We start from the raw sequence: 69,805 nt of genomic DNA, 5'->3' as shown, positions 1-69,805 counted from the left end.
ACCCCCCCCTTCCCCCCACCCCCGCCCTCGGCCCCCCTCCCCCTCCCCCTCCCGCAGCCACACGCTCCCCATTGTGCAGGAACAAAGGCAGTTCAGATCCGTGAAGACGAAGGAGAAAAAAAAAACTTGGCCCAACTCATCTTGCTTGTCAGCAAGCAGGTGGCTCTGGCCCCTGAGTGGGGAGTCATACGGGGCGTGCGGTGGGGGGCGGGGGGAGGGGGTGGCGGGGACCCCGGGGACAGTTTGGCTGGAAGGGAGCAAGGGAAGCGTCGGTGATTTATGGCGCCAATAAACACAATGGCTGTCTTGCGCTTTTCCCTCAAGATGTGTCTGTGTGTCCTGTTTCAGGCACGGGAGCCCCCGATCCTCTGCGCCCTGCTGGGGGGTGTCCCTCCCCCATGGGGACCCCCTCCCCCTGCCCCCCCGCCCCGCCAAAGGCAGTGGGAGGATGTGCCAGCAAGATCTCAAATGTGCTGTGATAAGGAAGGCGTGGGGTGACGAGGTGGTGAGCAGGGGGTCTGGCTTCCTCTTTGGGAAAGAGTGTAGGACACGCCGATGTAGAGAGCCTTCTGGAGGGACACCCTCCGGCAGGGTGCAGAGGATCGGGGCTCCCGTGTCACTGCTGTGGGCTTTAGCAAGCATGCCCCGAGCGGTCCCAGGCTACGGTTCTGGGGCGCTGCGAGTACGAAGTGTTTCTTGAGGGCCTACTATGTGCCAGGCACCAGGCTAAAAGGTGACCATTTTGGTAACGCTGTTTTGACTTCATGACACCGCCCTGACGTTGCGGCAGAGGAAGGTTTGCTTTGGGGGCTCAGCTAACTCGCCCAAAGGCCACAGCTGGTAGGTGGGAGCACGGGATTCAAGCCTGTTTTGGGAATCCAGGAACCCTAGCATACTTCAGTGCTGAAAGCTTGAGTTTGCTGCGGGGCAGACCCAAGGCTACCCCGCCTATGACCAGGAGGCCAGGCCCCCGGAAGCCCTCCGGAATGAATCTAGACCACTTCCTAACAGCACACTGCTTCTAAAATCTGTGAAGTCCGGGGTCCACTATGGCCTCTGGATCTTTTGCTCTTAAGCAATCTTCACATGCACCCTAAGGACTGAGTTTTTCTTTCTGAAAGTTTGACTTCCTGACTAATTCCATCTGGTTCATTGGCTTCCAGTGTTATTGCTGACTGCGGGGAGGGGGGCGGGGAGAGAGAGAGAGAGCACGCACAGCAAGCTCCCAGTAAGCTACTGGGTGTCAGAGTTTTGGCCTACCCCCGCGGACTTTGGCCTGGGCTGCTCTCAGCTGTTGGGGTCACTCAGAAGCTCATCTTTGTTTGGCTATTTGTTGGGCTGGGAGTGAACAGGCAGATGGTTCTCCCGATCACAGGAGGGCATGGCATCCCCGGGCCCCCACCTGTTGACTCCTGTGTGTCCTATCCTTCCCTCCAAAGGCAGGCGCCGAACAGAGACGTTTCTCTTTCCTGTTCAGATACTAGAAACGATTCCACCGTAGCTTGAGGGAGACCCAAAAACCACCCAACGCCAACGATCGTCTAGAATCGCAATGCCCTTTACTTCTGTCGTGCTAGTGCTGTTTTGGCAGCTTGAGCCTTGCCCTATGGGGAAGAGTCCCCTGCCAGTGCTGGACCCCCGGCTCCCGACAGCCTGGCCTCCGGGGAAGGCCATCTCCTGGCTGTGTGGGCCCTTGACAGAGTATTAGCAGACTCCCGCGGGCCCAGTGAGGTTCACAGTGTGTGTGCATGTGTGTGTGTGTGTGTGTGTGTGTGTGTGTGGTACGGGCAGGAGCTACTGACCAGGCATTTCATTTCCCCTTTTAACCCACTGCTCTCTGCACCCTGGGTCTACATCAAGCAAAACCTTGGCAAGAGGGCACGGGGGTCGGGAGGCAGAGGTTTGCACGGCTCTAGGTCCTTTTTGGGAGGGCCTGGCTGAGCACACATTGCCAGACACCCGGCAGTTTAGGCCATTCATCCTTGGGCAGTTAGGAGTTTTCTTGCAGGACTTCTGGAATGTTCTTGAGCCGGGCTAGAAGGGGAAAGGAAACACAGCCCGGATTCCCTTCCTCCCGCCCCTGCACACTCCTCACGCACCAAGATTGATTTCCTGTCAGAGCTCAGTGATTTCCAAATGGTCAGCGGCCTCCAGGCAGCTGAGAGGGAGAAGGAAGAGAGAGCGAGCGTGGAAGAGGCCGCCTGCCTTCCAGGTGACGGCTTCGAGGACGAGCGCTCCCCAGGGCCTGGCCACCACCGACCGCACAGGCCCAGAACGGAGATTTGTTCCTCGTCCACGACTGAGACGTTTTTCAGGCCCCTTTGGCACGGAGATTGCCTGGGGCTTGGTGAACCGGTGCTCTGGGGTGTGACAGGCGGAGACAGCTGGCGTTCACGCGGCAGGGGCCACACAGGGCCACCTGGAAGCCCACCAGCCGGTGGCCTGCGGGACCGGGCGTGTTTTGTCTCGTGCCCTTGGCCAGCACCCTCTTTCCTCGTGTGCCCGCCCTCCTCCTTTGGCCTGGAAACAGTGTCACGAGTGCGTACTTTTGGCCCATCTCAGCCTCAGGCGGTGAATTTATTTGTTCGGTAAGCATTCACGGAGATCCCGTCCCATCACATCCTCGACATTATCACTGTGTGCCCACCATGTGCCAGGGGCCTTTGCACCGGCATCGTGAGGAAGATACGGATATCCTTCCCATTTTATAGACGAGGAAACCGCGACCGAGGGGTTAAGTCACCTGCCCCAGGTGCCACAGCCGTGCCCTGGCTCAGCTGGCCCCAGCATCTACTCTGAAGGACAGGCACCGGGCTAGACCCTGGGATACCTCGCGTCCTCAATCGCAAAGAACACCGTGTCCTGAGGTGGGGACAGGCCAAGAAAACAGAGCGCCGCCATTCGGGAATGGCGGAAGGCGAAGGGCGTCGCGGGCACAGACTAGGGGCACCTGGAGGCGGGGGGCACTTGGGAGCGTATGGTTGGGAGCATTATCCCGTGGTAATGCTCCCCTGTGTGGACCCAAAGCCACACACAGCAGCTTTGACGTTCCTTCTCCCACCTTCTGAGAACGCGATCCGCCTGTCGGGGATCAGCCCCTCTCCAGCCTGGGAGAACAGCCCCTTTACTGTGTGAAAGTGACCTCGACGGCATCCGTCGGAATCAAGAGTCATGCCCTGTGCCACCGTTCCCCCAACTCCCTGTGTGTCCTTTCCAGGGATCCTGGAGGACACACGGACGGGATCGTATGTGAATGTATTCTTTGCAAAATCCGCAAAGGCTGGCACACTCTAAGTAAGCAAGCAGATGATGGCATACCATCAACATGTGACAAAGACTCATCCATTCTGTTTTTGCACTTAGCCCTATGTCTCCCAGAGCATTCTGAAGGAATACCTACAGCCCCACTGCGTTCTTTTTAATGGCAGCATAACATTCTATTATGAGGATGTGCCAGACTTTATTTAACCAGCCTCCTGTTAATGGATATATTCATTCAGGTTGTTTCCGGTCCTTTACAGCTCCAAATAACCCTGCTATGAATATCCGTTTACCTAGGTTCTTACTCACAAGTAGTAGATCTGTATGCTCTCGCTGGATAACAGGGTATGCGTTTTAAGATGAAAAACCATTCAGGCATGCCTATGTGAAATCCATACGTAAAATCTCATCCAAAGAAATGAATCACTAAGCGTGGAATTCGGACCATCAGCAAGCGGCTTGACGCAGTGGAGTCGGCCTGCTCACCCTGAGAGTGGCCCTCCCCTCTCTCCAGCTCCCAAGCCCGAGTGCCAGCTGAGCGGAGATGCCTGGGGCAGCCTGGCTCTTGAACCCTTGCGGGGAGTGGCCCGGTGGTGTTCTCTGTGGACAGAACTTCCCTCTCTAATCGGTTTTCCCACCACATTTCATTGGCAGCCAAGAGAGACTTTCCTAACTCTTGCTATCTTTACAATATGTCGTTCAAATTTAAAACATGCTAAAAGGGAGAAAATATTTATAGAATTTTTCTCTGGAAGTAAAAAAAAAAAAAAAACTCTACTTTTAAGCCTAGCCAATGACATTTCTGGAAACCACAGAGAGAAAACAGCAATAACTCGCAGAAGATAAGATGGACTCATTACACAACAGATCTCTAATTTAAGAAACTAGCTGCATTCTTCTGGGTTTTTTTTTTTTTCTCTTAAAGATGACAGAGAATAAAAATACGGGCTTACCAGCTTATTAAAAAAAATAATCCAACAACTCCTAACCTCCTCTTCTGCAGGACGACATGTTTGTACGTGCGTGCGCACAGCAAGCTTGCTGGCCTCAGCGAAGGCTGTAGAGATGGGTCCCTTTTCCAAAGCTCTGAGAGTGTCCCCGTGGCCCCAGCTATTATGGACACTCAGCCCAGTGGCCTGGCTTTGGAGTGGCCGAAGTGGGCCCGTGTTAACCTGTGATTTGCGCCCTCGTTAACCCAGCCCCCTGAGCAGCCACCAGAACCCCAATTGGCCGCCTTGAACACGGACCCCAGGTTTCTAGAACAATTCCTCGGCTGCCGGGTGGTCAGCAAAGAGCCTGGGAGCCCCTCTCCCCTCCACTGTTTCTGTGAATCAGAGTCAGAGTGCTTCCAAAGGGGCCACCAAGGGAATCTTCCCCTGGCTAGAATTTCCAGAAGCCAAAAAGTGACTGCAGCCAAAACCTTCCCGTGAACTTCGTTTCTGTTTGGATTTTTATGGAAACGGTTTCTCCCAGACACACATCCTGTGGGACTATGCGCCTTCCCCTTCCCTTATTTTTATGTATGAATGGATTATGGCGGCTGTTTAATGGGTTTGCGGCAAACGCAGGCCACCGAGCGCTGTTAATGAAGTCCCGGGCTGGCCGGCCCGTGGCTCTCCGAGGCCCTTTGAGACCCTCGAGAGGGTTCCCTGGTGCCTGGACGGGATTTGCTCCGTGCTCCCTGCTTGGGCACCGTGGCTACCCTAGCGCCGCTCTGATTTGCTGGGGGATTTGGGGAAAGGTCTTTAATCTCTCAAGCCTGCAGTGTAGACCAGAGCTAAAGGCCAGCAAGCACGGTGGACTTCGCTGAGCCTGGATGCGGAATCCTGGTGGGAAAACAAAGAATAATAGTGAGGAAGGAGCGAGGGGGCCCTGTGTGTGTGTGGGGGGGGGGGTGAGTGTGTGCTTGGTGGGAGAAATTCTCAGCATTGGGCTCAGTGGGAGTGGCTAGGCCTCAGTTTACCTTCTCTGACCCAGTAGGCTCCAATATGCTGATTTGGGAATGTATTATTCACCTTCAAAGCACAGAGGACCAGGAAGTGAGAGGGGGTGAGGGGGTGCTGGGGACTGCTCTGGACAGCCCTTCTCCCCTTCGGGAGACCAAGGATTCAGCGTGGAATCAACGTATCTCTCCCCAGTGATGCGCTCGGGGCCACTAGCTGAACCTTCCCCACGGCTGCCATGATTGTTTCCCGGGTCGGCCAGAGGCAGCATTGAGAAGCAGGGTCCCTTCCTGCCTCGCCTGTCAGCCCCCTGCCTGGCCTGGGGACCCCTTGTCGCCAACGTTCCCAAGGGGCCCCCGCCGTCAGCAGCCGCCAGGAGGGCTGACGGATGAGGCTACCCCGCAGAAGGTTCCCGCCCCTTCTCCCCCAGAGCTCCTTTTATGATATCTCTCCCGGGGCTCCCAGGTTGACAGTGGCCCCCGTGGGGAAGGCTAGAGATTGCTGAGCCACTGGATTCCATGGGGAGGGGTGGGGTGGGGTGGGTGGGGTGGGGAGAAGCCGCTGATGTGCTGATTCGGAGGATCCCACCTCCACCCCCTACCCCCACTCGCCTCTGGGCTGCCTGGCCCATCCTTTTCAAATCTGCTCTCCGTAGAACTGCCTGAATGATCCCTTTAAAATGCACATTGGACTATGTTATTCCCTCCGGAGAACGCTTTGTGAGGTTTCCAGGGCCTGGAGACGGAGGTCAAGTTTCTTTTGGTGCTTTATCGCCCCTCTCCTCTCCGCTCTACCTCTCTGGCTTCCATCCCCCTCACCCTCGGCCTCCAAATCTAAATCCGCATCTCCGTGGCCCCAAGCTACTGTGTGCCCCGCAAGCACCCCCCACGGAACTTTGCTTAACAGCTTTCTAGAATAAATCTCTCCAGCCCCTTCTGGATCACCCCTATTCTAATGGCAGGAGGCAGCTCTCGGGCGTCACCTTCGGAGTCTGTCTATAAATTGTTCAGCCATGAATTCATTCGTTTTATTGTTTTTCAGTCGATCGAGACATATGTAACTGGCAATTACCACTCTCGATCAGCCTCGAACAGCCTCTTAGAGCTCATGCCTCGCCCTACGGCAGCACATTGCGAAATCAGGGAGGGCTCCTTTGTGCCCGGGGCCCCGCTCCTCCCTCACCGCCCTGCTCTTTGCACACCAACAGATTCCTCACCCCCTTGCCCAGAGGTGCTGAAGGATGAACTTCTCCGTGAGCAGAGGCTGCTCTCTGACCTGTTGTCTCTTCCTTCAGGCTTGTTGGTCTCCCGGACTTTTAGGTCCATCTGCTTTTGGGGTCCGTGGTTCCTTGAGTGAGGCTGAGAGGTCTCAGACGGACGCTTTCCCGAAGCCTGTGGTCACCTGCTACAGTGTGGCTCACGGCGGGCCTTTCTCAAGCCCTTGTATGATTCCTCCCCAACCCCCTCCCTGTGCGGCCTCTGCTCTCCCTCCCCCAGATTCCTGCAGCACCCCACCCCGCCCGTCTCCCTGCTTCCCCTCTCAGTGCCTCTTCGTTCTACTCTCAACACAGCAGCCAGGCGATCTTGTTAAAACCCAAGTCAGATCACAGCAATCCTGGATCAGAACGTTCCAGTGGCTTTGCGTCGTGCTCCAGTCTTCCCCGTGTGCAGAATGGTGCCGGTCACCTCTCCGACCTCATTACCTCTCACTTCCCCTGCACTTACTCCACTCCAGTTAACTGGCCTCCTTGCCATCCCCCCCACTCCCGGATACATCTGGCCTCAGGCCCTTTGCACTTGCTCTCCCCTCTATCTGGAATGCTCTTCCCCCAGTCCTCTCACTTCCTGATCGGTGATACCTTCTCCCACCACCCTCTGGGAGCTGAACTCCTGTTCCCAGCACTCCGTACCCCCTCCCTGCTTTTTTGTCCTCCCTAGCACTTACTGCCTAAGAGATTATGCGTCTTGCTTATTGATCTTGACTATTGACTACTCCTCCCCTGTGGGAATGTAAGCCTCTGTTAGAGCACAGATTTTGTTCCTTTGGTATCCCGAGTGCCTAGAACAACGCCTGCGCAAAGTCGGCACTTCTTAAATATTTGTTGGGTGAAAGATGGATGGATGGATGGATGGAGTGGCGGTTAGATAAATGTTCCACTGACTTCTATCTCACAGGCAATGTCTGAAGACGAAGGATGTTGGTTGGCCCCTGGCGGGACCCTTGTTTACCATTCCTAGGTCTGAGAGTGAAGGTGCTGCGTAAACTCCGTGGTCGTCCCTCCTGGAATCTGATTTCTTCCTCCTCAGCCGACTTTATTTTTTTTTTTATTTTTTTAAAATTTTTTAACGTTTTTTATTTATTTTTGAGACAGGGAGAGACAGAGCATGAACGGGGGAGGGTCAGAGAGAGGGAGACACAGAATCGGAAACAGGCTCCAGGCTCTGAGCTGTCAGCACAGAGCCCGACGCGGGGCTCAAACTCACGGACCGCAAGATCGTGACCTGAGCCGAAGTCGGCCGCTTAACCGACTGAGCCACCCAGGCGCCCCGTCAGCCGACTTTAGATTCTCCTGATATGGATAGTAGAGGGGTCATCCGCCATCTTTCTTTTCCTCAGGCTGCAAGTGAATGTTCATGGCTTTCTCCTTGGTCTGCGGTGGCTCCTAACTGGCGGGGGGGGGGGGGGGGGTCTGCATGACTTACTGCTGGGCTGCTGCTCTTGGAACATTCCAGAAACCTCATGGGCCCCAGCGAGGGATGCACGAGCTGTAACTTTATCGTTGGTGCCAGCCGCCCTTGGTACACCTCTTGCAGGCTGCCTGGGAGGAAACTTGCCTCATCAGGAGAGCCCTCCAGTTTCAAGCAGAAGTGCTTCATTTACCTGAAAGTTGGGTCCTAGACGACATTCCCTGGGCCGGGGTGTTCAGTCTGCACATCCATAAAATGGGGCCAGTGATATTGACCTCATGTGGTTGTTTGTGTGAGGCATAAATGAGCAACATAAATTAAGCAATCTAGGGGCGCCTGGGTGGCGCAGTCGGTTAAGCGTCCGACTTCAGCCGGGTCACGATCTCGCGGTCCGTGAGTTCGAGCCCCGCGTCGGGCTCTGTGCTGATGGCTCAGAGCCTGGAGCCTGCTTCCGATTCTGTCTCCCTCTCTCTCTGCCCCTCCCCTGTTCATGCTCTCTCTGTCTCTGTCTCAAAAATAAATAAACGTTAAAATTTAAAAAAAAAAAAAAAAAAAAAAAAAAATAAATAAATTAAGCAATCTATAAAAATGTCTGGTTTCATTGTTCCTCGTGGGGCAGACTCCCTCGGGCAAGCCCACTACTCTGCAGGACGGGGGACCTTTGCTGCGGCCTTAGAAGAATTTGCTGCCTTTTGGCAAGATCCTGTAGCTTGCAAAGCCTCTTCTGCTCACGTATGGGACTGGGGTATGGCTCTGTGTGCAGCCTTATGCGACGAGAGGGTGGCCTGTCTTTGCTGCCGGGGCTCCTGGGCAGATGGAAATGGTGTGTGTCGGGAAGGAATGACTCCTGACCTTTCTTAGAGTCTCTGTGTTGTTCATTTGCGTTTTCCGGTGAGTTGAGAGTTTATTAGCCAGCAAAGGGACTATCCACTGCAAGCCAGCGCTGGTAGGTGTGAAAGAAACACAAGGAAGCAGCCTGTTGGCGTGGGGAGGGTGTGGCCCCGGGGGTCTGGGGGTTAGGGGTCTTCCTGCTCATTTCTTTCCTTCACTTGGTCGACTTTGGGCCTGTCGTCAGGTAATCCTGCTGGACCACAGCTGCCTGTCTGTATCACAAGGGGCTTAAAGTAGACGGTCCGGTTCTGAGCTGGTGTCATTTTATTCTTGTGACTTTCCTTTTTTTTTTTTTTCTTTTTTCTTTCTTTCTTTTTTAATGCTTATTTGAGAGAGAGAGAGACAGAGAGACAGAACGTGGGCAGGGGAAGGGCAGAGAGAGAGAGAGAGAGAGAGAGAGGAAGACACAGAATCCGAAACAGGCTCCGGGCTCTGAGCCTCGAACTTCGGGCTCGAACCCACGAACTTCGAGATCATGACCTGAGCTGAAGTTGGACACTTAATCGACTGAGCTACCCAGGCCCCCCTCTTTTTTTTAATGTTTATTTATTTTTGAGAGAGAGAGTGCACACACAAGCGGGGGAGGGGCAGGGAGAGAGAGAGAGACACAGAATCAGAATCCTAAGCAGGCTCCAGGCTCCGGGCTGTCAGCACAGAGCTCCATGTGGGGCTTGAACTCATGAACTGTGAGCTCACGACCTGGGCCGAAGTCGGACAGTCAACCGACTGAGCCACCCAGGCGCCCCTCTTGTGACTTTCCAATGAGAATCGTTTCGAACCTGGAAACAAAAATCCTGCTGACGTCTCCTGTTTTCAAGGTGGTCTCCCGTTATTCTGCATTTCTGGGGAGTCTCCTCTGATGGGCCAAACTGTGTGCCCTGCAAATTCATACATCGAAGCCCTAACCCCAGTACCCGAGAAGGTGACCGCCTTTGGAGAGAGGGCCTGTGAAGAGGTGATCAGGCTCGAATGAGCCCGTTCGAGTGGGTCCTCATCCGATCTGCCTGTTGTCCTTATAAGGAGGAAATCTGGGCACAGACAGGGGCACGGGGGGGGGGGGCCGCGCACAAAGCCACGACCGTGTGAAGCAGAAGCAAGAGGGTGACCGGCCGCAAGCGAAGGGGAGAAGCCTCAGAGGAATCCAACCCTGCCAGCACCTTGATCTTGAACTTCCAGTCTCCAGAACTGTGAGAGAGAAAGCCTCTCTTGCTGACGCTGCCCGGCCTGTGGGATTCAGCTGTGACGGTCCGCATAGACAAATAAACTACCTGCACCCCGATCTTGGGTACGGAGTCTGCTTTTTTGGGGGCGTGGGGAGAAGAAATTTAGGACACCATCCTCCGGGGACGGCAGGTCGGTGCTACGTTAAGGTTGCCCTGGTCTTATGCTGGATGTCACGGACCCAGTCTCCACGGTGGGGTCTGAGAGCGGTTTGTACAGAAGCCGGCTCATCCCCCTCGGGCAGAGAAGGAGACAAGGATCTGGAGACCTGGAACAAGTCAAAAACATCTTCATAGTCACCTTCTCATGTTCAGACGTGGGGGCCGGTTCACTGAAAAGAGCCGGGATCCTGTGGAGAAGTATACAGCAGGAGCCGGGGCCGGGATAATGTACGGTACTCAGTGCATGAATACAAATGCTTTTATTCACGTGAAATTGCTTCAGAATGAAGGGCTGCTCGAAAACTGACCGCCAAATGGAGCATTTTGTGTTACAAAATAAAATTGCATCCCTTCGGCTCCGAGAAAAATGCATATTGCCCTCATCTGAAATGTGGTGATAATTATATGCCACATTATTCATCCTGTGTCATTTCTGGTCACATTCAGCATTTGGCACAGTGGCAATTTAGGGTGTGCTCGAAACAAAGGCAGTCGCGCAAAAGGCACAGGAGACGTATCACGGGCGGCCAAGGTAGAGCGCGCGGTACCTCAAGGCTCGCTTCCTCCTGGGATGGTTCGACGGCAATTCACATGTTCCCCGTGCCCGAGGACCAGCTCTGGCGGGCCTTTCAGGGAAACGGGAAGAGGGGAAAGTGGGAGAAGGAAACCCAATTAAATAACGCAAAGGAATCAGAGGAGGGCTGTGTGTGTGTGTGTGTGTTTGCGTGCACGCTCGTGTGTGTGTGTGTGTGTGTGTGTGTGTGTAGCAGGTGAGGAAAAGCAGGGTCAGGCGCTCTGGCCTGAGAAGTCTTGGGGGTGAGGGAGGATTCGTTGTTAGTGCACAGTCTCAGGCTGTTAGTTACGAGCTGTGTTATTTATCTGTTGCTGAATAAGGAATCGCACCCCCCCCCCCCAAACTTAGCGGCTTAGAACGACAGTTTCCCAGGGTCAGGACTCCAGGGCCGCTTAGCTGGGTGGTTGAGGCCCAGGGTCTCTCACGAGGCTGCGGGAAAGCTGTCAGCTGGGGCTGCAGTCAGCTCAAGGCTTGAGCAGAGTCCTCCGGCCCCACTTCCAAAATGGCTCAAACATGTGGCTGTTGGCAGGAAGCTTCAGAAGATCCGTTTCCAAGCTCGCTCACGTGGCTGCTGTCAGGCCTTTGTTCCTCCCCACGTGGGTCTTCTCTGGGCTGCCAGAGTGTCCTCATGACGTGTCAGCTGGTGACCTGAGGGAGGGAGAGAGAGCGAGAGACTGAGCCAGAGAGAGCCGAGGACTGAAGTCACAGTCCGTGTGTAACCTAATCTCCAAAGTGACGTCCTATCACTTCTGCTACATCCTGTCCCTCGGTCCAGCCCACCCTCAGGGGGGTGTGAGCACGCTGGGGGCTATCTTACAGGCCGCCTGCCACAGAGGTCGGGCCCTCGATCACCGTCACCATCCCAGAAGGTTCTTGGGAGTGAGAAAGTTCCCGTCACCACAAACGAGCGTCCTTGCCCTGACTCTGTTTCCCACCTGTGTCTCTCAGAGCAAAGACAAAAGTCTCTCGAAGAGTAGGCTTCCGCATCTATAATATAGGGACAGCGATGCCAATCTCACAAAAGGGGGCCTAGTTGAATGACATAAGCCGCAAAATGCTGTAAGACGAAAGGAATCGCATTGGCGGCCTTGAAAACAGCCTGCTGCTACCCGGCCGGGATTGGGGGACCTGGGGCTTATGTGGGTGACAATTTCTGCTGTGGTGGGCTCCTGGCCGCGGGCCACATGGCGCTGGGCAGCCTGGAGCCGTTTGCAGGAGCAGCGTCTGGCCACCCCCTGGGAGCTCCCGTCATGCTCTGGGGTGCGCTGTCCCGGGCAACATCAAGGAAGGCTGGTAGTGACTTGGGGGACAGGAGGACGTCACTTCGCCTACAGCTCTGTCACTTATTAGCTCTGGGGCCAGACGGAAGCTCCCTCTGGACAGGGCTCTGCCTGCCCTGCTCGCTCTCGTATCTCCTGCTCCTGGCACAAGTCCTGCCTGAGATTCTTTTTAATTTAATTTTTTAATTAAAGCCTGATTTGCATGCATTGAAATGCACAGGAGGTGTCCAGGGCGATGCATGTTGGCAAATATATGCTTCCGGGGAACGGCCACCGCGAGATACGGAACGTTTCCCTCACCCCCAAAAGTTCCCTTGTCCCGTGCCCAGTCAATCCCGTCGGTCGCCAGAGGCAGCCCCTGTTCTGATTCCCGTCACCCTACGTTAGTTTGGTCTCTTCTGGCATTTGATGTAAACGGATCACACAGCACGCATCCTCTCGCGTTTGGCTTCTTTTGCTCAGCGTCACGTCGTGGGGCTGAGTAGTATTCCGTTACTCGGTTACACCACGATGTGTTCACGCGTCACCAGTTGATGGATATTTGAGTCGCATTATAGGGTACTTGTATGTTTCCCCTCGTGGAAGGACGCCAGGCTATTGTCCAAAGGGCCCTGCCATTTGATACGCTGGCCTGGCATTTGAATCTTCTAGCAGAAGGGTAGAGGTTGTCTGTGTCCGGGGGTGCCTTGGCCCCCGCCGATGCCAAGCTTTCTTACCCAGACTTCCAAGCTTCGATGCCAGTCTCCAGTCACCTTCCACTAAGTCCCCTTTTGCCCAAGTCAGTCAGACTCTGTTTCTGTTGTTTGCGATCCGGGAACTCTAGCTAACGGATAGGGCGCCTGGCACGCAGTCGGTGCTCAATGAATCCAGACAGCGACAGGGACAGGGAGCCGGACAAAGCTTCTGGGTTGCGTGTGTGGAGGAGGGAGGCGGGTGCAGCTGCAAAACGGGAGGGGAGGGGAGGGGAGGGGAGGGGAGAGTTGGACGGTACTTGGGTGTGCACGTGTAAGGCCCGTTTCATACAGCGTTTTAGTCCCTTCTGGTAGGAATGAGGAGCTTTAAGAAGAGGTGCCTGCCTTTCAGGAAGGGAAGAGGGTTTCTGAGGTTCCCGGGACACGGACCTGGTGATCTTCCCGTCCCGCGGCTTCGAGGAGGAGAGGCCGGTCCTCTGACAGGCCCCACCCCCTAACGCGAGGCCCCTTTGAAACCTGCCTTAACCTGGGGACGACTGGGTGGCTCAGTCGGTTAAGCCTCCGACTTTGGCTCAGCTCATGATCTCAAGGTTTGTGGGTTCGAGCCCCGCGTTGGGCTCTGTGCTGACAGCGCCGTGGCTGCTTCACGTCGTCTGTCTCCCTCTCTCTCTGCCCTAGCCCGCTCATGCTTTCTTCCCCTATGCCCCCCCCCCACCCCCGTCTCAAAATTAAAAAACAAAGACTTAACAAAGAAACCTGCCTTAACCTTAATCATGACCTGAACTGAAGTCGGAAACAACCGACTGAGCCACCCAGGTGCCCCCTAGCTGCTTTTGATTCACGGGTCAAGGAAAAGCCTCTGCAACTTTTGGACTTGTTTATTTATTTATTTTTAAATGTGGATTTATTTGTTGAGAGAGAGAGAGAGAGAGATTGAGTGAATTAGCACATGTATGCGAGTGGGGGAGGTGCAGAGAGAGAGCATCTCAGGCAGGCTCTGTGCTGTCAGCGTGGAGCCCGACGTGGGGCCCGAACTCACGAGCCCCGAGATCATGAAGTGAGCCAACACCAAGAGTTGGACACTTAACCGGCTGAGCCACCCAGGTGCCCCGAGGACTTGTTTACTTTTGACACTTGGTTATTTTGGGCCATAGGGACTGGAATCCACCTGAGGGGAAACCACGCCCACCATGAAATGATTTGGGGGGGGGCGTACATTGTTGAGAGGAGACGCAGGGAAACAGGCGTTTTGTTCATTTGAATACCTTCGGAAATGCTGATGGGAAAATACTGAGCAAGAGAGGAAGCTGTCTGTGGGTACTGGAGAGGGGGGGCGGTGGGGGGAGGGCCGGGGACGGGCTGAGACTCTGGGCTGTGCCATTCAGTCCCCGGGTGATGCCCTGTGGGTCTAGCTTCCGTCCTCTGGACGGGGAGGACCTCTGGGAGCTGACGCTGCCGGTGTCTACACTCGCTCCATCCTGGTCACACCGGTGGGCTTTTCGAGGCTGAAGGAGATGGAAAGGACACACCAGCGCTGAGCTCGGCCCTGCACGGAGGGTGGGCGGCTTAGCTGGGTTTGGTCTGTGGGGATGCCGCCTCCTGCGTTTTTACCGGATCGCTTTTTTTAAGTTCAGGTGTAACTTCCACACAACGAAATGCACCCATCTTCGGTGCTGGGGTCCGAGGAGTTTTGGCAAAAGTCTACCCTTGCGTCGCCCAGCCTCCTGTCAAGAGAGAGCCCGTTTCCATCACTCCCGGGGCATTCTCTCGTGCGCCCTCCTTTTTCTGACTTCCAGTACGCTGGTTGAATTTTGCTTGTTCTTGAATTTCACATCAGTGGAATCACACAGCGTCTCCTCTTTCACGCTTGGCATTCGAGATCACCCAAGTGGTTGTATTTAGCGAGACTTTGCAATTTCACGGAGGGAGAGTGAGGTGTACCCCTTTGCCACACGCCGGCATCCTGCTCCTCCTGGGGCCGGGCATCCTGCTGGATGGGAAGAGGCTGCTCAGAAACTGTTGAGGGAATGTTCCGCAGCGGTCTTGGGGTGCGCCTGGCCCTCTCACGGGATCCTGACCAAAACGCGTGAGTCGACACCGTTCACACACAGGGATAGGGTGTGGTCCTGGCCAGAGCTGTCGACGTTTTTCACACGATGGCCACGGACTGCCATCACAGGCACCCGTAAGCGCTCTGACGTTGTATGCACAATTTTGCATGCACACGATGTCTTTTTTTTTCTGGGAGAGGGTTCATAGGCTTCGTTGGGTTAACAAAGGTCAAGATTGCTAGTGGCCCCCCAACACGTATGTTTTTTCTTTTTTCCAAGTAATGGAGCCCTGGAACTCTTTCTGGGCACATTGTCCACGTGAAGTAAAGACTACATTTCCCAGCCTCCTTTGCAGGCTAGAGGTGACCTGTGATTAATTGTTGGCCAAGAGGATATAAGTAGACATGTCAGGTGCAAGTTCCAGGAGGTGTTCCTAAAGGGAAAGGGACCTTTTTTCTTCCCGCTGGCTGGAGTGCGGATGTGCTGGCTGGAGCGTGAGCAGCCATCTTGGACAATGAGGCGGCAAAGAAACAAGACAGAGGAGGTCGGATCCCTCATGAACATGGAACATTATACCGAACTTGGACTGCTTCCGTAGACTTTGTGAGGGAGGGAAACACATTTTCCTCTTGTGTAAGCCACTATTCTCGGGTTTTGTGGTATGCAGCTGCCAAGATAAGACTTCGACGATCCTGCCTTCCACGCTGTTCCAGGGTTTGTCTGTATGGCCGCTAGCATACGGCAGAAGTGATGGCATGTCCCTTCTGAGATTTGGTTATAAAGACTGCTGCTTCTGACTTGGGTTCTGTCTCTCTCTCTCATGGGTCACTGGCTCTGGGGAAAGATATGTCATGAGCACCCCTACGAAGACGGCCGGCGTGGCAGGAAACCGAGGCCTCCTGCCAACAGCCACACGAGTGAGCTTGGAAGTGGGTCTTCCTGCCCCGGTGAAGTCCTGAGAGACTGGAGCCCCAGACGACCTCTTCCCTGTAGCCTGAGCCAGAACCTCCTAGCCGGGCTCCTCCTGGATTCCTGACCCTCAGAAACCGTGTGAGATGATGCTTGCTGTGTTAAGCTGCTAAGTTTAGAGTGATTTGTTACCAAGCAATAGATAATGAATACAGGCTTCCTGTCACCGGAACAAAGACAATCCTGCAGATACAACCCACAGAATATTAAGAGCTACTGTGCTAAGTAACATCTAGGCATCTCTGTCCCTGGGTTCTAGCCCCCCAGTTTCCAGAAACGTGCTCTTGGCATTCGGCAAACCATGTCGCCAATCTGGGCCTCTGTGTCCTCGTATGTAAAGTGAGACAGTTGCTCTAGCTGAGGCTGGCCTTTTTCCAGCTAAAGAGTCTCAAATTGCGGAGAGCAAGGAAGGCAGCAGAGGGTGGGATGGGCAGAGACCAGAGTGTTTTTCTCCGGCTGGCATAAAACTATCGCAACACTTTGGTGAGGCTTCTTGGGTATTTCCCCAGTCTGGGAGGGAGGAGCGGGTGAGGCTAAGTGAGAACTGAGTTGCTCTGCCTAATAAAGTAGGAAAAATTGCCCAGGGGGCGGTCTGCAAGTGGGGGAGGAAAGGGGCAGGGAGAGTAGAGGGGCCAAAGGAGGGAAGCCCGTGAACATGGCCGTGGATCGGGGCCAGTGAGAAATTTCTTAACGCCAGGAACTGCTGATGAATATTTTAAAACACCAAGAAGTATCATTCAGGTTGTTACTTGTATTGTGCTATTTCTAAGACTCCAAACTCACAAACACACACACACACACACACACACACACACACCGCCACTGTTCCTCGTTAGCCTGGCAGGGTAGCCCTGGGGAGAATTTAAGGGCACAGAAACAGCATCGGGCAGGCCTGGCTTTGAATCTGGGCTCCGTCTTTCACCAGCTGTGTGACCTTGAATCTATCACGTCCCCTCTCTGAGCCTCGGTTTGACCTTCTACAAGGAAGCTAAAATAAAGCATCCTCTCTGGAAGTGGCTGAGGAGAAATCCAGAATCTGCCCTCAAGGCCCTCGGCCAGGGCTGAGCTCCCTGCCGGGGATGCTAACTGCAGGCCTCTGCCGTGAGTTCTCAGGGTCGTCTTTCGTCCGCTTCTATCTGCTTCGGGCCAGTCACGCTTCTAGAAAGGGTGAGCTGAAGCCTCCCCTGCCTGGTGCGCACCTGCCCAGCTCCCCTCCATCCCCCAGCCACAGGAAGAGACTGCCCTGTGGGACACCGTCCCTGAGTGTCCCTCCTCCCCTAGCCTGGGAGCCCAGGCCACCCTGAGTGGGTGTGTGGGTGGCTTCCGGGGGATGCCTAAGGTCCAGGCCGGTGGCTCAGGGGCTGAGGTCCTGTTCCCTCAGAGGCGGGGCTCCCAGAAGAGAGGTCACCTTTCTCTTGGTGCCCTGCTTGGGTCCAGTCTTTCTGGGTCCAGAAAGACTTTAACCAAGTGACCCGACCCCAGCGGACCCCAGCGGGGCACGCTGACTGGGAGTTGGCCCGGGCAGGGGTGGGACAGACGTGCTGGGCCTGGGGTGGGCACAGCTGCCTCACAGAGGTCCCGCGGCTGGGAATGACAACAGTGACGGTCATCGCCGCCCAGGCGGTCACCTCCTGCTCCCTAGAACCCAAGGTCTCCGTGGACCCTACATCTTGGAGGCTGTCCCTTGGGGGGGTCGGAGAGCACCAGTCCACATGGAGGGGGAAGAAACCGGGGCACAGAGCTATGTAGGAGGCTGTGGAAGGTGCCAAGGGGACAGAAGCCATAGAGGAGCCTGCTGTGATCCTGGTGACAAACATCTGTCATCCCTGCTGATGCCTAGACACTGAACCTCAGACGTGCGTCCTTTATCTGTCCTTTCGGTGTCTCTACAGCGGGCTCGTGGGATCTTGGCCAGGACCCAGCTGAAGCTGATGGCTCCTCGCTGGACCCCAGAATGGCGGGGGGTGGGGTGGGGTGCGGGGGCGAGGTGGGCGCTGACTAGATGCCCCGTCTAGGCTGCACCTGACAAGGTTCCCCAAGGGGCCCTGCCCCAGCCTCGCCTCGGCAGGGTCCAAACTGGGTTCTCTGTTCCACTGTCCGTTCTGTGAACTTTTGTCACGCAGGTCCAAGTCTCGGAGCGGCTAACAGACTCTTCAGCAAAGTCACTGGAGAGTAGTAGGCACCCAGATGCCAATGTGTTAATGACGCGGGGGGGCGCTGTATTAGGCCGCCACACCAAAATACCACCGACTGGGTGGAATAAACAAAAGACACTTATTTTCTCGCTGGGTCCTCCCTCTGTGTGTTCCCTCTGTGTGTGCATGCCGCCCTGGGGTCTGTGTGCCCACGTTTCGTCGTCTTACGAGGACACCGGTCACATTGGATTAAGCCCACCCTAAGGGCTCGTTTTCACCTAATCACCCCTTTAAAGGCCTTGACTCCAAATGCACTCACGTTCCGAGGTCCTGGGCATTAGGGTTTCAACATAGGAATTGTGGGGGGGGGGGACACACAATTCAGCCCTTAACAAGCTCAGTCTGGTGCGAGTCGTGGGACTGACCCTGGGCACGGAGCTGCCTGTCGAGCAGACGGACCTACCCAGGAGCCCAGGCCTTGGGTCCGAAGGTCACTTGACTCTGGCAAATCAAAGAGGACCACGAATGCTTTGACGCTTGTCCCATTGAGAGTCAGGGTCTGTCACTTCCGAGTGACAGACCGAGTCTGAGCTGGGTCTGGCTGCTTTAGCTAATGGAAGAAGTGATGCCGTGGGAGGGTCAGGCTTAGCCTTTATGAGAAGTGGCACCCGGGGCGCCTGGGTGGCTCCGTCGGTTGAACGTCCGACTTCGGCTCAGGTCACGATCTTGCGGTTCGTGCGTTCGAGCCCCGCGTCGGGCTCTGTGCTGCCGGCTCGGAGCCTGGAGCCTGCCTCGGATTCTGTGTCTCCCTCTCTCTCTGCCCCTCCGCTGCTCATGCTCTGTCTCTCTCCGTCTCAAAAATAAATAAAACATTAAAAAAATTTATATATATAAAAAAAAGAATTGGCACCTTCTGCCTTGGTCTCTCGGGGCCCCGAGCCACCACGTCAGAAGCCGGACGGCACTACTGGAGGGACCCCGTGGAGAGGTCGTGATGCCCCTGGCCAGGGAGACAGGCCCCGCTGAGCCAGCCTCCCACCTTTCTCCATCAAGGTGCCAGGCACGGGAATGAAGCCGTCTCGGATCCTCCAGAAAGCAAGGCCGCTAGATGAATGCCACGAAGTGACCCCAGTCAATGCCAGGTAGAATTGCCCAGCCGAAGAATTGCCCATCTGAGCCCTGCCCTGCCTTCCTCACTCCCGCATCAAGTGGTTGTTTTATGCCACCGCTTTGGGGTCATTTGTTACGCAGCGAGAGATAGCTGGCTATTTGGGGACTTGAGGCGGGGTAGTGGGAAAGGAAGTCGACGATGCTGAGCGATGTTCTTGCCAGGCTGGGGGACCGAGGCTGGGGGACCGTTCTCCCCTCCACAGGCTGAGCGGGAGGGACTACCTTCCCTGGCCAGGGCTGAGAGGGCAGGCATCCTCTTTCCCCTCAAGCTCCATTTTCTGGAATCCAGCAAAGCCCTGGGCCGGGGGCTGCTGGCACTCCTGAGGCCATAGAGGGTCAGGGAGAACTATTTCTGAACACCTCCGACGAGCTGGTGAACCCTCCAGGGATGAGATGCCATTCGATCCACCTCGGTTATCTGCCAGGAGGCCTCATTTCCTGAGTCGCACCAACCCGAGCCTGTGTTTGGACTGAGACCGTTCAGACTGCCCAGCCGGCGCCCTCCCCCTGCCCTGCCCGGGGCAGGTTGGGAGGAGGGTTGTGCGGGGTGGGGGAGGCCTGACACTCGGGGGGGGGGGGGCGAGGGGGCGGGTTCCGGACCCAGGCGGGCCACGGCAGGTGGAGGTGGGCTTCGGCCCCGGGCCCCAGCCTGGCCCACACGTGGGGATCGGGCCACAGATCCGGCCCGGGAAGCAAAGTCTGGGGATCTTACTACACTGGCTCTGTGCCCTCGGGCAGGTGTGCGTACACCTTTGAACCTCAGTTATCTTATCTGTTAAATGGGTGAGTTAGATTAGGTGATCCACCCCCCCCCCCCGCCATAACTTCCAGCTCTAAAGAGTCTCCACTTTTGTTATAAAATCTGCCCTTCCTTCCCTCCCTCTCTGTCTCCTTCCCTCCCTCCCTCCCTCCCTCCCTCCCTCCCTCCCTCCCTCCCACCTTCCCTTTCCCTGCCTGTCCTCATGGATCACGCAGTCTAGTAGCAGGATGTGGAAGATTGTACTTTCCAAAGACGGCTGTGTCAATATATGTCGTCCCACGTGCTGGTCTCCCAGTGCCCATTGACACGGTCGATGTGCCCAAGGCCGGTCATCATGGCAGAAGTGATGCCGTGTGGTGAAGCCCCAGAACGCCCCAGAACTTCTGCCTGATCTTGTGGGGCTCCCTCTCAGAAGCTGCCGCCATGCTGGGAAGCAGCCCAGTGACCACATGTAGAAGCCACGTGTAAGGGCTATGACCCTGGCCCCAGTGTGAACCCCCAGATGTAAGGGGGGGGGGCTTTCGGACGAGTCCCCCTAGCCTTCCAGTTGCCCCAGCTGATGCCGAATGGAGCCCAGATGAGCTGTCTCCACCATGCCTGCTGGAATCACGGATTGATGAGCAAAAGAAAGGTCACTGTTTTTAAAAAAATTTTTCTTTAACATTTATTTCTCATTGAGAGACAGAGAGGGGCACAGCATGAGCAGGGGAGGGGCCGAGAGACGGGGAGACACAGGATCCGAAGCAGGCTCCAGGCTCCGAGCTGTCGGCACAGAGCCCGACGCGGGGCTCGAAGTCACCAACCGGGAGATCATGACCTGAGCCGAAGTCGGACGCTCAACCGACGGAGCCCCCCAGGCGCCCCCAGAAGCGTCGCTGTTTTAAACCATTCAGTTGTGTAATTTGTTATGGAGCAGTGGATAACCAGAACTGGGGGGGAAGACAGGTGGAAGAAAAAACCGTAACCGTGTATATGGTACTGTCTTCAGCAAAGGGATATACATGCCACCACCTGGGTGCCAGGAGAGGAAGAGAAACTTTAACCCATGTGCGTCTGTGTTCGCGTTTGTGGGCGGTGGGGACGCGGAACCCTGCCATGGAGGAGACGGGGCTAGGAACGGAAATTTCCAGGCGGACAAAACGGGGTGGGGACGGTGGTCTAGGGCCCAGTCACCGAGCCGCTGGGTCACAGAGGAGCAAGGTCTCCGAGCTGCCTGGTCGCAGAGGTGGGTGGCGGTGCAGGGCTGAGGCCCAGGACGGCATGTTTGGCGCTTCCCTCACCCCTCCCGCCCCGGCGCCCCACCGCAGCTCTCATTTACGCATTATTTTCCCCTAATTGCATCTGAGGCTGTGGATGCCAGCCAGGGAGGGCCTTAGATCGCATCAGGGAGCCATCTGCAAATCCTCGTGCAAGGGGGTGGTGGCCTGAGGGCAGCTTTCCTGAGGGGAGCTAATCCCAGGCAGGCTGGTAGCTCCTTGCGGGAGGGGGGGGAGAGCGGGGGGGGGGGCACTCCTCCCTCCCCCCGCCCCCGCCCCCGGAGCCTCGTCCTTCAGATTCTGGTCTGTCATCTGGATGGCGGCTGACTTGGGGCCCCTAGTCCTTGAATGGCAGGGGTTGCCGAGTCTGGGCCTCCCCCCAGATGTAGGGGGTGATCGGTGCCCTCGTGTGACGGCTCCGGAGTCCGCGAGGGTGAGACAGAGCCGGCGTAGGTGGCTTTCGGGCAGCCACTCTGGGGACCTGGCTATTCTACCGGGAAGAGCCGAGCAAGAGCCGGTCCTAAAACCCTCATCCCAGCAAGGGCCCTGGTGCCAGGCCCCCACAGCGCTCACCTGGCTTCTGTCAGTCAACGTCAAGGTGAATGCATTAACATGAAAGGGCCTTGAGGTCTTTTAAGGCCCCTGCATAAATCCAGCGTTCCCCAGGTGCCAGCCTGTGCCAAGGGCCCCACACCCCTCCGCTCATTTACTCCCCCCAGCAGCCCCTCAGGAAGGGGCTGACTGTTGCTATCCCCATTTCAGTGGTGAGGAAACTGGTTTCAGGTGCCCGAGGCCACTCGGAGTGAGACAGGTCTATTTGACTCACGGCTTCGCGCTCCCCACCACGCACCCACGCTGCTGGGAAGACCAAAGAGATGCCATTGTTCCCTTTGTCCGGAGCCAGGCCACTGGGGACAAGTCCCACTCTACCCTGGTGACCTTGGGCAAGTTGCTGAGCGTCTCTGTGCCTCAGCCGCCTCACTTGGAAGACGGGAGCGCTCACCAGCACCTGCCTCCGAGCTGGGGTCGGAAGGGAATGAATGAGCTTAGGCCGGAGCAGGGCCTGGGGGTGCTAAGTACTGAGCCGTGATTTCCCCTACAGCGCTTCTGCCCAGGTACTAAGTATAGATGCCGTTTATCCTTCCTCCCTGGTGGCACCGTGGGTGGTCGTGACGAGCCCCATCTGCCTGTTAGACGGGAAACCCCTGGAGGGCAGGGGCACCTCTGGAGGGTGTAGAGACCCACGTGCTCCCCTTTGCCCCATTTGGGAGGCCTTCTCCATGTCTGCAGCATGATACAGATAGGAATTAAAGCCGGCTCCTTCGGCCACAGGGTCTTAGAAAGCCAGGGAGGAGGGAGGCAGGCAGAAAGGAGAGCGGGCGGGGTGCCGAGGGGCTCGGTGCCCGTCCTGGGGAGCCAGGCCTCCTTGCCCCACCTCTGCAGGCGGCCTGGGCCTGCCCCGGGCCTCAGGCCCCCACCGCTTTCCAGAACCCCGACGAGCGTCCTCTTGTCTTCCTGGGACTCCTGGTTCTGGGCTCCTTGTCCTGCCCTATTCCCCGCGGCTCTGCACAGGGCCCTTGGCAAGGGTGGCCGGGGCGCCGGAGGGAGGCTTGTTGAAGTGCGTTGCAGTCTAACGAGGCGGTGTCCCCTCTCGGTGGCCCCTCCCCACCCCTGGCCACTTGCTGTCTGCTCTTGGGCTCCGCTCATCCTCAGACTTGCAGAAACCGAGCCTCCCTCCTGAGCCCTGCCCGGGGCCTCTCAGAATGCCGGTGGTGGCCATGGGCAGGGCTGGGGAAGGGCCCAAGCATACCGGGTCCTTTGCCCACCTAGCTCTGTCCCAGGGCCTTCCGTGGCTTCTCTTCAGTCCGTCGTCACCCTGCTGTCTTTGCTGTCTTGCCCCGTCCTCTTGCCCTGTCTGCCCGCCCCGGGCGCCTCAGGGGCTGGCTATGTGATGGGTCCAAATGGGAATGGCTCTGGGTCAGGGCTGGTAGGGTGCAGCTGAGCCCAGCACGCAGGCAGGCCCTGTGCCTGCCGCTAACTCCGTTTGCCGTATTTCCTGACAGTTGCCATCAAGGGGAAGTTGACTGGCAAGCTCTTGTCCTTCTTTCTTGTTCACGTCCCATAGCCCTCCAGATCTCCTTGTCTTCCCCGGAGACTTCTAGAACTTCAGGTTGAAAGGGCCCCAAGAGGTCATCTTGTCGAAACCCCTGCCTCCAGCTGCCTTGATCAAATCTTTCTTTCCACTCTGCAGCCCAGGTAAGCTGTCAACGCCAAACCTGGGTCTCTCTAAAACGTTCGCTGGCTCCTTACTGCCCTCAGGGGAAAGCGTGAGCTCCTTAGCTGAGCTCCCAGGAGCTGGCTGTGATGAGGCCCGGCAACTTCTCCAGCCCCATCCTGTGCCACCTACCCCAGTCGCCCCATGTTCTGGCCACATGCGGCAGCTGCCGGGTCCCCGGTGGGCTAGACTGGGGCCCCATTTTTCCCTGTGGCTCCCTTTTCATCTTCCTTCTCTCCCCCGCGTCCTCATTCACCTGGGCCACCTCCTCTGTGAAGTCTTCCCTGATAACCCCCACTCCAACACTCAACAGATCACCTGCTCCCTGGGCTCCGTGGTGGGCTGAATAACCCTCCACTGTGGCCTCGGAGAGGGGCGCCCGGGGGGGCTCAGTCGGTTACGTCTCCAACTCCTGATTTCGGCTCAGGTCACGATCTCTGGGTTCGTGAGATCGAGCCCCCGCATCGGGCTCTGCGCTGGCAGTGAAGGGCCTGCTTGGGATTCTCTCTCTCCTGCTCGCTGCCCCTCCCCACTCTGTTTAAAAATAAATAAACTTAAAAAAGATGGAATACCGGGGATGGTTCCGGATTCTCCATCACGCTGCTTCTCCCACCCGGCCAGAAGCCCCTGGAGGGCAGGGGGGCACGTCTTTCTTGGTTTCACTTCCTTAGGACCTAACATGGTGTCTTAGATAAGAACTCTCTGGTAGCTCGGGGAATCACGTGCATTTGAGAGTGTGCTCTCAGGAGAGACCAGTGAGGGTGTCAGGAAGCAGGAGCAGCAGAGGAGTGGGGTAGGCGAGGATGTGGTTTCAGGGGGAGTCTGGCCTCCGCCTGATCCGGAAGGGGAGCTCCCGGTGTCGGTTGCGGCGGAGAGTGTGAGAGAGTCAGAAAGTGAGATCTAGAAAGAGAAGGAGCAAGATGCATGAGCCAGTGGGGGGGGGGGGGGGGCCAGAGAGGGGATAGGTGGAATTGGGCAGGAAAGAGCAAAGTGGTGGCTGGGGGAGACAGAGGGGGAGAGAGGGAGAGAGAGAGAGAGAGAGAGAGTGCGAGCGCTGGAGAGCGAGGGAGTTTGTGCCAGCATAACCCAAGCCTCAAGCCCCTGGCTGTCCCAGGTTCTCCGGGCAGAGCCGGGGTCATGGTCTGGGCCCACATGGGTGAGAAACTGAGCAGGGCCTCCCTGGGAGGCTCCACGCGGCCTGCCCCTGGCAAGCTTCCTGAGGAGCCCCGGGGGTGGGGTGGGGGGAGAGTGGGGCCTGGTAACCAAGTCCCGAGGCCGAGGGCATTTCTGTAGAGATGTGCACTCTCTAATCCCACAGCATCTCCGGGAGGGACTGGCCTTGTTCGTATTTCCATGTCACCTGACAGGGCTCCCAGGTGAGTCCCATCCCCGCCCCCCCCCCCCCCCCCCCCGCCTCACCCCAGCTTCCCTCCTCTGTCCCCTGGGAAGAGAGAGGCAACTAGGGGAGGGGCGTTCCCCCAGCGCCCCTGGCCTCTGTAGCGTTTGTCCAAACTCAAACACCAGGTTAGGGAAGCGGGTGGCAGAGTGGCCCCCCTGTCCTCCAGCCCTCAGGGGCCTTGCCTGTACCCCGCCACTGGGGGCTTAGCACCGCCTCTTAGAAGCCTCTCGTTGGCCTAGGTAAAACCGGTAGGTTCCCAGAGCCTTCAAATCTCAGCCTGCTTCATCGTTACATGGCCTTCTCCTCTTCCAGTTTATTAAAGTTTTAAAAAAAATTTTGTTTTGTTTTTAAAGTTTATTTATCTTTGAGAGAGAGAGAGAGAGAGAGAGAGAGGGAGGGAGGAAGGGGCGGAGAGAGGGGAGAGAGAGAGAATCCCAAGCAGGTTCCACAGTGTCATCGTGGAGCTCGAAGCCTCGAACCTCGAGATCAGGACCTGAGCCAAAGTCGGATGTTCAACCGACTGAGCCTCCCAGCGGCCCCTCCTCTTCCATTTCACTGATGTGTACAGCAGGATCGGGGAAGTTACACAGGAGCCCAAGGTCACAGCCAGTGAGAGAGCTGGAATTTGAACTCAGGCCTTAGAGACTCAGACCTGTGATCTCTGCTCCGTCTCAGCCACGACCTGCCTGAGCCAGGCCTGCCTTCCTGAGGCCTTTTTTGGGGAGCTGGCCTGTGGCCTTCCCATCTCGTCTCCAGCAAGTGGATCTGGGACTTGGGGACCAGGCTGGGCTGTGGTGTTTAAATGAAGGCCATCCTCGGGATTAGAGCAAAAGTAGGAGAGGACACGGGCTGTAGCTGGCCAAGCCGACAGGGTGGCCTTGGTGGCCCATCGGAAGGTTGGGGGCGTGTTGCCAGCCCCACCCGCCAGCACTCAGCCAGCCGGGCAATCCGGATCTTCGGGCCCGGCGTCAGCCCAGGGTCAATGCCGATATAAAACCCAGTCAACTTGAGCAAGACCGCCGACATATTTAAACAGATCTTTGAGAGCGAAGGGGCCGCTTGGGGATGGAGAGACAAGATGGGCCTCGGGCTGGGGATTAGAACCTTCTTTGCTTTAGGAATTTCTCCCAATACCCTGACAGGGCCTTTGCTGCCTTTTCCTGCTCTTGTCCTCTTGAGGGAAATGGCACAATCTGTCCTGTTTAGTATTGACTTCTGGGGGAAAGATAAAACCAACCTGCGCGTGCGTGTGCACACCTGTGTGTGTGCTGAGGGCGAAGGGACGTGGAGCTATTTAATTTTGTTGAGAAGCCAGATGGGCCTGCGGAAAAAGGGAGTCAGAACAAGAGATCCCAGAACATGGGCAATGTGGCTGCAGCTGAAGTCGTATCTGGGTTAAAAACCCCAGGAGTGTTCCTTTTCAATTTTTTGGTACAGCAGGATCAAGGAATCGATTCACTCTGGTTATGCTTCCTACCATTGTTTCTGTGGGCCGTGTTTGATCTGTGTTTCACGTGCAGATCTGCTATCCACGCTCCGAGAGAAATAATATATTCTGCATCGCACTGGGTCAGGCTCAAGCATGAAAGCCCTTTTTATTATTGTTTTTTTATTTTTTTATTTTTTGGATGATTTCAAAGACACCCAGCGCCCCCCCTCCCCCAACACACACACACACACACACACACACACACACACACGAGCACACACCCTGTTTGGGTAAAGGATTAAGAAAGAATGAAAGGTCCAGTTGCAGAACATGACCAGGGTTCCAGAACACGGATGGGGCTGCGGGAGTGGCTGAGGCTGTGGCCTTCACCCGCTGACCTGGGCCAGCCGGGTCCCCTCTGCGACGTGTGTTCCCGACCCCTGCTGGCAGGGGGGATACAGTGGACCCTTTGACGGTGCGCTCGGTGAGGCCGTTATTAGTAACAACGGTTTCCAGTGAAAGAGAGTAATTTTCACAAAGGAGAAGTCTTCCTCTTCCTTGAGGTCAAAGCTGAACGGGGATGAAAAGGACATTCCCCGACCGCCCCCCCCCCGCCCCCCCAACCCAGCGCAGGATCCTGAAAACATGAAATGCCGAACTCCTCCCAGCTCTAAATTGGCCTGGGCGTTTGCTGGCGTTTTAAGGGGCCGGAGGGGGGAGTCGCAGCAACGTGGTGGGGGCGGGGGGTGGGTAATACACACGTGAAAAATGTGAGGCCAGACCGGCAGGGCGAATAAATAACCCGGTGCTGGCAGAGACGGGCCTGGTGTTTTAGCGACGGGTTGTAAAAGTTCACGGGAGCCGTTTGGACTGGAAAGGGCCGTGTGGGTATTGCTGCCAGGCTGAAGAGATAAAAAAGAAAACAGCCGCCGGGGGGGGGGGGGGGGGGGAATCGCAACACGAAACCACCCACGGAGCGTCCACCCAGCCCGTCCCCTCGCCGAGCCCGTTGTGCGCCCGTGATAACGTTGCACTCTGCGCCCTGTCCCTTTCTTTAGATAAGGTGTCCGCCAGCTTTCTGTCGCCCAACCTGGGGCCTCAGCGCCACACAGGAACGCGACTCTCTGATGCTGCCGGCCCGGGTGTCAGCAGCACCCCGAGGGGCCCGCGGCTTTGTGTTTCCAGCACGAGGATTTGTTTGACAACGGGCTTTCCTTCAAGACCGTCCTTCCGGGCTGGCACGGCGCGTGGGTCCCCGGAGACACGACAGGGCGGTGCAGAGCCGACGCAGGCACCTTGGGCCACGGGGTCGGGCCACTGCCTAATTATGATGGCCACATAAAGGAAACGCAGACACAGTCGAGGGCCAAGGAGGGTCTTTGGTTTCACGGACTAACTGAAAAAGTTAAGCGCTGGGGAAGCAGGGCCGACAAGACTGGACTCATTCTATGGCACACAAAAGATTTTTAATAAGCTCAGAGAAGGGTCCCCACCCCCACCGCTCCTGTCTTTCTCTCCCTGTCTCGTTCCAAAGCTCCTGTGTTAGCCAAAGAGACAGCTTGGAAAAGCCGCCCGGGGGGTTGGCGAGGAGGCTGTGGGGGAGCTGTTCTGCCAGGCTGGTCCCCGCCCCGGGGTGGGGGGCTCCCACAAGGTCAAGGAGGGGTCCCCTGGAGAGCGATGGGCCAGGGCAACCGTGAGCTGTGGGAGCAGATCCGGAGACACCGGGCGGGTGTCCAGGGGAGGCCAGCACACCCTCTCTGTTCCCATTTCCTTGCAGGCTTGCTCCGAGGATCCAGAATCTTTTTTTTTTTTTTTTTTTTTTTAACATTTTTTAATTTATTTTTGGGACAGAGAGAGACAGAGCATGAACGGGGGAGGGGCAGAGAGAGAGGGAGACACAGAATCAGAAACAGGCTCCAGGCTCCAAGCCATCAGCCCAGAGCCTGACGCGGGGCTCGAACTCACGGACCGCGAGATCGTGACCTGGCTGAAGTCGGACGCCTAACCGACTGCGCCACCCAGGCGCCCCAGAGGATCCAGAATCTTAAATTGGCTTGATGATTAGCCACGGGGCTCCTGGAAGGGTGGGGGGGGGGGTGGGGAAGGCCAGAGGGAGGGAAAGGCTTATTTTCCAAGCAGGCCGGTTGGCCCGCTCACTCGCCCAAACCCCTTTCCCTTCATACTCACCGAGGGGTAGGCCTGGGGACAGCTCAGACCGCCTGGCCCTCCCACGACTGTTGTAGGGCTGTTGTCTTGGGGACGTCAAGGGAAGGTCTCATCTAACTGTCGTATTGTGACCCGTTCCGTAGATTGTGTAAAAGGCAGGGAGCCGTCAGCACGGAGTCAAGAGGTCTCAGGCGACCGTCAGCACGAATTGCCCGGTGCTGCCCGGGCGGAGACACTGACTGTGACTTCTGGTTCTCCTTTCCGTGACACACGTGCAATATTCTGACTCTGATTCCCAGGAACCTCAGAAAGGATAGCTCAAGGTGAACCTGGGCTTTCCTGCCCGTGGGGAAAGGAATACGCCCCACTGCCAATGGCTGTGTTGGCACCTGACTTACGCATCGACTTTTTGAGTTTGTCCTGGCTGTCCTGGGTCTGCTACAGGTACACTGACCAAATTTTGTTTCTGAGTCGGTCACCAAATGCGGTCTGCCCGGGTGCCCTCCTCTGCCCCCTGAGAGTTTCACTGCCCTCTGAACTGCAGCCCATTTCTGGAGTAATGGAAAATCGATGCCCTAAACAAAAGGAAACAACGAACCATGACACCTTGCTTATCTAGAAGTTACTCGACTTAGCAACCTCAAGTATCTGGAACAATCTGGAAGAGCCAAAATATTTTAGGAATTCTTTGCTCTAAAGTCCATTGATGGGGGCGCCTGGGTGGCTCAGTCAGTTAAGCGTCTGACTTCGGCTCAGGTCACGATCTTGCGGTCCGCGAGTTCGAGCCCCGCGTCGGGCTCTGGGCTGATGGCCCGGAGCCTGGAGCCTGCTTCCGATTCTGTGTCTCCCTCTCTCTCTGCCCCTCCCCCGTTCATGCTCTGTCTCTCTCTGTCTCAAAAATAAATAAATGTTAAAAAAAAATTTAAAGAATAAAAAAAAAAAATAAAGTCCATTGATGGCAGACCAGGGAAGATCCTTTTTCTATGGGAGCCTATTTACTCTTACGTCACAAACTATTTTAACAACCCAGATGGCTCTGAAATTCCTCCCAACCCCTGCTTTCGTTGTTGTTTTTGTTTCGACTTTGATGGCTGGGTGTCCGTGGATGCCATTAGCCAGGGTCAGCAATGCGAGCGGAGAGGGAGAAGCTGGAGGGAAAGGTAGCAAGGGCCTGTGGGGACGGAGACCGAGAGGCTTCTGGGATATGGGAAGCAGCAGGAAGGGGTTATTGTCCACATCTGAGCAAAAGAGGCGACAGGAACAAACCAGAGACAAGAGCTCAAGGGGGATGGCAGGGTGGAGGCCATGGAGTGAAGGCGCAAACTGATGCTCACGGCTGCCTCGTCTGTCAGCACGACACAGTTGTCCATGTTGTGAGCTGTGTCAGTGTCCTCAAAGCAAACAGGAAAATTCGAGATGGTTTACTTAAAAACAGGTGCACTTTTGTTTTTAAAGCTTCACGTTTACAGGGGGTGAGCTTAGCCTGCGTGTTCACGTCCTTAAAACAACCCATTCTTCCCTGCTGCTCCTTAAGGGACGGGTTCATGTTTTCCCTACATCTTAAAGCCAGAAAAAATTTCTGCTGGCTGCCCAAGAAAACTCGGTATATTTCACTTGACATCGGAAGCGTGTGGCATTCCTTTGAATGCAAAATGCAAGAAGCATACCCATCAGAGCCTTTAGTTTGAAAACAATTGATTTGGGAGCACTGTTTCCTGGCTTGGGGGCGGGGGAGGGTCCAACGGTAGGAAGCCGGGTGGTCCCACTCTCTGTTCCTGACAAAGGAGAAGGGGACCCTCGGGCTGGCGGAGCCCACACTGGTGGCTCCATGGGGGCGACAGGGCTACCCCGAGAGCTCCCTCCTCCCTTAGGCCTGGGGATGAGCTTGGGCTTCCGTTGCTGCGCATTTTTTTTTCCTCGGGGTGATTGTCTGTGGGACACACACACGCTTGAGAAGCACTGCTTTATTTCAGTTTATTTTTTTAAAGTCTGCTGGCAGATTTTGTTTATAGCTTATTTTTATTTACTTTGAGAGAGACAGAGAGAGACAGAGAGCGAGTGGGGGAGGGCCAGAGAGAGAGGGAGAGAGAGAATACCAAGGAGGCTCCGCGATGACAGCCCAGAGCCCCATGTGGGGCACGAACCCACGAACCGTGAGCTCAGGACCTGAATCGAAATCAGGAGTTGGGTGCTTAACCGACTGAGCCACCCAGGCGCCCTGAGGACCGCTGCTTTACAGGGAAGGAAGTTCATTTCTTGGACATCCAGTGCTCTGCCTGGCATTTAATAGGCGCTCAATGCATGTTTGTTGGAAGGAAGGAAAGAAAGAGAGCCTGGAAGGAGAGCCCGGCAGAGTTCGGCCGACCCCAGGAGTTTGGTTTTCCCTTTCAACCTTTTGGAGGGAAGATGGGGTGAGAAATCCAGATGCAGGTTTTATGAAGGCCTTATTGAGCGCTGTGGAACCAGCCGGGTGGCGGTGACTCCCGCTGCCCGCCCTGGGCCATCCCGGGACACACACGGTGACAGGGCACCCCGGCCGAGCGCTCTTGACTTCCAGCCACGCCACACAGCTCTTCCCACCCTCCCCCCTCAACCCCCCCCCCCCACTCCGCCCGCCCGCCCCCGGCCTTTGATGAGAGACACGGAGCGAGTGAGTGGCTCGCGGGGAAGGAGAACGCTCTTTCCTCAGCCCTGGGGACTCGTTCAGCTGTTCGGCATTTAGCAAAATCTGGCATGCATTCTGCACAGCCCTGCACCCCTTCCCTTCCAGCTCCGACTCAGCGGCATTTCAGAGCAAGCTTCCACTGCCACGGACGGCATCCTTCAGGACGGGGGAGCCGGCACTCGGGCTCTGCCCGCGCGGCCTGGCTTTGGGGGACCTCTATTCGCGCTCTGGTCTCGTGTTGGGGGGGGGTGGGCTCCCCGGGCTCCCCCCCCCCCCCCCCAGCTGGAACCCAAGCTGGCAGGCGCACCAGGGGGCTCTCTGGATCGAGGGTGCTGTGCCTGGCCTGAAATGTTCCGGTGATGATAATGACTAACGTGCGCGCCGTCTGTAATTATGCGGTCTCTAAGCCCCCGGGGCTGGGATGGTGTATCTGCCTGTGCTGTTTGGGGGTTGATCCTGCTGTCAGCGCTTAGCAAGAATTAACAGTGACGCTCTGCGCGCCACAGTCATAACACTAAATCTGATCTGCATGTTTATGATTCATAAAAAAAAAAAAAAAAAAACCCACCCCACCGTGGCTGAAACCCCTCCAAGCCCATCATTGAAAGAAATTATGCTCAGTTGAAAGAGCGATTTGACGTCACGGAGGCCCTACGTGCCTTTTCATGAGCGGCTGACTTAAAAATACCTCGCTTCAGAGGATCCGGAAAGTGAGCAACCCCGCACCTGGAAAACAGGTTGCTGGCTGCACAGAGGTTTCCAAGTCTTCCGGATCCTCTGAAGCGAGGTATTTTTAAGATCCCTGGCAGGCCACCGCCGGCACGTTCATCACGCCCTTCTGGGCCACACCAGGCTCTTTCAAAACCGTGTCGGTTCCGGGAAGACCAGCCTGGTTTTTTTTGTTTTTTTTTTTTTTTTTGGGACAGAGAGAGACAGAGCATGAACGGGGGAGGGGCAGAGAGAGAGGGAGACACAGAATCGGAAACAGGCTCCAGGCTCCAAGCCGTCAGCCCAGAGCCCGACGCGGGGCTCGAACTCACGGACCGCGAGATCGTGACCTGGCTGAAGTCGGACGCTTAACCGACTGCGCCACCCAGGCGCCCCAAGACCAGCCTGTTTTACTTTTTCCTCTCTCTGTCTGTCCCTCTCTCTCACTTTTTTATTTTTTATTGATTTTTTTTTGCGTTCTAGGAGGAGCCCATGCTTAAGTGGGAAGGCTGGCCCGCGCCAGTGACAAAACCCCCGGCATTCCCAAATCAAGGAAGAAAAAAATTAATTGTAGATGATGGGCTGTTTGTGGTTTTTGGTGGCACCCATTTACTTTATTGCTTGGTAATTTAGAGTTTTCTAGGAATTCTTTTCCATGAGGTCAGAACCCATGAGGGTAGCCTTTCCCTTTAAGGTCCCGGCAGCTCCGTCCTGTGGGGGAAGCCGGGCTCTGGGCAGCAGGGCTCCAGGGTCAGACCTTCCATTGTTCCATGGACGCTTGGGTATGTCATGCTTCCATATCCACAAAGGAGGGTCATAGGAAATCCCCCCTTGCCCTGTCTCTTATTAAAAAAAAATTTTTTTTAATGTTTATTTATTTTTGAGAGAGAAAGACAGAGCGCAAGCAGCGGAGGGCAGAGAGAGAGGGACACAGAATCCGAAGCAGGCTCCAGGCCCTGAGCTGTCAGCACAGAGCCCGACGCGGAGCTCGAACTCACAAACCGTGAGGTCATGACCTGAGCCGAAGTCAGACGCTCAACCGACGGAGCCACCCCGGCACCTCAACACCCCCTGTCTTTTAGAGTCAAATAGGGATCAGGAAACAAAGCGAGAGACGAGGGGCATTTGATCGCTTGGGAGAACTTAACAAATTAAGTTTTTGTTCCACTTACTACTGCTGTGCAACAAATGACCCCAGACTTAAGTGTTGTAGAGTAACAAGCATTTGACTACATTCACAGATCTGTGGGTCAGAATTTAGGCTGGGCTCTGCCGGGCGATTCTTTTCTTCTCAGCATCCATTGATGGATGAGCCGGGTCTAGATGCTTCTCTCACTTGTCAGGTGCCTCTCAGGGCATGAGCTGTCGTCCAGAACATCTGTGCACCGTCCCCGGCAGGACAGTCTTGTGGTTGGGCTTCCTATGTGGTGATCGGCTTCCTCTAAGGTTAGTATCCCATAAGTCACAAAGTGTCATGCATGTCGTACCCTCTCAGTTAAAGCAGTCACAAGCTTACTCGGGTTTAATGGGAAGGGACATAGACTCCAATTGTTTTTTACAGAGCCTGATTCTTTTTTTTTTTTAAATGTTTCTTTCTTTACTTTTGAGAGAGAGAGAGAGAGAGAGAGAGAGAGAGAGAGAGAGGGAGGGGCAGAGAGGGAGGCAGAGAGAGAATCCTGTGTTCTCCACGATGTCAGCTCGGAGCTTGACTCAGGGCTCAAACTCACGAACGGTGAGATCATGACCTAAGCCAAAATCAAGAGTCAGAAGCTTAACTGACTGTGCCACCCAGGCACCCCTAGACCCCGATTCTTGATGCAAAGAGTCTCCGCTGATACGACTGTTCATTTAGTGCCTTACATTTTACGGTGTGGTCACCACCAATGTTTCTTTTGACTTTTGCAAAAGCTTTCTTTTTTTTTTTTTTTTTTTTAAATTTTTTTTTTAACGTTTATTTATTTTTGAGACAGAGAGAGACACAGCATGAACGGGGGAGGGGCAGAGAGAGAGGGAGACACAGAATCGGAAGCAGGCTCCAGGCTCCGAGCCGTCAGCCCAGAGCCCGACGCGGGGCTCGAACTCACGGACCGCGAGATCGTGACCCGGGCTGAAGTCGGACGCTTAACCGACTGAGCCACCCAGGCGCCCCTGCAAAAGCTTTCTGATGGGGAAACTGAGGCTCGGAGAGATGACCTGATCTGCCGAAGTTTGTATGGCAAATGAACAATGAGATGAGGGGCACTGGGCTGGCTCAGTTCGTGGAGCGTGCGACTCTTGGTCTCGGGGTCGTGAGTGCGAGCCCCACGTTGGGCAGAGATCACTTTAAAAAAAGGAAATTAAAAACAAACAAGCTGAACCTTGAATCCCCTCTCCCAGCTAACAGATTTGGAAGATGTATGTCGTGCCGATGAGACGCACAGAAAGTTGTTGTCTAGAAGCAATTAGCATCTGTATCTTTGAAAACAACGTTTTAAAATACCTGATGAGTTTGGGAGATCTGTCACTGACGCGAAGACGCAGATAGAACCGAACCCGTTCTTGGCGGAGAATCTCTTGGGTTGCCATCTCCCCTTTGAGCTCTAAACCAGTGGGCCGACAATAAAATGCTAATTCATCTAATACAAATGTGGAGAATTAAAAAAAAAAATGTGGAGAATTATAGAAGTCAAGCTCAGCAGACTGGCAGCTCACAGGGTAAATATTTGATCAGTGAGTAAAAATTCAAATTTGCACTATTTGCTGAAGGTGAAAAGTATATTAGGGAATGAATGTAATGGGGGTTAAGTGGGTCTGTAGGAGGCCTCCTCCAGGATCCCACCCCCAGAAGCTCAAGTCGAGACCACCCTCCGGGGGGGGGGGGGGAGCATGGGACCGTGGGAGTCAGCTGGTTCCGTTTCTGTGCTCACAGGCGCTTGTGTGCGCCACACCCTCCCGTTTTGTTCATATTGGAGCGGACATTCCCCCAGGCCTTTCTTTCCCACTACCAAGGAAGCCGGGAGCTGCCCGTGGCTTCGCCGCTCATCCTCTGCCGTGACTTCTGTCGCCCTGGCTGGGCTTCAGGATCTGCGAAACCAGGCAGGTTAGGACCGATGTCAGGAAGGGGGATCAGGGCCGGGCTTTGTCCAGAATGTTCGGCTCTGTCGGCACGTGTCCGCAGACCTATTGTGTTCCTCTGCAGGGCCCTTAACATGAGCCCAGAGAGAAACATCGCGCCTCCGAGCAGCCCCAGGCAAATCAGGAGGCCAGCGGGTATCCGGAGATCGTGTCGGTCCCCCCAGTAAGTAGGCCGGAAAGGGGAGCCGGGGTCCCGGGTTCTTTGGAGGTGAAGCCACACGGCCGAGGGACAGCTGGTTACTGGCAAGCCATGGCAGGAGGGGGACGGGGCTGGAGGCCGGCGAGGACCGCGTTTGCTACAGCTGAGGAACCAAGCAGTGGAAGTCTTGTGGTCTTGATCGGTTTGTCCTAGTTAACGAAGGTTGACCTCATCCGAGGCTCCTCCCGCGCTGGCCAGGGCCCTGGCGGGCGGCACAATGGACCCTGATGACCGGCCCCGGAGAACCGACGCTAAAGCCCAAACGAGCCCGTAAGCATCAGGCCCCCTGCCGTCGCAAGCTGTCACGGCCGCTGGTTACGAGGATGCAGGGCCTGAACGAAGCAGGAAACCACGGCGGAGGCATAAGACCAGAAGTCTCATCCGTGGGCCCCGGGAGAAGTGAGCAAATCAGAAACACTGAGCTAGGCTACAGTCACACTGACTTCCAGACACGCATTGGCCTCTGGAGGATCAGCAAGGGGGCAGCCGGGCCCAGAGGACGAGAAGGAGATTTACGTGTCCTGATGTGCCCAGGAGCTGAGAAATTAAGGGGAGGGGAGAGGATGTGGCCTACATGGGCAAGCGCCAGCCAGATCCCCCTTCGGGGTCGACCTCGCCTGCCCAGAGCACCTTACCCAAGGCTGCACTTTCCAGGCCGCCTGTGGCTGGTGGGGGATTCCTACTCCTTCGGGTTAGTTGAAACTCTACCAGGCCTGCATTGCAACCACACTCCCCGCTCGGCCCTGTCCTGCTTCCCCTCCTTCCTCTGAGAGATTGATTGATCTCTCCCGCACATCCTGCCCCGTAAACTCCATCTCAGGGTCTGTCCTCAGGGAGCCCCGCCTGCCACAGAGGGTTCGCCTGTACCTTCGGGTCACTCATTCCATCCCCGGGACCAGCAGGACTCCAGATGCCATTTTATTGTAGTCTCTGGGGGTTCTGTCCAGTTTTCTTTACAGTGTTCCAGAAGGTTCCTCCGCCGACTGTGCTTTGTTGCCACTCACGTTGAGAGATTATCCCCAACGTGATAGACTTCTTCATTAGGGGCGACCCACCCCCGCAGGCCCGGCCCTCAGCGTGAATTTTATTCTGTTCATTTCATCCTGCGCTCTGCCCTCCCTACCCAGACACCCTCAACCCTGAATCCAGCCTCTCTGCCCGGTAAGGGACTCCTGTGCCCCCTCAGGTCTGCTCTCCTCCTGAGCTCATTCCTGATGATTGTGGCTCCCTGCCAGGGTCATTCAGGAGGTGTCCCTCCGCACGCAAAAACCCCATCTCCTGCCAGACACCGGGCCTTTATTGTTGGTGTGGGGACAAGCCAAATCGCTTGGCAAGCCACACGCCGGCCCTTAGTCACTGTCTCATCATTGTGGCCGTCGTTGCTGCCTTAGTGTCCCCGCTTGGGCTCTCAACTCTCATAGTGTTCGCTGCCTTCTCCTGCTGGCATGGATGGGGCCAGCCTGGGAAGCCCAGATGTCACGTCCCGAGGGCCCCAGGGAGGCCTAGCTTGTGGCTCGGATCCTTGGCCAGGAACTTCTCTGACCTGCTTGGCAACCACCTCCCCTAACACCAGACACCTAATCAGTAGCTCAGGGTCTCTTCCTCCTCCTCCTCCTCCTCCTCCTCCTCCTCCTCCTCCAACTTCTTCTCTGCCCCTCCCCCCTCGCTCCCCTCCATCTCCTCAGGGCCCCACCTTGACCCTGCTGGACCTGTCATTGAAATTAAGGGGCATATTTTCAGGCATTGCATGGCGAGGGAGTGGGAGGAGATGTTTCCAGGCTGTGCCCTCCCTTGGTTACAGCCAGTTCAATTCAATTCGCCATCTATTTATTGGACACCATGCAGTGGTAGTGGGTCGCAGCCGCCGGGGCCTGCCAGGGTGCAGCTGGCTGGCAGGAAGTGACTCCTACTGTCCCCTGAGTGGTCGGGATGGGGAGGGCCTTGCCAAGGGATAGAGGGACCCGTTCAGAGGCTTCTGCTTCGCAAGAACCCGCTCTGGCAGAGCTGAGGGCGAGGGGCAGGCTGGCCCCAGCCAGCTACACACACACACACACACACACACACACACACATCCCTGGGGGACCCGAGGGACCCGCTCCCCTCACCCAGGCTCCTGAATTCTCCTTTTGGCTTCGTTTACACAAACAATCAAAAAAGCCAACCCAACCCAAATGAAATGCCCACATTTTATTGCTCACAGTGTTTTAGTTCTAATTTGGCTTCATTTGGAAAAGAGGTTTTACTAAGTGGCATAAATTGAGCCTAACAAATTTTAAAACTAAAACAGCAACACCCTAAATGCTTAAAACTGTAATTGGAGAGAGATAAAAAGTGAGTCGTCAGGGAGGGGCGGCGCGGGAGGCAGAAGAAGGGGGAGGGGAGGAAATTCAATTTCCGTCCTACTTGGCAGGAGGGTAATTTCCTGCTCCCGCTCCCCTGGGCCCCAGCTCTGTCCCCTCCCTCCCTTAGAGAATGCACCCAGAAGCCTTCAGAACTGGTGCCGATGCCCTGCAGGATGACTTTTACATTGTGGGTGCCTAGGAAAGATTGGACGAGCTAGTTCTTTTCCTTGATGTGGCTGTGGACACAGGGACAAAGTGAATTTCTTTCGGGGGACCTATTTGTCCCCACAAGGGAGGTCTGCAAGTTCTTCGGGGGATGAAGGGGGAGTCCTAACTGTAGGAGGCTGTTCCAGCCTCCCCGTGCCCCACCCCCACCCCCACCCTCTAGCCTAGCCCACCCTACCTGAAGGTCAGGATCCTACCTGGGAGGGGAACTTGAGCCCTCCGGGCCCCTCTGCCGATGCGAGACGGCGGTAAGCAGCCACTTGGCCCACTTCTTACATTTTATTTTTTATTTATTTATTTATTTAAAAAAAAAATTTTTTTTTCAACGTTTTTTATTTATTTTTGGACAGAGAGAGACAGAGCATGAACGGGGGAGGGGCAGAGAGAGAGGGAGACACAGAATCGGAAACAGGCTCCAGGCTCCGAACCATCAGCCCAGAGCCTGACGCGGGGCTCGAACTCACGGACCGCGAGATCGTGACCTGGCTGAAGTCGGACGCTTAACCGACTGCGCCACCCAGGCGCCCCAACTTCTTACATTTAAAAAAAATGTTTATTTATTTTTGAGAGAGAGCAGGAGACGGGCAGAAAGAGGGGGACAGAGGACCCTGAGGGGGCTCCATGCTGGCCGCAGCGAGCCTGATGCCGGACGAGATCACGACCTGAGTTGAAACTGGAGGCTCAACCGACTGAGTCATCCAGTCTTTCCCCACTTTCCCCACTTATAATGTGAAATATAGTCAGGCACGATGGGTACGTGGGAAGAACTATCCTTGTGTGCAATGCATGACCACATGCGTCCCTGCAGAGGTGGCCTGTCCTCCATAGGGGCCCCTGCAGTCCAGGCATATGTCTTTAGGGAACCAGTGCTCTGATTTTCCATTAGTGAGCCAGCTCTCCTCCCAGGAAGGGCACCATATACATAAATAAGCACGGGTGACCAGGGGAAGCACCCCCAAATGGTGGGGCTTGGGTGGGTAGTGGGAAGGGAGCCGAACAGGTTGTCTGGGGCCTGGCCAGAATTCTTGGCTACGCCAGCCTGCACGGATCACCCTCTCCTGGGCACTGTTCAGCACTCGGAGCCTTAGCCCCGTGGTTTTAGCATGTGTTTATATAACGCTTCAACCTGGAGGCAGCAAGGTGGGGGGTGGGGGGGAAGTCTGCCTAACAGTAGATGCCTCCTGCTCACGGCTGGCCTCCGTCCTTCGTGGTCAGGATGAACTTGGCCAAGCCCCCGGGTTGTCCGGCCTTTCTTTCTCGAGCTATAAAATGAGAAAAGATGTCAAACAGAAAACTCTTTAAAGCAGAAATATGCCATGTGAGATGAAAATGCTTTCTTTCTTTCTTTGTTTTTTTTTTTCCCCCTAGCTGATAGGAAAATTCCTCGTCTTAGGATGCCTGTAATACCAAGAATAAGAACACTACTTAACTTTGTCCAAGGAAATAGGAGGTTTAGTAACAGGATACGAAGATCTCTTACAGAACCCAGCTACAGGAAAACTGTTGGGGGCCACGGAGACGGGAACGGAGCTCTGGAGACCTGGAAATGGGGCTGCGTTCTTTCTCTCCCTCAGATGGGGTCCATGGCTCCCCTGCCCTGCGGGTCTCTGAGTGACTGCTGTGTTCTGTCCCTGTACCCTGGCTCTTCCTCGTTTGTCTGATTCCACACGGTTCCAGGTGACTGCCCCAAATGGCCATCTCCGGCTGATTTTACTCTGAGTTCAAGGTCTCAAAAGAGAACTTAACTGGTTGAGTCCACGTTAAGAATAGGGTCAACCCTAGATCAGGCAGATTGTCCCGTCCAATCAGCAATGGCCAGGGAGGTTGGGCCACGAGGAATATGTCTGGTCCCCTAACCCACCCCTTAGGCAGAGACTATGGGTAGAAAAAGGTGAAGTTTTAACCATAGTCATTTCTAGAACATTCCTGGAGTACCATGTCATATATATTTTTTGGAATATGATGGGATGCCCAAGCCAGAGCCCTGAAGCAAGAAAGTGCTCGATACATAGTTGCTGATTGTTTGAGGGAAAGATACCTTCTGCTCAATCTCGGTTGTCTGTTTCCCTCCTTTGCTTGCCATTAGGCCTGTCTTCTGCAGTGTACGATTTCAAGGAAGGGTGATCACAGGCGAAAGGCTCATTTCACCAATATATAAAGAGTTCCTAGAAATCAGTAAGAAAAATATCAGTTTTCCCATAGGAAATACATGCAAAAGGTATGAACACACGGGCGACTGAAAAGAAGGTACGAATGGCTTTTGAGCACGTGAAGTGTTGCTCACTGTCACCCAGAATAGGAAAATGCAAATACAACTACACGGAGGTATTCTGTATCACCTAACAGATTGATAAACATTCAAAAAACTGATAACCTGCTATGGTGGCAAAGCAGGATACGAGCAAGTGCTTTCGGACGTTGCTCGTGGAATATGAATTAGGCCAACATTTACACAGGGAAATCGGCAATATCAATCAAATTGTCCAATGCGCACACCCTTTGATCCCGCAGTTCCAGGTCTGGGAATCTCTCTTACTTGCCCAAACGTTGTATGTTGTACCAGTTAGCTAGCGCTGCATAACAAACCATCCCAAATTTGGGGGCCTTACAACCACAGCTCAACAAAGAGCTCCCCAGTTGGTTGGCTGCTTCGAGTTAGACTCAGCTCCCCTTGGCTGAGTTCACTCCCGTATCTGTGGTCAGCCGGCCACTTGGCTAGGGGCCGGCTCGTCCAGGACAGCCTCAGCTGGGCCACTTGGTCCTGCTCCATCCAGTGTCTCATCCTGTATATGGCGGGCTAGTCCGAGCTTGCTCTCGGGCCGGCCCGGGCGTGTTTCACGGCAACCGCGGGGAAACAAAAGAGGAAGCGGAAATCTCGAGTGTGTTTTAAAGTTTCTGCTTGCGTCAAGTCGGCTGAGCAAGTTACACGGGGGAGTCCAGATTTAAGGGGCAAGAACACGCACTGTGCCTCTTTAGCGAGAGAAGCCGTCCGTAGGGCCCGGGCTGAAGAAACTATGGCATCCACGTGCTAGAATAATCTGCAGCTGAACGAAGGATGAAGAATTCCCCTGTGTGCGACTGGAAAAAATTCTGAAGGTAGATTGAGTGAAAAAAGCAGGTGCAGGGCAGTGTGTAGGGTAGGCCACCTTTTATGTGAAAAGGGGAGAGAAACAAGAAATGAGTCGTGTCGGGGTGGGGGAGCACCAGGTAGACGGGACTGAGCTGGGTGGGGGTGCTGCGCCTTCTACATAAAAAGAAGTCCCATGCCGATCTGGTAACACGCAATCACCAAATCAACAGAAAATATCCTCACACGTGTATAAAAAATGGGAGGAAAATAAACAAAGAGGGTGAGTCACAGGTCTGCTGGGTTTCTAGAGAAGCCTTTGCAGGTCTTAAAGCTAAAGAAACACATGGAACTGTCAGGCTGAGTAATCACGCCTAATTTAGACCTTGGCACCTAACCTGCTTTGCCCTTTGAGGATCCCTTTCGGGAAACACCCACTGTCCAAAGGCAAAAGGGCTGGTGTCTCTTCTCCCGGGCTGTGCCTTCCCCGAGGAGTGACAGAACATTCCCCACCCTTGCTTATAAGCAGGAGCTGACATTTCTAAAAGATGCCGTGTGCATTTTCCAGACACATTGGCGGGTTGATTTGAGCGGGGATGTGTTCCATGGCTCTTCAAATGTCAGTGTGCTGGTCTGTGGGAATAGGAGCCCATTTCTCCGTAGGCGGCCGGAGCCACGTGGAAACGGGTTTCCCTCTGGCGCGTCCTCATCATCAGGCTCTGGAAATGAACGAGCGCCCCCCGTAACAGCAGACCCACCCCTGAGCCTATGGTGAGGGTCCGCCAGAGCCCCGCAGGGCCATAACTCAACGTGTCCCTCCCTGCGCCAGGCCCAAAGTTACTTAAGAATGTCGCTGAAGCTGTCAGGTGACCCCCTTTGGACTCCCAAAGGCACTGGACTGAGTCACAGTGCCCGTGCCCCGCCATCCCCCTCCGCCTGCCTGCGGGGCACAAAGACGGATGTGGGAGTTGCACTGGGTGCCCTGATTCCGCGGGAAAGGAGATCGGGACGGGAGCCTGTTGACTTACAAATAGTCCAGGAAGTAAGCCTCGTCTGTTGCAAGGGACAAAACTCGGTTCAGACACATTGTTGCCTCGAGTTCTAGGGAAGGCTACTTTCTTCGAGCCGCAGAGAATATGATGCCTGGCGCTTTGGGGCGTTATGTCTCACAGCTGTGGCCACCTAGTCAGAGATGCGGTCACTTTTCTCCATCCCGGGTCCAAAAATTCTGGAGGAGGGTCTCACCGGCCCTGCTTGGTCAGGTGTCCGACTCTGGAAGGGTGCGAGGGGGGAGGGTAGGAGAGGCCCTGCAAGTTCGCGGAAGACTAGGTTTCAGCCCGAGGCAGCAGGGAGCCCCTCCTCGGTAGGAGCTGTTTCAGTCGTCCGTGCAGGACGCGCCTGTGTGAGAGAGAAGATTCCAGAGACACGGAGGATGGGATGTGGCGGTGAGAGAGAGAATGGGGTCCGGGTCCAGGTGGGTTCTAAGGTTTGTGGTGTGGGCAGCGGGAGAGATAGCCATGTCGTTCACTGACAAGGGTTACCCCGGGCTGAAAGTGATTTGTTAGGACCCGCTTTCAGGGAAGCCAAATAGGGGCGTGGGAAACTGGGATGAGGAAGGAAGGGGCCCACGCCAGGGTGTGTTACCGCACAAAGTCCCATGGAGGGTACTTGAGCTCGGTCCCGCAGGGACCTCTGGGAGCCAGGGCAGGTAGGTCACGTCTCAGAGTTGACCGCCGTCTGGGACAAGAGGGCAACCACGTTTCATCCCTGTCCGGAGCTCCAATTATTGGTTAAGGGCTCAATTCGAATCAGCGCGCACTTCTAACTTGCTGTGTGTGGGGGCCAAGGGAGCCCGGCAGCCCGAGGACAGTCCCCCAGCCAAAGGACACCGAGTTGGCTTCCGGGCATGCGCAAACATGAGGTCACGCCCGTTTTCTCCTTCAGTATATATATACCTCACGCTTATTTTATTTTTTTTATTTTTATTCTTTTTAGGTGTATTTATTTATTTTGAGGGGCACCTGGGTGGCTCGGTCAGCTATGCGTCCGACTTCGGCTCAGGTCATGAGCTCCCCGGCTTGTGGGTTTGAGCCCCGCATCAGGCTCTGTGCCGTCAGCGTGGAGCCCGCTTCGGTTCCTGTCTCCCTCTCTCTCTCTGCCCCTCCCCAGCTCGTGCTTTCCCTCTGTCTCAAAACAATAAGAAAGTAAATAAAGTTTGTTTATTTATTTTGAGAGGGACAGAGACAGCGTGAGCAGGGGAGGGGCAGAGCGGGAGAGAGACAGAGAATCCCAAGCAGGCTCTGCGCCGTCAGCACGGGGCCCGATGCGGGGCTCGAACTCATGAAACCGTGAGATCGTGACCTGAGCGGAAACCAAGGGTCGGACGCTTAATCGACTGAGCCCCCCAGGGGCCTCCTCCTCAAGCTGATTTCCCATGCTTGCGCCTTCCGCCCCGTCCGCTTCTCGGGCTTTCTTTTGCGCTAGGCCTTCTCCTCAGGGGCCGCGTCGTTCTGCCTTGTGAGGTCTTGGGCCGAGCGGTGGGCCTGGAGGCCAGGACCCCGGGGGCAGTGGCAGCCCCGGGGAGTTTAAGGAGAGCCGCTGGCATGGCAGAACCAGTGTTGGTCACTCCAGTTTGCGGCCCTGTCACCCAGCAAAAGCCCTGGATGGGGATTTTCCTTTGGAGCCTCAGGCACCTGCGGCAGGGGACGGGCAGCCTTGCCGGCTTCTAGCCCAGCGGCCCCGGGGCCTGGGAGCTACTGGTCTGTCCAGCGCCTCTTTTGTGTCGGCAGCTGCCTTGTGTCCCCTGATCGTTGCCCGCGCCCCCGGCACTGGCAACGTGGGTTATGGCCACGGATTTGTGCCACGGAAGGGCAGGAAGTGATAGTCCCAAGGCTCCAGGCAGATGGGCGATTGCAAGAGCCAAATTTCGAAAGCTTCTCTCTTGCTTTTTCTTTCAGTTCTGCTTCCAGCCACCCACCATCCCAGCACACACTTCAGGGACGCCTTCGGTTTCCCCTGGGCTCTCTCATGGTTTTTTGGGTTGCCTTCCGGAATCTATGCTGCCCTGTCATTTCTTGGGCGTGTCCGGGCTTGGGAGAGGGAGCCAGGGGCCCAGAGAAGCCTGCCTCTTGCCTGCTGGCCTTGACCTCACGCGTAGCCCAGGACATGGTCTCTCCTGGGCCTCCTGCTCAGGTCTGGCTCCAGCTGAATCCAGTCCAGCCCCATCCTGGCGTTCGGTGGCTTTCACAGACCAGGCTTTGGCCTCACGTCCCCTCTCTGGGCATCTGGTCCCGAATCGTCCCCGGTGAGTGACTTTACCTCTCCTCTCGTGGACAGCTCATCGCAACCATCTCCAATCTGTGGTTGGCACGGGACCTACACATCTGCTAAGGGCTGCTGCCATTGGACATCCGTGCCCGAGGGGAGGGACAGGCGGCTGACGTCACTGTTCTGCAGCTCTGGGAAGAGAAGGGGGAGGGGTGCCATGACTGGGGGAGAGTCACATGTGGGCACCCACCGTTCAGAGCTGTCTCTCTGAGAGCTGGGCTTCTGGGGACTCCCTGTGCTCCGGGAGTCCCAGGGGAGCAGCCAAGGGTGGACAGGGTGGCAGGTGGGGACACGCAGGGGGCCCGGAGCAGTGGCTATTTACTATATGGTGGGGAAGCATTTCAATATTTTAACAACCGGTACAGCTGTTGTCCCAGTGCATTGCAACTGAATGTCAGCCCAGGTTGTAGGTGGCACGCTGACGTTAAGAGCAGATGGAGTGGTTATAAACTGCGACAGGAGAAATTTAGGCTAGTCACTGAAAAATCCGTAGCACGACTTTTTACCAAGGAGGGTTTGGCGGAAGTTCTCTCTGAAACTTGGGGGGTTCCAAGACGCAGGTCTTCGAAATGGACTAATAGCGGCTTCGTTAGGCTCGCCTGGCATTCGGGGATCGCCGCAAGCGATTCCTCTGGCCCCCGTCTCCCTCTCATTTGCAAGCAAGGATCCCCCCCCCCCCCCCCGCCGTTAGATGCGGTAACGATTCATCAGAAACATTTTTGAGCATCGGCGGCAAGCCAGGCATGGTGGTAAGTAATGCGCCTACGAAGGTGAATAACTCAGGGTTTCCGCTCTTTTGGAGTTCATCATAGAGTCATGGGGGAGACTGGGGGAGGGGGGACACCTACCCCCAAAGGATGACCACAGAGCCAGGCAGTGGGTGTGATTTGCTGGATGAATCATGAAGGGGAAATGATGTAGGAGCTCGTATGGGGTGCAAGGCTGGTGGGGCTGGGGAGAGGCCTTCATTTCAGAACAGGGATGCGGTCGGCCTCTAAAAGGTTTTCCTTCACCTCTGGAAATAGTGACGTGGCACTACTTAGTTCTGATTTTCACCTCCAGATAGCAGGACACGTTTTGTCCTTGAAAGCACTCAAATCGGCTCGCCTCGCCAATGTGAAGTCACTGCTTGTTAGCTATGCACAACTGAGATCAGAATCTGTCCTCCTGCCAGCCAGCCAGCCAATACTGAGCCCAGGGGTCTCGCAAACCACTCTGAAGGGCTGTTCGGGCACCTTCCTTCTAAGATTTTTTCAGCCTGAGGGGGAGGCAGAGGGCGGTGTGGACCTCACTTTCCTCCCTTCTGCCAACTGGTCCCCAGGAGGACCGAGGATGGCCCTTTATAACACTGCTACCCCCAGAGAGAAGGCTGGTCTTTCTACGTGGATCTCAGAGCATGCCCTGGTGGGTAGCCAGGCCAGTTGTCTCCTCTCTGGGGACTGTGTCTGGGAAGATGTGCTTTGGCTGCAGTCCAGACCTGGAATGGCTGCTCTGCTCTGAGACATCCTTAGGGATCTGGGATCCTTCAAACTCCAAGTTTTGCCTTTTGAAGAATGGGGCCTTCGGCCCCATGGTCCAAGATAGCAGCCATGACGCCCACGTTTAGGGATAGGATAGAGGAAGTGACTAAAGCTGACACGTCCTGCTTCCATTTATGTCCCATTGGCCGGAACTTAGTCACGTGACCACACCTAGCTGGGAAATGGTGTCTTTCTCCTGGGTGGCCAGGAGACAGGAAATATTGTGGTTGGCTTGCAAGGACTCTATGAAAAATGCCTCGATCTCATCTAAATATTGGGGTGCTTCGATGTAAATGCCCTGTGAAGATCTGTTAGGAAAAGAAAGGAGCTATAAGTTAAACCGAGCTTTATTTTTGATTTTAGCTATTGAGGTTTTTGGTCTCTCTATGGCTGATCCTTTCGACTCTGAACGCAAAGCAGTTTTATAAATGTTTCTCCTCTCTTTCTCTCCATGGACTTCTTTTCTTACATCTTTGATTTAAAAAAAAAAAAAATCTTGTTACTTGCAGCCAAAAGCATCAAAGTAAACTCTGCACCTAACGTGGGGCTTGAACTCATGACCCCAAGATCAAGAGTCACACGCTCTACCGACCGAGCTAGCCAAACGCCCTACCATACCAGGGCCAAGCCCTTCATGATGGAGATCTACGCTGGCTGGGCCCCACCTCTCGAATGCTTTGTCCCCCTTAATCTCTTGTCACTAACTTGCTTCCTCACCAGGTCATAGTCATTTTATTCTTGTAAAAACTAATGGCTGTTGTTCATATCTCCTGGGTCCATTTTGAGCTTAAGCCTTCTTTTCTTTAAAAAAAAAAAAATTAATCTTTATTTTTAATAGAGAGAGCGAGAGCGTGTGCGTGTGTGTGTGAGCAGGGGAGGGACAGAGAGAGAGGGAGACACAGAATCTGAAGCAGGTTCCAGGCTCTGAGCCATCAGCACAGACCCCGACGCGGGGCTCGAACTCAGGGACCGTGAGATCATGGCCCGAGCTGAAGTCGGACGCTTAACCGACTGAGCCACCCAGGCACCCCTGAGTTTAAGCCTTCGTACTGAAACTCTTTTTCTCTTTGGTTTCTAGGATACTGGGTTTCATAGTTCACTTTTTATCTCCTGACTATGACTTCTACATTTTACATAGTGGGGGCTTCTTTGTCTTGCTGCCTCATTCTAGATATTTTATTCCCCAAAGCTTTCATCTCAGTCCTTCTGTGGTTCACCAGCACCACTACCCACCCCCCCCATCTCTGCCATCCCCCTCTGCTGTCAACTTACAGTCATTGGTCTTCCAACCTTCACAATAGCTGTGTAAGGTTAGTGATAAGTGATATTATTACCCGCATTCTGCAGATAAGAGCACTGAAAAGTATTTGGCCCAAGGTCAAAAAGATCCGGGGGTGCCTGGGTGGCACAGTTGCTTAAGCGTCCAGCTCTTGAGTTTGGATCGGGTCATGGTTTCATGGTACATGAGATAGAGCCCTGCGTTGGGCTCTGTGCTGACAGCGCAGAGCCTCCTTGGGAGTCTCTCTCTCCCTCTCTCTCTGCCCCTCCCCCATGCTCTCTCTCTCAAAATAAATAAATAAACTTTAAAAAAAAAAAAAAAGAGCAAAAAGCTAGTAAGTGTCAGAGGTGGTATTTGAATCCTGGTCTGTCTGATGTCAAAGCCCGGGCTCACAATATACCATAGTTCCTCTTTCCTTCAGATGTCACAGGATTTGCTCCTCGGCGCCCTTTCTCTGACCACAGTGGGGGCCAAGCCTTCGTCACCACAAGCCTAGAGTAATACATCAACCTCCCAGGAAACCCCCTTGAATATAGGCCTGGGGTCCCCACCCCACCTCCGCTGGCCCCCGCATACCCGCGTGTCCAGCATTAGACGGCCGGTCTAACGATCTTAAGTGAGCTTTTTTCATGAGCTGCCCTGCTCATACGCTTACAGTGGCTCCTTGAGACTTCACGGGTCATGTTCTGGTTCTCCGAAGTTTTTGTCACCTGTGTCCTCCCTATGCCCACTACTTGCCAGTATTCCGGAGCCAGGGGTGGAGGGAAGAATTAGTGTTCGCCAATAGCCGATTCTTCTCTTCTCCCCCGGGCGTGGGAGGGATCACGCTTCCCAATCTCTTGGCAGTTGGGCAGAGCTGGTGACCAGGTCTGGCGAATAACACATGTGGAAGCGATGTGTGATACTTTTACATTGAGGCAATGGGAAGGCCGTGTAGGAGCCTCCAGCTTCTCTCAGTCCTCGCTGGCTGAACAGTGGGAATGTTCCAGATGGCAGAACCTCCATTAGCCTGAGCCCCTGAATGACTCTACGGAGCAGAACACCTCCTCCCCCCACCCCCTCCCCGCCCCTGTTTCATCCATTGCCTTGCGGTGAAACTTGCAAGGACATGAAATTTATCTGTCGAGCCACTGGGATCTGAGGGTTGTTTGCTATGGCAACATAACCCGGCATGTCGGTCAGGATAGGCTGGGAATACTGTAGTGACACTTCCAACACAACTCAGCGCCTCCCAACACAACTGCACGGAGTAGTGTCTTACTCATGCTACATGTTCTGTGTAGGTCAGCAGGGAGAGAGGTGTTCTTGTCTTCGTCATTCAGGTATCCAAGCAAATGGAGAGTCCATTTTAATTCGTGCTCTGTGATCACCTCCGAGGGAAGGGAGAGCATGGTGAATGGTGCCCTCACTCTGGAAGCTTCCACCTAGAAGGGACACAAATAACTTCTGCTAACATTTCGTTGGTCAAATCAAGTCAAATAGCCACACCTGACGTCAAAGGAGGACAAGGCAATGTAATTCTACCGAGTCTACTGGGGCGGCAGAGAGGCAGAAATACTTGGTGACCGGTGCCGTGGACATCTTAACTGATACGCCGGATGAACTGGTCCCTCCATGCCCGTCTGCCCTGCCTCCAGGATTTATTTCATGCTGTTTCCTCACCTTTCAGCTGCAGCTACGGGCCCATCTTTTCCAGAAAGCCTTCCTCCGAGTTTCTGGTACATGATTTTCCTGCTTCTAAACTCCTGGGGCCTTCAGGGTGGTCAACATTCAATTGGATATTCACTGATTCATGTAGCCGCGATGAGTCTATTTTGGCTTTTAACAAACACACCCAAATGCATTTGCATATACATCTATTTATATATATACATATTAATGTACCTTATCTCCTTAAGACTATCACCTGTTTATTCCGATGATGGGTTCACTGCTCAAGGATGTCTGTGGAATTGCCTTGAAGTTTGTGGCAATCCATTTCCTTATCTGTCAAAGGAGATAATAATGGTGCCTCTTTGATACAGATGTTCGAGAAAGAAAAGGGTGGGTGACTATAAAGGGCTTAGAACAGCAGCTGGCCCCCCAGTGAGCACCGAATAAACTTTAGCCATTATTATTTCTCTCCTAAAGACCTCTGCCGATAGCAATCTTTACCTTCTGAAGGTGGGTTTGATTTCTTGCTGACGGTTCAAAAGCCATCCCGATCTGTCGCGGGTGCCCACCCCAGAGGCCCCTGCTGACAGTTCTTGTACCTGCGGATGGCTTCCTGCATATCTCTGCCAGAAGGGGCTGTCTGGCCTTGGATCAATATCTCTGTTTCATCGCTGCTCGGTGGTGCAATTCTGAGGTTTGTCCTGCGCGGTCTCTGGGAGGGTCTCCAAGGGGGCTTTCCCTCTTTGTGTCTTACTTTCTCCACGCTCTCCGTTGCATTTGCTGGGACCACCTCCCAGACAGACTGCCTGTACTCCGGGACTAACACCTGAAGAGACGGTGCAAACATGAGACTAAGTTGAAGGCAATGACATGGAGTAGTACCTCGTGCATCTGTTAATTACGTCTGGTGGTGGTTTTAAAAGATGGAGCTTCTTGGGGCGCCTGGGTGGCTCAGTCGGTTGAGTGTCCGACTTCAGCTTGGGTCTTGATCTCGTGGTTCATGAGTTTGAGCCCCGCGTCAGGCTCTGTGCTGACAGCTCAGAGCTTGGAGCCTGCTTCGGATTCTGTGTCTCCCTCTCTGCCCCTCCCCCGCTCTGCTTCTCTCTCTCTCTCTCTCTCTCTCTCTCTCTCTCTCTCAGAAATAAATAAACATTAATAAAATTATATAAAAAAATGGAGTTTCTCAAGGTTTTGAGCGATGACTGCATCATTGAAGTAAGTTTGTGGCCACATAAGGTAGCAAGAGTGATGGGGATGAGACACTTTTGGGGGCTGATTAGAATCCTAGTTCTGTAACCCTGCCCCTATAGTGACTTCTAGAAAGGCTCTGCTCTGCTCAGGGAGGACAGGACACTGTTGCCTGCTGGCGTGGCCAGTTTTGTGAGTTCTGTGGAGTTCAAGACAGACATGTTCAATGAATGCCTTGCGTGATTGCTGTTCTGCCCCCCGCGGTGGGCAGCGGGCATCCGCTTTTCCAGGCTCCGCAACAACCTCCTCCCCATTTTCTGAAAAACTGCAGGATGATGAACACCGCGAAATATTCAGGACAGTTCGGCTGTTGATAATGTTTTGCAACCAAGGAGCAAGATATTAGCCAACTTGTGGGTGTGTACAGAGGTGTCAGAAAGAAACTTCCACTTGGGGACAGAAGAGCCAAAAAAAAAAAAAAAAGAAGAAGAAGAAGAAGGAGAAGAAAAAGAAAAAGAGTGCTCCCCTGACCAGTGAGGAGGTGGGTGCGGCAGCTGGGAGGGGTCCCTGGGGGAACAGCTCACCTGCACCTACAGCCAGAAGGCAGCCTCCCGTCTCATCCATCCCTTGCCATCAGTTAGGCATCCGGGAAGATGGACCTCTTCCTGCACTGTTTCTCCTTGAAAAAAATTTTTTAATGTTTATTTCATTTTTGAGAGACAGAGGGAGAGAGTGGGGGAGGGGCAGAGAGAGAGGGAGACAGAGGATCCGAGGCCGACTCCAGGCTCTGGGCTGACAGCAGCGAGCTCGATGTGGGGCTCGAGCCCACGAACCGTGAGATCATGACCTGAGCCGAAGTTGGACCCTTAACCGACTGAGCCGCCCAGGCGCCCCTTCCTGCGCTGTTTTCTAGAGATCGTGATCTTTTAAGGGCTATTTAGGATTGCATGTGTTTTAGAACCGCAGAGGCCCAGAGAACAGAGCATTTGCAATTGCAGAAACAAACGAGCTCACAGAAGGGGTTTCCACATCTCCGAAGCGAACATGGTGATTGTAATATCTGCATTACTTGTTGTGAGCATTAGCGGGCACTCAGAATCTGAGGGGTGTTATTCCAATAAATGTAGTGCTATATAATACATTGGTTAACTTTCTCTGATGCCATTCTGAAAGTTTTTCTCTAGCCTGATCGGAGCCTTGTTCTGACCTCGGATGCCTCGGGAGCTACCTTGACTTAAGCACAGTCCAGCGAATCGCACTCATTTCTCTGGGCTCCGTGGCCCACGATGGGCAGCGCTGAATGAGCTGTGCCCTCTCTCTGCTCTTGTACAGGCTTATGGCCGTGCTGGTAGCTTCTGACGTCGGTAAGGAGACTGGCCCGGTCATTGCAGGGCTCCAGCTACACACGGCGGTGGGGGCCTCCACTCCAGCCGGTCTGTGCGAAAAGACGGCTGGACCTAGAACCAGATTCTGGGATGGTTATATTTGGGGGTCAGGAAATCCATCCAAACCCCTTGTCCCTAGCGCGCATGAACTTCGGGGAGCACCAATTATGTTCCTACAGGAGCCAGCAGAAAACCCAAAGCCTCCACGCCGCCGAGGCAGCTGTCTCAAACGTACACGTTATTAGGCTGATTGAAATAATCAGAAAACAGCTCCAGAATGCTGGCTTGGAGAAAGGCAGGCAATTTCTGCTTGGCAGACAGTGATGTCAGCCTCCGCAGGGGCGGGGGGAGATCGAATGTTGTCTTTCTCGCTCTCTTTCTTCTTTTCCCTTCGAAAAACTTCCCTGGGTCATTTGATTTCCCATCAGTTTGGCAGAAAGGGCGGTTGGCGTATCTCCCCTGCTGTGCCAGGTGGCCTTTGGGTGTTCTAGGTCCCCAGGTGGCAGGGGAGGTGCACGAGGACACCCCCGGAAACACGTTGCCTTTGGATTGTAGGAAACTGCTTTGTCCACCCCCCCCCCCCCCCCCCCACCGCCTGTGTTTTTCACTGCCTGTCTCTCCTGGCCTCTCCCTTACTCAAGTTGTCATTAAGCGAGTAAGAAGAGGCTGGGGAGCCTGGGTGGCTGCGTCAGTAAAGCGTCCGACTTCGCCTCAGGTCATGATCTCGAGGTTCGTGGGTTCGAGCCCTACGTCGGGCTCGCTGCTGTCAGCCCAGAGCCTGGAGCCGGCTTTGGAGCCTGTCTTCCTCTCTCTCTGCCCCTCCCCCACTCACACTCTGTCTCTCTGTCTCTCTCAAAAATAAATAAAGCATTAAAAAAATAAAAAAAAAATAAAGATAAGAAGGCCACGACGCCTGAAAATCTGACCTCGTGAGGCAGAACCAACCATCCCCATCAAAGGAGATAGAGCAGAAGCGTAGGACTGGAGAAAAATTATTCTTGTCTCCCTGTGACGAAATTGAGTTAGCTTTGGTCGCATTAATGTCCACTTACAGTGCAGAAGGGGCCGCCACCGGTCAGGGCTGGGGTGGGGGCGGGGAATGAGGCCACAGCAGCACCCCCCATGCTGTGGCCTTATAACTCTTAGCATGCCTTAATCTCCTCTTCTGCCTGCAACCCCGGTGGTCCCCCTTCAACGCACCCGGGTTTGCAGGCGTCAGAGCAGGTATGTGGGCCAGGCGAGTGCTAGCATTTCACCCGGTCTGTCTTCACATGGGCAGCCTCGTCCCCGGGGGTCCCCGTGTGCCGCCACCTCGGGAGTGAGTCAGCTCTGGAGAAAAGCGCGGTTTGTTGGGGGTGGGGTGGGCTTTGGCAGCGTGACCAGCCCTGGGAGAGGAGAGGCGGTGGGAGGGGAGGAGGAGGGGGGAGGGACCTTTCTGTGTGGTATTCGCACACTGGTGGGGAGCGTGCCGCTTCCAGGTTTCCAGCAATAACGAGGCCTGCGGGAATGAGGATTGGCTTGTCCACTGTGCTAACTGGACTGTAGGAAAAAAGAAAAGTCAGAAAAGAGAGAGCAGTGTTCAGGTTTGGGCTCAACTTTCCCTCCTCCTCTGGACTGGAAAGGACTCCCCCCCCCCCCCTCCCCCGGCCCTTGGAGGGCGCGGCTGATTCTCTGGATCTCCCTGCGCTCCAAGCTTTTATTCCCTTTTAATTAATACAAGGCACGTTTTTTTGTGCTCTTGGGTCACCATTGGACATCTTCCCCAAAGCAATGACCACAAGACCTTCTTTTGTAGTGGAACGGGCAGCTTTCCCAGGTTCTGCTGGCCCAGGCTTGGGGCCTGAAGTGTATGCCCTGCCTGCCCACTCAAGAGGTAAGAACGCTTAAGAATCCTTGATCGTGGGGGCGCCTGGGGGGGGGGTGCTCAGTAGGGTAAGCGTCTGACTCTTAGTTTCGGTTCAGATTCCTGATCGCGAGGTTTCGTGAGTTCGAGCCCCGCATCGGGCTCTGCTCAGGCAGCACGGAGCCTGCTTGGGATTCTCTGTCTCCCTCTCTCTGTCTGCCCCTTCCCCACTCGTGCTGTCTCTGTCTCTCTCCAAATAGATAAATAAATAAAAACTTAAAAAAAAAAAGAATCCTTGATGGCAGAAGAGTCCGGAAGCAGGGAGTCCCGCCCCCCCTCCGGATGCTTCATCTTTCCTCTATTTCTGCGCTCTCTCTGGGCTCTAACCTGCCTCAGTTCTGTCCTCCACCCTGGGGCGGACATCCTGCCTCAGGTGTGGACAAAGAGGTCTTTGGATTTGCGGACACTTGGAGGTTCACGCAGCCCTCGCACCCTTGCCGTCCGGGAGCCCCTTGCCCTGGAACCTGTTGTCCTCTCTTCCTGTCCTCCAAGGTGGCTTGAATTCACAGCCAACACTCCTGCTTGTTGGGCAAACAGTGAACAGTCCAGCGCCAGAAGGTTTAGAGCCTGGCAGCCGTCTCCCAGGGATGAGGAAAGAATATCCCGTCGGGCATTATTTAGGGCCCGCTTGGCGGCTCCCGCTGGATCACCGGGGGGCGGGAGGGGGGGCGGGTAGCAAGGGCAGGGACAAGGACAAGACTGGGAATCAGGAATCTCTGTCTTGTGCAGCGCGGGCGATCAGGAGTCCTGGCAAGAGGTTACTCGGGGAAGCTGGAGGATGTTATCGACCAAATTGGGGTTTGGGGATTATCTATGGATTTCATTTATCTGTGTTTTCCCTGGTCTCTCTTGTTGTAGGTAATTAAGAGCTGATTGCTGGTAATTAAGAGTTGCTGAGAGAGGCAGCAGGATCCAAAAAGGAGACGCGCTCGTTTTGTCTTCCTGTGGACAGGCCCCTGACGCCCGCCCCTCCCCCTCCGCTGCCCCCTCCCGCGGGGATGTGGGCCCTGGAGAGCAAGTCACAGCCCGTCTGCGGGAGGATCTGCGTATACGCTCTGCTCCGACTTCCTGCCGTCCTGTCATTCCCGGGCCTTGAGTAAAGGCTTTGCCGAGCGGGTTGGAGCCCCAATCTCCTGACGCTCAGCTGCGCAGAGATGTAGCTTTCCCGTAGTTGTCCCGGACCGCAGTCTTAATGGGCTCTTGAGCCCCCGTTGGAGCCGGTGGTGCACAACGTGAACTTGCCAAGTCAAGGAAGCAGCCATTTCAGACTTAAGTCATGGTCACTCCGAGGCCGCCGCTGTCCCCTCCGGACTTCCTCTTGCCCTCTCTGCCCTGGTGTGAGCCGCGGCCCTGGGTTTCGGGGGGTGGGCAGGAGGGAGCCCCAGGCCGTCCTGGCCCTGAGCGGCGGACGTGTGTCCACGTGCTGCCCTGTGTCCTGCCCCAGCCACCGGGCTCGCTGGCCTCGGATGAGTTGCGCGTGTCCCTCGTGGACTAGAACACGAACCCCGACGCCCCAGGTGGCCACAGCCTCGGGGCCAGAGGCCCCGCATGCTGCTGCCCCACATGTTCCCGCTGGGACTCTTCGATTGTGGCTTCTGGGTGCCGTGGGGGCTCGGGCGCTGTTGGCTGCTCTCTCCGCCGTGCTGGGGTGTGCAGGAGCCAGGCTGCTCTTGGGACCACCGCCGAGGCCCCTCAACCACGGCTACTTCACCTTCGTGGCTCCATGCTAAGTGTGGACCTCTCTCGAGGACATGACGTTTTCCCCTGCTGGCTGCACTGGAGCAGGTCCCCCTGCCCCCTCCCCTCCCTTCTCCATTTTTTAAACTTCCCCGGGGTTTCTGGGCCTCCCCCTTCCCTTGTACCATGCCTGTCCGGGCCCTCAGTTGGCATGGAGCCCTTTTTTTCTCTCTCTTTTTCTTGCTTTCTTCCTTTCTTAGTTCATTTATTTGTTTTCAGAGAGACAGAGACAGTGCAAGTGGGAGAGGGTCAGAGAGAGAGAATCCTAAGCAGGCTCCAGGCTGCCAGCTGCAGAGCCTGACGCGGGGCTCGAACCCACAAACCGTGAGATCATGACCCGAGCCAAAAGCAAGAGCGGGACGCTTACCCGACGGAGGCCCCCCGGGTGCCCCAGCGTGGAGACCTTTCTACTGTCGGAACCTTTATCCCCTCGCCGTGTGGGAGGAAAACTGCCCTCATTCTTCCCTATTCTGTATATTATGGTGCAGGATCAACGTGCCAAGTCCAAGGCGTGTGAAAAGCCAAGCTTTCAGGATTCCAGAACACCCTTTGGGTCCCAAGCACCTAGAGCCTGCATTCGGACATCATGGCTCCCAGGAGCAGTCAACCTGGCATAGATCGACGAAAGTCTCCTTGGGGACTTGGAGGAAACGTTTTCATTCCTCGCAGGCTCACATCGTGCTTGGGTGGCTCGGTTCCGAGGGCGAGTGTCCCAAGAGGGAGAGAGAATGAAAGAGAGCCAGGTGGAAGCTGTTTTGCATTTGGTGACCTAGCATCGAGCCCCATAGCCTCACTTGCTGCATTGGTCGGAACAGGCACTAACCCATCCAGGTTCAAGGGGAGAGGAGAAGGACACCACCTCTTTTTTTTTTTTTTAATGTTTATTTTTTAAGAGCGAGTGCAAGTGGGGGAGGGGCCGAGGAGGGGGGAGGATCCAAAGGGGGCTCTGCGCTGACGGTGGTGAGCCCGATGTGGGGTTCAAACTCATGAACTGCGCGATCACCACCCAAGCCGGAGCCAGACGCTCAACCGGCTGAGCCACCCAGGTGCCCTGCCTCTTGATGGGGATGGCAAGATTCTCGAAGCTCACACGGGACTGCAGATATTGCTGTGGTCGTATTTGAAATACATGAGCTATCATAACAGAAGCGTCCCAGGGGAAGAGTGGAACAGACCTTGCTGAACCATGGCAAAGGCTCAGAATCTGGGGGACCAGCCCGAGGGATACCCAGGGCTCCTTTAGCCCCGAACACAATCGAGGGGCCGCCCCCATGCCTGGATCCGAGAGATGCTGGGAGGACACTCACCCCGGGGCTTGTAACACACGGGGCACCCCTTCTGGGTTCGTCTTTGCTGTAATCTGGGGAGGACTAAGCCATCACAGCCACTATCACAGATGTTCTGGAAGGCCTACTCTCGGTGGTTCCTGCGATGATTGATAGCATGCCGTCTCTGCAATCCTGCATCTCTGGGCAGGGACCGAGGCAGACCGTTCTAATCCAGGGGGAGGAGTCTTCTGACAAAGGTAAGCATGAGTTTCTGGAGGTGCACGGGGAGGGCACCTTCCCCGATGGGGCTTGCTGTGTGGGCTTGGAAAGGGGACCTTCCTAGATGGGGCGCCATCCGAACTGGGTGGTGAGTGAGAAGCGGGAGCTGACCAGAACAAGAGCACAGTGAGATGAGTGGAGCGTGGGTTGAGTGGTGAGGGGGGAGAAGGGTGGACGGAGCACCGGGGACCCCCTCCACCAGGCCTGCCAAGGAGTCGCGATGGATGGATTGATTTTCGCTTTCCTCTGTCCAGGGCGTCAGAAAATTCCCGGTGTCCTTGGGGAGGGTGCTAAGAATATGTGCTAGGTGGCTGTGGAAAGAGAGAGAAGGGGGCCGGGATGGAGGAGGAGGAGGAGGAGGAGGAGGAGGAGGAGGAGGAGAAGGAGGAGAGAAACCGGGGAGGGTCTTAAGGCAAAGGACTTTCTCGTGACCCGGCCCAGAGCCTTCTTGGGCAGAATCCGAGAGCCTTTGCTTCGGGGAGCATCTCTTGGCTGTTGATGCCCTGTACTTGTTCATTCATTGATTCCACTGATAGGCACTTAACTGTTTATACTCTACTCCCTTGTTCTTCCGTTGCCTTTGCATGTTTTCTCATTTTAACAAATAAATATCAGGACACAGCCTAACACCCCGTAAGTGAATTTAGGGGACATTGGAATAGCGTATTTAAGATCTGAAGCCCAGCTTTTCCCTGCCACACACCCTCTTACCTCCCTCCCCCGCTCAGCCCATCCACTCTTACTTAGCCAGTCTTTTTTTTTTTTAATTTTTTATTTAAAAAAAATTTTTTTAATGTTTCTTTATTTCTGAGAGAGAGAGAGAGAGAGAGAGTGAGCAGGAGCGGGGGAGGAGCAGAGAGAGGGAGACACAGAATCCGAAGCAGGCTCCAGGCTCCGAGCTGTCAGCACAGAGCCCGACTCGGGGCTCGAACTCATGAACTGCGAGAGCATGACCTGAGCCGAAGTCGGACGCTTGACCGACTGAGCCACCCAGGTGCCCCTCACTTAGCCAGTCTTAGTTTGAGAACTTGCTCTGTGCCAGGGACAGGACATGGCAGTTCGAAGTCTCTGGATTAATTAGGATCCAGTCAGGCTGAGAGTAACCGAAAGACCCCAAATGACAGCCACGTGTCCACGACAGAATTCGCTTTCTCTCTCATGTTTATGAAATCCAGATTTCGGTGGTCCCAGGCAGCTCTGAGCCACCTAAATCTGGGTTTTGTAAACACGAGAGAGAAATTGAATTCTGGTTTCAGTGGTGGTTTAAATTTTTTTTTTTAATGTTTATTTATTTTTGAGACAGAGAGAGACAGAGCATGAATGGGGGAGGGGCAGAGAGAGAGGGAGACACAGAATCGGAAGCAGGCTCCAGGCTCTGAGCCATCAGCCCAGAGCCTGACGCAGGGCTTGAACTCACGAACCGTGAGATTGTGACCTGAGCTGAAGTCGGACGCTCAACCGACTGAGCCACCCAGGCGCCCCACAGTGGTGGTTTAAAATCACGTTCAAACATTCTGCCGTGGTCCTTCCAACCAGGTGGAGTCCGAGTCCGTCTCCTTGAATATGGGCCAGATTCTTCCAATGAATTGAATGAAGCACAGGTGACTTCCAAGGCTAGGTCACAAATGGCTTCCATCTGGTTCTCTCTCTCTCTCTCTCTCTCTCTCTCTCTCTCTCTCGCCACAGGTGTTCGGACCCTGGAGCTACTAGGCTAGCTGAGACGCTTTCAGACGATCCCAGCCCCAGCCACTGTCTGACCGCTCACACAAAGGAGCAGGAACGGCCGAGCTGAGCCCGGGCAACCCCCCAGGACCAACAAGAAAAAAAATACTCAGACGATGTTGTTTTAAGCCACTAGGTTTTGGGGTGATTTGTCCCACAGCAGTACGTAACTGTTCCCAAAGTCACCTCATTGCCCAAGATGGCTTCTGGAGCTTGAAGTTCATTTGCCCCCTCTGGGGACAGCAGCACAGAAGACTGAAATGCTAACTGGTCTGGAAAATCCAAGGCATCCGACTGCTATGCAGGTGGCCGTCAGCACTTGTCTGTGACCAATGGCTGACTATTTTGTCTTGCGGGTCACATATTTCTGCCCCTACTAGAGCCTGCCAAGCCACCATTCCACTCGGGGACAGCCCTGCTGAGGGCAGAGGGCTCTTTGGAACATGTGGTAGGGCCCTCTAAGGTCCTGGGGACAGAGGACATGCCTGCTGCCTGGGCTGGCAGCCGTTCCCCGTCTCGGCTCTAGCTCCGCCCTCACAGACCCCAGGTGACTTGGCACATGTCGTTGACACGGAGCCGCTCAATTTCCTGCCTTACCTCCCCTCTGGCCTCCTGGCTTGCAACCGAGTCTTCCTGTTTGGGGGGCTGAGGGCTCTGCGGCTTCTCACCGGCTTTCTCTGCACCCCCGTCCCCCAAGGACAAGGTTTGGGGGGGGCAGGACGGGAGGGACAATAGCCCTTCTGGTGCAGTGGAGGCGGCTCCAGACTGCAGACCTGGGCTTTCATCCAGGCTCTGCCACGAATTGGCCGCGAGGCTTGGTGGATCCCTGAACCCCTGGTCTCAGTTTCCTCATCTACAAAGCCCTCACGGGTTGTGGCTTTGTGATTCTGTAGTATTTGCTGACTGGCCTTGTTTCATGGGGCCAGGCCATTTGGAGGATCTCAAGGAAATGGTATCAGTTAGTGATCTTTCCACTGTAAACCCAACCCAAACCAATGTTAGCGAAAGGAGGAATCCGTTGGTCTGTGTTACTGAATGGTCCAGGGGCGAACGCTTCAGGTATGGCTTGATCTAGGACCCAAAGATGACCCCAGTGCCCATTATTTTCTTTGTGTCCCCTGAATGGGCTTTAGTGGCTGCACAGTGGTTGTTCCCTGCCCCCCATCCCTGGAACTCCCAGCACCCTGACCTGCACCCCCGCCCCCGCCCATGCCTCAGCTGTAGCTGTTATACTCTGAGCCTTGCATTCTCCCACAACCAAACCCAGCCCAGAAGAAAGGCTGTGTCCCAGCCATCCCAGCAAAGGCCCCGATGTTCCCTTTGACTGAACCAATTCAGTCATGTGTGTTCTGTGATTAAGCCATTCAGGCTGATCCCTTGAAGCTGGGGGTGCAGCCAACCCTGACTTCCCAAACTACGTCGCTGGGAAAGAAAGGAAACGGATACTGGCAGTGTGTGTGTGTGTGTGTGTGTGTGTGTGTGTGTGTGTGCGTGTGTTTGCGAGGGGGTTACGTATCCTCAAAGATGACTCCGAAAGCAGATGTATACCCAGGATGAAGAAAGCTGGACCCCCAAATCCATATAGTGCAGTGCAGTTTGGCAATAGAAAGCTTCGGGTGAGCCCAGCAGTCAGGGAGGGCTTCTTGGAAGAGGCGGGACTTGGATACTGAGGAGAATTTACACTGGAAGGTGCCTGGGGGGAAGGGCAGACAAGGACCCTCTTCTGTACGGTCCGCAGCCCAACAGCTTCTCTCAGTCTGGGAACTACATTGATTGGAGTTTGACCAGGTCGTAATCGCAGAAGTAAAAGAGAAACCCTTTCCGGGGGTTAGGGGTAAATTGTGTCTTCCCCCAAATTCGTATGTTGAAATCCTAACCCCCCCCCACCCCCCCCAGGACCTCAGGATGTGACTATATTTGGAGTACGGTCTTTAAATAGGTAATGAGGTTACCATGAGGTCACACAGGGGCAGGGGGGGCCCTAATCCAGCCTGACTGGCGTCCCCTCTAAGAAGAGGAGGTTCGGACACAGACACACCCAGAGGGAGGAGCATGTGGGGACACGGGGACACCGTGGGAGGGCAGCCATCTGCAAGCCGCACAGGGAGACCTCAGGGGAAGCCAGCCTGGAGGCCCCTTGATCTCGGACTTCCGGCCTCCAGAAGTCCGGGACCATCAAGCTCCGTCGTTAAAGCCACTCAGCGTGTGGCTCCTCATTCCGGCCACCCCGGCCGACTAATACAACTGCTTTCAAGAGTAGCGGGGTCCCCACCTCGCCTTTGCGCCTTCTGGCAGGGGCTGGCCTCCCTGTTCAGAGCCCGGCTGTGCTCCCGGTGTGAAGCCACCCCGGGGACTCTCCCCTGCTCCCCCTTTACCCCACAGCTGACACCCCAACTGCAGGGGCTTTGCCAGAACGCCCTCCTAGACGCCGCCAAGCCCCCTTTATCCTTTACCTTCCTGATGGTCACTTGTCCCGGACCGTCCTTGAGCGCAAAAACCCTCGCCCTGGCCCCACGGTGTCTACTTTTGCTGAAGACGAAGCCAGATCCGGCTGGTTTTTTGAAATAGGAGACGGAATTTTCCCCGAAGTGAAAATCATGGTACCCAGTTCTTGTGGGAGGCAGACGGGGCTGGCGCTGGCACCGCCAGCCTTTCTTTCCCGCAGAAATAGCCCCACAATGGCCTCATTTTCTAAAACTTGCGACTCAGCGAGTACGTCGCCTTGAGCAAGAAGAATTCACTTTGCTGAAGTTGAAAAGGGAGAGAAATCCATTAGTCAATGTAGGCGGCCACTCAAGTAGGGGGGACTGAGGAGTGCCCCGCCCCCCCCGCCCCCCCCCCCGCCCCCCCCCCCCCGCGCTTGCTTGCTCACCAGCCTTGGGGTTGAGGCATTTGGCCTCCAACAGACTCGTGGTCAAAGACAGAGCTGTACACCTCGGTTTGACTTTCCCCGCACCCGAGTGTATTGAAAGCCGGTGGAGGAGGCCCAGGTCGCCTTTTGCTCCCACTCTTGGAAGAAGCTGGAAGGATCCCCGCGTACCCCTTTGTCAACGGAGCTATAAAAGCCAGGCAAGTCGGCCTGTTTGGGGCAGGTGGGGGGGGGGGGCGCGAGGGAGGAAAAGGGAGGTGAGGGTTTATGGGGGGGGGGGGGGGGCCTATTGTTAGTTGCTCTCTGTGCAAGGGGAACCGGAAAGATAATCTTCCTACAACATTTAAGGCTCTGACAAGGGTTTTCCTTCCATTGTTGTGTGGTCTTGCTGCCCTCCCCATCCAACCTGGACTCCCGGGAAGGGGACAGGACTGGTAGGGGGTATGTGCCAAGGGTCCAAGAGTCCGAGGGGCCGCCCGGGGGGGGGGGGGGGGGGGGCTCCCTGGGCTTATCGGCCATCTTGGGGGCAGCGGAGGCTATACAGCCTCTGAGAGGCATCCTTGAGGTTTAGGGTCTCCTATCGTTTCCGGTGGGGTGCAGGGCCCATGACTGAGCCCAGTAACCAAGTCCGCGCCCGCTCCCCAGGTTGTTGTGCCTCCCTGCCTCTCCTCGCTACCCCCCTTCCCACCCCCTAGCTGGCTGGCGTGGTCCTGCCACTTCCCGGTTTACTCAGCATTCCGAGCAGGGGGTAGAGCCCGAGAGTGGCTGCCTGCTGCAGAAATAAGTCTCCTGGCAAATTAGCTGCAGGATTTAAAATCCATTTTTATTCTGCCCATTATTAATTATTGCTATTTCCGCTGTTCATTACCAGCTCGTTTCCTTGATCAACTCCCGGAACAAAGGCTCGTCAAGGCCTCCCCCTCCCTAGGGAGGAGCCCACGGGACCACCACCGCGGGGACCCCAGCCCCGAGTGCCCCTCCCGGGACTGGAGATGCGGAGCCCTTCAGGGCTCAGCGAGGCCTTTTCCCTGCTGGCTTCAGAGATGGCTCTCTCACCCCTGCTACCCTCTCCGGAGCGGCCCAACTAGGAAACCCGTTCTTACTTCTAATTTTGTACTTTGAAAACCGATCCACAGTTCACACGCATACGGTAAAGTCCACCAGTCTTCAGTGGATAAGTCTATGGCTTTTTCCGCAAGTATAGATCCATGACCTCCTAGATCAAGACATAGGACATTTTGCCAACACCCGTCCCAGAGGCTCTCTTTACACGCCCTGCCCTCCCGATTGACGTTCCGCCAAAAGGTAACCATTATTCTGACAGTGCAGACTCGTTTTGTCTGGTTTTGAACCTCCACAAATAGAATCATACAATATGTATCCGGGTGCGTCTGGCTCCCTTTCACTCAGCGCTGCCTGGGACATCCATCCGCGCTGTTGCACGGACTGGTCATCTTGTTCTTTTACCGGCGCCGCGTAGTGTCCCTTTGTACGAATACATCGCGGTCGGTGATCTGTCCTTCTCTTGGTGGGCATTTCGCTTGTTTCCAGTTTGGGGCTGTCATGAATAAAACTGCTGTGCGCATTTGCGTGCACAGCCGTTGGTGAGCACAAACGCTCATTTTTCCTGGTTGTGCACTGCCTCGACATGAAATTGTAAGCCAAGAGAGGGCAATGCTTACGCCAAGGGCCTAAAACGCGAATGCCTTTTAGGCAGCGTGTGCGTGGGAAGATATTTTGCTCATGCGCGTGGTGAATTGTTACAAATATGGCCCCCGGTGGATCATACCTCGCGGTATCCACATCCGTACATAGTCCCCTTTCCACATTGACTTTGCGTTTAGCCACATGACTTGCTTTGGCCCATGGGACATCGGCAGACACGATGCAAGCAGTATATGAGACGTGGTGGGGCACGGAGATGACAAGACCGCATGGGGAGAATGATCTAGATTTGGGGGACTGGGGAGTGGGATTTGGGGGATGGCTAGGATAACCTAGCCTATACAGAAACGAGTGCCAGAAGGGGGGCTCAGCCATAACAAAAACCCTAAAATACACAGTCCTGGTTTAGGGTCAGGTGGCAGGTGGCATGGAGAATGGAAAGACAGTGACCCATGTTAGGCAGCGGCGAGCCATCATAAACTAGGACTGAGTCTTGGGGCGCCTGGGTGGCTCAGTCGGTTGAGCGACCGACTTCGCCTCAGGTCACGATCTCACGGTTTGTGGGTTCGAGCCCCGCGTCAGGCTCTGTGCTGACAACTCAGAGCCTGGAGCCTGCGTGGGATTCTGGGTCTCCCTCTCTCTCTGCCCCTCCCCCGCTCATGCTCTGCCTCTCTGCGTGTCAGAAATAAATAAACATAAAAAAAAAAATTAAAAACTAGGACTGAGTCTTGCTGGTGTCCGTGCTGGCCTGGAGGGCACATGGCCCTGTCGCTGTGACCTTCTCCTCCCCCGCCCCATCTTCTGCTCACAGATTCCATCGCGTTCTTACCACCAGCACCTGTATGAGGCTCCGTCATACGGTTTTTCTTCATCCCTTCTTCCTTTCTCTCTCCCCCCCCTCTTTTTTTTTTTTTGGCCGTCCTAACTCCCAACCCCCTGTATTTCCAGTTGGAAAGAGAAAAGAGAGGGGGAATATTTGGAGGCAGAGGAGAAACTTTAAATGCCACGGTCCCAAGCGTCAGTTCCAGAAAAGAATCTTTAGAGCTAGTCCCTTTCGAGACCCAACTGGGGTTGCTTGAAGCACTGGGGCAGGACGTTAGGGATCTGGGTTACCAAATCGGATTGTGGTTATTCCACTTCTTAGTTGATTACCCCGGCGTGGTGTAATGCCTCCCTCCAATTCCTATGAATGTTGGCCTTGGGGGGTCAGCCGACCCCCACGTTCTCCTTCCAGCCCTCCCACTACGAACCAGCTTGTCCTGTCGGGTACCACTTCAGCTGTTTGACCGCTCCTTTTTGTGTTGCAGTCTCCGAACAGGGGCGATCCTGCCGGCCCTGCCTTCCTCACGGGGTGATCGTGAGGCCCACGGGGTCACACCCGTGGAAGCAGAATGAGCCGCGCACAGCCGCGTGCGAGGGCAAGGCACGCAGAGCGCTGAGCCTCAGGAGCGGCCGTCAGCACGAATTGTGGCCATTTGGGGGCAACGGTTGCAGTTTTTCAAGGTCGTTTTGCTTTATGGCCTCTCTCCTTAGCAGTCCACATAACTTTGGCATGTTCACGAAGGAGAGCGGGCTCCAGAAGCTTTCTCTGGTTACGTCTCGCCGTATTTGCACACCAGCGGAGGAATCTACGGTGGACACGGGCTTTACGAGGCTCTCGGCTCGTTTCGGGAAGAGCTGCTGGACGGTCGATCTCGTTCCTGGCTGGAACCGACTCGTATCCAGAGCTACTTATGCACCGCATTCCTTCTTGGGGTAGACCAGGGCTGGCTGGGTTCTCAATCCGCGGCCTGTGGGCGGGCTTCGGGAGGCTTCACGATGGCGCGCAGAATTAACGTTCTTCAATTTCTTTTTAATGTTTGTCTATTTTTGAGAGAGAGAGAGCACGAGCAGGGGAGGGGCAGAGAGAGAGGGAGACACAGAATCCGAAGCAGGCTCCAGGCTCTGAGCTGTCAGCACAGCGCCCGACGCGGGGCTCGAACTCATGAACCCTGAGATCGTGACCTGAGCTGAAGTTGGACGCTCAAACGACTGAGCCACCCAGGTGCCCCCCCCCCCCCAAAAAAAAAAAAAAACCTCCTCAACTTTGGGCCTAGGCTGTCACTATGAGATTGGGATTCTAAGACTTTAGCAAGAAGTTACTAGTGTTGAGAACTATTGTTCCAAGAAGGAAAACTGCCCAAGGTATCTGGACCTCCTTCAGTGAAACGCTGGATGATTATTTTATTCCTCTTTCTTCAGAGGACTGTATTTCCCCTCTCTTTTTAAGGTATGGACACCAACCTCACAGTGGAGACAGAAGAACCAAGCATTCAGGGTTAAACGGGGAATTGTGACTCAACAGACCTTGAAGAACACATTCCAACGGAACTCTCCCAACCGTGGCTGCTTTTTTATGTTTATTTTTTTAAGGTAATGCCAGCGATGGAAGGGGAGGTGAGGAATTATGCAAATGTTTGGTCGGTAAATGCTTTGCTGCAAATCATCTGTCAGGAGCAACCCACCCCTGAGCCTTCATAGTGAGGAATAGAGTCAGGGACCCAGCTCCCCCGTTGTGCCTGTTTGGAGCCCTGCTCTCAGTGTGCACACGTGAGTGCCCAGCAGGGAAGGCGGAGCCTGTGCTGTGGCGGTAGTTCCGGGTTGAATAAAGTGAACCAGGCGTGCATCCTGGGTCCTTTGCTGGGGGGTGGGTGGAGGCTGCTTGGATATTGTCGTGGGATAGAAAGAATCCGATCCCAAGATGAGCAGTGCGTCCCTATTCCGGGACCATCCTTTCTCCACCCCCTTTGGGGAGGATTTGGAAATGGGGGTGCATTTGTAGTTGTCACAGTGGCTAGGGGCTGCTTCCTGGCGTTTAGGGGGCAGGGGGCCAAGGACAGTGCTCCCATTGACAACGCTAGTGGCTGCCAAGAAAGTTCCAGGTGTCCTTCCGAAAGACCACGTTGGTTCGTTAGACACCGAGGAACCTTTTTTCAAGGTAATTCAAGGATTGGGGCAGGGACTATTCCGAGTAAGAGAGGTGGTGAGCTCATCCAGAGGCTGGGGGAGGAGAAGTTCAAGGACCCACGGGGGTCCGGCTGTGGCCACTTGGAGGGAGGAGCTGGGGGGTGGTTCCTTGGTAGGCGGGGCTAGCTGTCATCAATGGAGAGTGAGAAAGAGCCATGGGTGGTCCACTATGACTTTGGCTCCCCGCCCCGGAATGAGATTCCTAGAAAGCCAAAGAAGCATGGGATTTAGCCTCGGGCAGAATCAGGAGGTTGCCCCAAAAGAGAGAGTGCAAGAAGAGAAGGGGCAGAGAGAAGACGACGGAGGATCCGAAGCAGGCTCTGCACTGACAGCAGCGAGCCGGACGCGGGGCTCGAACTCACGAACCGCGAGATCATGACCTGAGCCGACGTGGGACGCTTAACCGACTGAGCCGCCCAGGCGCCCCACTGCTTCGCCCATCCACAAGGGGAGCAGCCTGGCCTTCGCCTCTGCTGGTACCCACGGGGGGGCCCAGGGCAGTGAGAACTCCCTGCAGCCGGACCCACCCTGGCATGGCCTGGTCTGCCGCTGCAGCCTGCGGGAGCCACCTCAGAGGGGAACCGGGCGCCCCGGGGTGGCATCGTCCAGCCACCCCACAGGAGGAGAGGCCAGAGGGTCCTCGCAAGCCCAGCCACCGTCATCATCCGCTGCCTGCTCCCCCTGTGCCCCGTGGCTCTGTGGCTAGACCGGGGCCAGGGGATTTTAACGACAGGTATGGAGGCCAACTCTCGTTTCTTGTCTTCTGCTCATCAATGGTTTGCAGGGCGAAGGCGCGGGGGTGGGGGGGGGCAGGGAGATGACAGTGGCAGGGAGCAGAGCTCAAATACTGCAGGGGGAGGGGCGCTGACTCCCCGCAAGGGCCGGGGGAGGGGACTGGCGCGTGTCTCAGCCCACCTGATAGGAAGCCGAAGGGGGGGCGTTGACTAATATCATCACAGCAAGCAGTTATTGAGCGTTTACTGTATGCCTGGCACAGTTCTGAGCACTTGATGTGGGTTTCATCCTCCAAGCCATCCCCCGGGGAGGGCTCGAGTCGGGCACCGCGTTCAGAGGGGAGGCCCCCCGAGGCAGGGGTGTTGACTTAACTCGTTCAGGTTGCACAGCTAAGAAGTGCCGGAAACAGGATTTGAATCCTGGCAGCCTGGCCCCGACGCCCATGTAGTGAGCGACTAGCCCTGCAGCCTGGAGCCTCTAAAAGGGCCGGGAGAAGGGGGACTTGGTGTGTTTGTTTGTCGGCGCGTGCACGTGTGTGTCGGCCTGTGATCTATGCTCAGGTCATGATCTCACAGTCCGTGAGTTCGAGCCTGGCATCGGGATCCGTGCTGACCGTGCGGAGCCTGCTTGGAATTCTCTCTCTCTCCCTCTCTCTCTCTCTCTGCCCCTCCCCCACTCACGCTGTCTTTGTCTCTCTCAAAATAAATAAATAAGCTTAAAAAAAAATAACCGCTATCATTTTATTTTTATCTCCTGCTATTCTGGGGGCTGAGTGTTCTCGGCTAGGCAGCTCTTTTCCTGTCTCTCTCTCTCTCTCTCTCTCTCTCTCTCCGCCTTGTGCCATTGCCATCAGACAATGCCTGAGGCTGAAGTCATATGGAAGGCTTCCTTCCTTACTCACATGTCTGGCCATTGATGCTGGCTGTTAGCTGGGATCTCAGTGGAGGCTGTCAGCTGGAACATTCCACGAGGTCTCTCTGTGTAGTCTGGGCTTCCCCACAGCATGGTGGCCCATTTCTAAAAGTAAGTCTCCTGAGAGAGGAAGCCTTGGAAGTCACATAGTATAGTGACCCTTGCGTCTGCTGTCACAAATCCATCCAGATTCAAGGGACTCCAGCTCTTGATGGAAAGAGTGACATCGTAAGAAGGGCATGTGGCATGGGCCATGCTGTCGCCAGCTCGGACAATGCAATCTGCCACAGTACTTTTTCTTTCTTTCTTTTTTAATTTCATTTCATTTTTTTATTATTTGTTTTTTTAAAGATTTTTAATGTGTATTTATTTTTCAGAGAAAGAGAGACAGAGTGCGACCAGGGGAGAGGCAGAGAGAGGAGGAGGCAGAGAATCGGAAGCAGGCTCCAGGCTCTGAGCCTTCAGCACAGAGCCCGACGCGGGGCTCGAACTCACGGACCGTGCGATCGTGACCTGAAGTCAGAAGCTTAACCGACTGAGCCACCCAGGTGCCCTCCCTCTTTTTTTTTTTTTTTTTTTTTTTTTTTACCTTGAAAGGGCCTCTGTGAATGAAGCCCGAATTCATTCTGGAGTCACTTCCGCTGGTGACAAAATGCTACATGAGTAGGGACTCAGAGCCTCACCCCAAGGCATCTATTCTCCCTCCTTCATAGTCTCCCTGCTGGGAGCCAGGTGGTGAACCAGAAATAAGGTTACAACATCCCTGGTCCCGGGAGGCAGCCACTCCCAGCCACCAGGAGAAGATTCCCCCAAACCCCTTCGGTTTTTTATAAATGTCCTCGGAGGCTCTAAGCAGGGAGACAGAGGGGTGTGTCAGGTGCTGAGAACCTCGTCCACCCTGAACTATCCCCCACGCCCCGCCCGGTCCTTGTGTGGGCTTGGCCTTGTCTTCCTCAGTTCTTCGTTCTTATGGGCTGAATTGTGTCCCCCAAAACTCATGTGTTGGAGCCTCAACCCCTAGTACCACAGAACGTGACTGCGTTTGGAGACTGGGCCATTAAAGGAGGTAAGTAAGGTAAAATGAGGCCCTTAGGGTGGGCCCTAATCCACTGGGACTGGTGTCCTCATAAGAAGAAGAAATGTCGGGGGGCGCCTGAGTGGCTCGGTCGGTTAAGCGTCCAACTTCGGCTCAGGTCACGATCTCGCGGTTTGTGGGTTCAAGCCCCGTGTCGGGCTGTGTGCTGACAGCTCAGAGCCTGGAGCCTGCTTTGGGTTCTGTGTCTCCCTCTCTCTGCCCCTCCCCTGCTCTCTCTCTCAAAAATAAAAACATTAAAAAAAAAGGTGGGGTGCCTGTGTAGCTCAGTCGCTTAAGCGTCCGACTTCGGCTCAGGTCACGATCTCACGGTCTGTGAGTTCGAGCCCCGCGTCGGGCTCTGTGCGGACACCTGGGAGCTTGGAGCCTGCTTCGGATTCTGTGTCTCCCTCTCTCTCTGCCCCTCCCCAGCCTCCAGAACTACGACAGATAAATTTGTTGCTTAAGGTCTTTTTTTTTTTTTTTAAGTTAACTTATTTTGAGAGGGTAGGAGGGGCAGAGAGACAGGCAGAGAGAGAGAGTCCCAAGCAGGCTCCTCATTGTCAGTGCAGAGCCCAACGTGGGGCTCCGTCTCATGAACCGTGAGATCATGACCCGAGCCGAGACCAAGAAGTCAGGTGCTTAACTGACTGAGTCCCCCCCTCCCCCAAGTCTCCAATACCCTGCGGTGTTTCGTTACGCCAGCCAGCGCTTATCAACACATTTGTCCCGCACCCCCTTTAGGGAAGCCTTCTTCCGGTGACATTCCCAAAGCCGGCGCAGGCTGCCAGAAGGCCTCTGCCTGGGTGTGATTACCTGGCAGGGGTGGGAGCCCTGGGTGGGGGTAGGGGGAGGACAGCCGCTTGTCCCCCAGCCTGTCCTGGTAGCACAGAAAGCGGCTTTGATTGGATTACGTGGTGGTCACCCAGGGTCTCTGCCCTTGCCAGTGCGGGGTCAGCTCAGGGAAGGCTGGAGGTAGTCAGCCAGTGTGGGGGAGGGAGGGAGGAGGCAGCCGGCGGCCCTCTGCCTGGCCCCAGGGGCTGTGGGCTGCGGGCTGCGGTGGGGGGGGGGACGCCTTGCCAGACTGGGGAACCCCGCTCCTCACGCAGCCCCCTCGATCTCCTGGCCTGGCCCCCGGGCGTGCGCAGTTCAGCCCTGGCTCCGTCGGCACTGGAGGCACCTAATGAGCAGAAAAGCACGCCCACCAGAGTCACCCGAGGCCCAGCCCACTCCTGGGCACCGGGCAAGGCAGCCCTTCCTCCCAGGGCTGGCTCCACCCCACGTGAATCCAGGGTGCGCCTGGCCTCGATGCATTTTTTATCTTACTATATTCTTTCCATTGTCCTGACATGAATAATTTAAAATGACACAGCAAGAAAGGGCAGTCCTTGCCACGCGGGGGAAGCTGTGCCCTCCCCCACTACACACACACACACACACACACACACGCACACACGCATCTCCGCTTGGTCTTGCCTCCCGTACGTCTCTTGTGTTTCCGTCTATCTCATTCTTGAACCTTGTTCTTGAACCTTTCTCTAGGGCTCTCTCGTGCTCAACGTGACACGTGAGGCGCATGCACATGCTCACAAGCGCACATCCCCTCCTCCCCTCCCCGCCACCCCCCCCCCCCCCCCGGGTCTCA

The 69,805-nt window shown here is 55.3% G+C and overlaps 2 long non-coding RNA genes across 3 annotated transcripts; one reads left to right on the top strand and one right to left on the bottom strand.

The window, feature by feature from the left end:
- Nucleotides 1–38,145: 38,145 nt before the first annotated feature.
- Nucleotides 38,146–43,627, bottom strand: LOC131502408 (uncharacterized). The gene is made up of 3 exons (XR_009257043.1): nucleotides 41,669–43,627; nucleotides 39,612–39,738; nucleotides 38,146–38,835 (listed from the first exon to the last, which is right to left on the bottom strand). It is a non-coding gene; the product is annotated as an uncharacterized LOC131502408 (long non-coding RNA).
- Nucleotides 43,628–43,830: 203 nt separating this feature from the next.
- LOC131502406 (uncharacterized) lies at nucleotides 43,831–54,872 on the top strand. 2 transcript variants are annotated; one of them, XR_009257041.1, is made up of 4 exons: nucleotides 43,836–43,944; nucleotides 49,939–50,148; nucleotides 52,788–52,865; nucleotides 53,754–54,872. It is a non-coding gene; the product is annotated as an uncharacterized LOC131502406 (long non-coding RNA). The 2 variants fall into 2 exon arrangements; XR_009257042.1 differs by lacking the exon at nucleotides 49,939–50,148 and having other exon boundaries at nucleotides 43,831–43,944.
- The last annotated feature ends 14,933 nt before the right edge of the window (nucleotides 54,873–69,805 follow it).

Source organism: Neofelis nebulosa, chromosome X, assembly GCF_028018385.1.
Source record: "Neofelis nebulosa isolate mNeoNeb1 chromosome X, mNeoNeb1.pri, whole genome shotgun sequence".
In the NCBI taxonomy this organism is placed as follows: domain Eukaryota; kingdom Metazoa; phylum Chordata; class Mammalia; order Carnivora; family Felidae; genus Neofelis; species Neofelis nebulosa.
The sequence above is the reverse complement of the archived record's forward strand: the minus strand, read 5'-3'. Positions and strand labels throughout refer to the sequence as shown.